This window comes from Homo sapiens, chromosome 4 (genome assembly GCF_000001405.40).
Source record: "Homo sapiens chromosome 4, GRCh38.p14 Primary Assembly".
Lineage (NCBI taxonomy): Eukaryota > Metazoa > Chordata > Mammalia > Primates > Hominidae > Homo > Homo sapiens.
In genome coordinates this window covers 12,702,225-12,774,313 of record NC_000004.12, presented here as the reverse complement: position 1 = coordinate 12,774,313, position 72,089 = coordinate 12,702,225, and the positions used below count along the sequence as shown (strand labels likewise).

The window sequence follows — 72,089 nt, the reverse complement described above, 5'->3', positions numbered from 1 at the left end:
AAATTGCTTCCTTGGGCAGCTGGGACTTTGAATATTTATCCACTACCACAAAATGTTGTTAGTTTAAAATATACTAAATTCCTTAAATGCAAAGTTTGTATCATTTTTCTTTCTTTGTGCCTTTAGCAGCCCATAACCCAATGTTAGTTTCTTTTTTTATACTTAGTTTATTTAATTAAAATATGTATTGTATTTTTATATATTAGTAGCAATCTCCTATGCACTTTAAAAATATTAGCCTATTTAATCCTAACAACAATTCTCAGATATAGATATTATTATTATCCTGAAATTACCAATGGAGTGCCTGAAATATACAGAACTTATAAAACTTATCAAAGTCATGGCTCAAGTGGCAGAGCCGGTATTCAAATCCACACCGTCTGGTTCCAGAGTGCATGCTCTATCTACTCTTCTATGCTGAAAGAAAGAAAGAGTGAAGGAATGAATGAGTGGTAAGAAACATTGGAAACTTGCTAGAAGTCCTCTTAGCTAAAAGGGACTGGCCAGTTTATCATTTTAAACATCTCCATAGTATAGATGAGGAGGCTGAAGCTCAAAGGCATTCAGCAACTTTCCAAAATGTTCTCAGTAAGAGGTGTTAGAATAGGGGCTCACACCAGGATTATTTCACTGAAGATCAAAGCATATAACCGCATTTTTATGTTACTTTTACTGTCAGAAGACCAGATTATGATGATTAAAAAACATTATACATTCTGAATCAGTTGAAATATAATGCAAAGGAGTAAGGCAGATATTGGCTAAAATATCACTTCTGTAACAAATAAAGCTCATGTAAGAAAAATGTAGTCCCTCTGTTTGGACATATGACTCTGTATTGCTGCACTCCAGCTTCAGGCAGATTCATGGACCACCAGCATAAGGGCTGACAGGAAGTCATGAGCTCTGTGCTATGCAAAGCAGAAGAAAAAAGGAAGGGAGCTAGCCACACACGTCCAGGTTCTTTTTTGTTGTTCTTTGTACTGCATCCTGTAGTTTTTATCTTTATTTATTTTTAAACTATTTTATTGAGGTTTAATTGACACTCAGAAAGTAAAGCTGTGCATATTTAATGCATACAACTTGATGAGTTTGGAGGTAAGTACACATCCATGACTGTCAACCCAATCTATACAATCTATGCAATAAACCTACCCATACCCTCCGAAAGTTTTCTCCTACCATCTTCATAACAGTTATTGATTTTGTGATAAGCTTACCGTAAGATCTACTTTCTTACCACATTTTTAAGTGTGAATACAGTGTTGTTAACTATAGGCACTGTGTTGTACAGATACATGTAGGATTACTCATCTTGTATTAATTAACAGAAACTGTGTACCCTTTAAATGAAACCTCCTCATTTCCCCCTATCCCCAGCTCCTGACAATTACCATTCTGCTCTCTACTTCTATGAATTTGACTATTTTTGTTTCATCTTATAAGTTAGAATCATTTCGTACCTTTCTTTCTGTGTCTGGCTTATTTCACTTAGCGTAATGTCTTCCAGGTTCATCCATGTTGTTGCAAATGACAGGATTTCCTTCCTTTTTAAGGCTCAATAATATTTCATAGTATGTATATACCCCATTTTCTTTATCATTTCATCTATTGGTGGATGTTTAGGTTGCTTCTATGTCTTGGCTTTTGTGAATAATGCTGTAATTAACATAAGAGTGCAGATAGATACGTCTTCGAGATCCTGATTTCTGTTCCTTTAGCTCTATACCCAGAAGTGGGATTGCTAGATCACATGATAATTAAATCACCAATTAGATAGTCACCTCCTCTTCCTAGAGCTATAAAGAAGACAGAGGGGTCAGAGGGATTGTGCTAAGGTAGTTCTTTCCACGGAAAGGGATCGTCGGAAGAGGGATAGATCCCATTTCATCACTGCAACACAGGGAAACAACAAGGCAGGACAGCACTCGGTGAAAATTTGCTTCATGGTACGTTCAGCATCATTGTCTTGCACACTGGATACCTGAGTCTTCTACATTCATATTGTGACTTTTATTGTACAGTCTAAATGGTTAATTTAATGGAAACGTAAAATGAAAATGTCAGTTCTGGTCATTAGAGTTGCGTGACCTTTCTCCCTTGTCACTTGGCAAATTACTGTCTATATTTACTACTCTTGCACAAATATTATTTTCTCCAAGAGAACTTCTCTGAGCACTATGCACTAGTCACCAACTCACCCCCCAACTTCCTTTGATCCAATACATTTCATCTCACCCTGCTCCGTAACACCTATGAAGCAGGTGTGTGTTCTGTACCGCACATGTGCACATACAATTGCATCCTAAATTATTCACCTGATTCTTTGGCTCTGTGACCCCTGATGGCATCAGTAAGAGCTTCTATATGGTAGGCATCCAACAGAGCCCCCAGCAATTACTAGGCCCCTACACTGGACTCTTGATTGAATGACTGAATTGTGACTATTAAGTTGAATCCCATGAGATCGTTAGTTCAGTTCCTGTAGAAAGGCATAATTGTCTGATTGATTCAAATGAAAGGTGAGGAAATGGTGGTAAGTCGGAATGAAATAAGTAAAACAATTAGCAATAACTTTCCAAAAGGAAGTTTTATTTTCTATTTTAAAGGAAAAGATGATACATATACAACAGAGTATTAGATTCAACACTTTCCCACTTGAAAATTCAGTGGCACAGGGGCTAGACACAGTGTGTCACAGCTGTAATCCCAGCACTTTGGGAGGCCAAGGCAGTTGGATCACTTGAGGCCAGGAGTTCGAGACCAGCCTGGCCAACATGCTGAAACCCTGTCTCTACTAAAAATACACAAATTAGCCTGATGTGGTGGCAGGCACCTGTAGTTCCAGCTACTCAGGAGGCTGAGGCACAAGAATCGCTTGAACGCAGGAGGCAGAGGTTGCAGTGAGCCGAGATTGAGCCACTGCACTCTGGCCTGGGCGACAGAGCAAGACTCTGTCTCAAAAAAAAAAAAAAAAAAAAGAAACAAGAAAAAAAGAAATGGCTGGGTGCGATGGCTCATGCCTGTAATCCCCGCACTTTGGGAGGCTGAGGCGAGCGGATCACGAGGTCAGGAGATTGAGACCATCCTGGCTAACATGGTGAAACCCTGTCTCTACTAAAAATACAAAAAAAAAAAAAAAAAAAGAAAAGAAAAGAAAGAAAAAAAGAAAAAGTAGCTGGGTGTGGTAGCACACACCTGTAGTCCCAGATACTCAGGAGGCTGAGGCAGGAGAATTGCTTGAAAACGGGAGGCAGAGCTTGCAGTGAGCTGAGATTGCACCACTGCACTCCAACCTGGGTGAAAGAGTGAGACTCCATCTCAAGAAAAAAAAAAAATCTCAGTGCCACAGTATAACAAGTATAGTATAGTAGATACACACCAAATGATTGATCTATTGGTTAGAATATCTAATGTGTCTAGTTACATTTAAAATGTCAAAAACTAAGTGACTTATTCTATGACTCTTCCCTCATCATTTTTCTTCACCCATATTCACATTAGAGAAAAAAATATTCCTCTTCTACCAGATGGTAGCATAAATTTTCAGGTCAAGTGATATTAAAAATAGATAATAGCCAGGACCCCATGAGTCTCTACAGAAAGACTAAACAGTCACAATGGGGAATATCATTGTTTTGGTTTTCTTTATGAGCTTTTATGTACTCAGCTGCTTCTCAGGCAGACTTTTACTGCAGTGGGACCTGGATCATTCTGAATTCCGGTTCCACATCACTTCCCGTCCTTTACACTCTCTCAGCTCTGTGCCACACAAGTCAAGGGAAACAGCCTTGCAGCTGCACTCTGGTTCTGAATGTGCTCTCCCCCAAGGAGCTGGCTGGGTTTGAGTCTTGGAATCAGAATTCTCTAAGTTTTGTCTCTAGGTGCTGCTGTTTACAAACATTTTTCTATGTTAAGGAGCTTAGACTTATGTAAAAAATATAAAATGTGAAAATCAAGTTATTTCAAACCAACTTAAAGAGTTCATTTGGTTTTTCTTTAAAATGTGTAGTGATTATTACTGATTTTGATGAATAATTACTCTTGGCTAATATGTTCAAAACACATTTCAAATGCTACTCCTTTTAGGAAGTTTTTCAAATCCTCCAAACATTGTCTGCTCTTTCTAACATCCCATCCTTTCATCTGCATTTACTCGTATGTCCAAGAAACACTTGCTCAATAGAGCAGTCTATGTCTGATTCTTCTTAGTGTCTCTTTCAGTGGCTGTGGAAAAGGAAGAAAGCACCAGCTTACGTTGGCTAATTTTTATTGAAATAATCTATGATTTGTTCATAGTTTTGATGCTGTATATTTAAAATCTTGAGTTACTAATGGTGAAGTTGGAACCACCATTTTATTATTTTAATGCAGATAATCTTTACTTTTAATTACCGATATTTATTTCTAGTGTGCTTACTAGAATCACTACTAAAATTTAAAAAATGGAGACATGAATTAAAAATGGGATAAAACCAAATAATAAGTAAAATATTATCAAAGTTTCATAAAAGGTATAATGTAGATGGACCCTAGAGATACTTTGTAGAATATTCTTACTTTATGGATGAAAAATATAAAGGCTGGAGTGTAAGTGAGTTATACCAGATCACACAGTAAATCAGTGCTTGACTCTAGGCTAAACTGAGGTTTTAAGAAAAACATTACCTAATGCAGTCAGACAGGCATGAGTTTTCTTTGAATTTTATTTCTATTGTGTGTCCTTGGACATATGATTCGAAATCCTAAAGATTACGTTTTTCATTTGTGAAATAAGGCAGCAATGCCAACTCCAAAGCATTCGTATGAGGATGAAATGATATGACATACAGCAAAGCACCTGGTGCTCAGTAATAGATGTTAAATAATTGTTAAGCGCTGTGAGAACATTAATAGCTCATATAATTAAGTGGCCACCATACATATAGGTTCTGATACTCAATAAACATGTCCCTCTTTAATTCTTCCTTTGTGTCTGATACCTACCTTATAATCAAACTTTGCCAAGCAGCCATGGCTTTTTCCTAAGAAGTATATGCAGCAGACATGTCAACCACTAACTTTAGTAGAGAGACAACACTTCATACATAGCCTTCAAGAGGTCCCACCCCTTACACCCATATAATTTATACCACCATTGATTGTACAATAGGTGACACTGATCCAACATGGCGATGGAATCCTCTCTGAAAAATTAAGAACAGTAGCACTGAGAGAAGGAATTGATGAGAATAGTGGACATGGAACCAAGAATTCACATAGAGTTGGATCCATTGTTGGCAGTATAAGAAGCTAAAGCTTCAAGGAAGGAAGAGAAGAGAGGAGAGGAGAGGAGAGGAGAGGAGAGGAGAGGAGAGGAGAGGAGAGGAGAGGAGAGGAGAGGAGCTGTTAGTGAAACAGAGAAAGCCAATTGCAGACAAAAGCAGAATGGAGAGGCTAGAATGAGAGACACAAGACAGATAACAATAACAGCAGCTCTTAGAAAATAGATTGGCTTTGACATGAGAGACTCAGCAGTGTCTTTTTAATAAAGCATGCTTCACTTAAGATAATCAGAGCAGATTCTCCTTCTGGTAACCAAAATATTATGGCTATAACTGTGTATTAGTGGTACAGATAACTTTTCAATGGCAAACAAGAGAAAGAAAAGATTCATTCCAAGTCAGAAATGTACTGGCACCACTCACTCTAACTCAGAAATGTTTACTTTAGTCCCTTTCAAATGTGACATCTCTTAGTTTCTTTATAAGCTTACAGGTTTTTGGTACAGGAAATAGCTCTTACGCCCTCCCCCATCCCAAACCTGGCCCCTTCTTGTTCCTTCTCTGAATTCTTGAATGGTGACCATGTGAGCTATCACCAAATGTGTGGTCTGAGCCAGCCTTTGAAGATTGCCATAATGATCTTTGCTGACTTCTGCCCTGTGCTTTTATTTGGAACCCCTGGTTGGCTGTTTGCTTTCCTAAATGTTAGCAGACTCGAACTGATGAGTTTTAAGTGCCTGCAGTGATCAACACCAGGTCCTTTAGTTTTGTATTTACTGTATATATTAAAAAGTAAAAGAGAATATGTCAGTATAGAGAGCATCCCATGTCCTCCCTCTTTCCCTTCCTTCTTCTCTTTCTTCCTCCCTCCGTCCTTTCCTTCCTTCCTTCATTCCTTTTTCTCTTCTCCTTCCCTTTCAGTCTCCCTCTCTTAATTTTGCCATTTCCCAGTTTTGAACATAGCTATGTGATAATAATAAAAATGTGAACTTTTTCCTATAATTTCAATATAATATTTATTATAATTTTTTTAAAAATTGGAAATATAAAGAAAAATAACAGAATTTTATCATGCAGAAAAATTATACTTAACACTTTAACATATTTGTTTTTCTTTCCAGGATTTTGTCAGATAGATAAATAGATAGACGCAAAAGGAACAGTGGAATAGTGTATATTTTTTGTTTTTTTGTGTTTATCACTTTTCATATGATATGCATATTTCTCAAAGTTAAATATTCCTCTTAGAAATTATTATCTTTAATAGCCGAATATTTTATCATATAGATGCACCATAATTTAATACATGTCTTACTTTAGCAAATAATTCTTACTTTTTTAGATATATGAAATGTAATGAGCAGTTTTCATAGTTTTTTAAATAAAAATTCAATGTATATTTGATGTTCCCTAGGATAAACTAATACAGTACAAACAAATTTACAGGTTTATGTTTTATAAGCCTTTTAGGCACTATTGATATGCATTTACAGACTTTCACAAAGCTTACTACAGGTTAAATTTGAAAATATCATTAAAAAGTACATATCTCAAAGGTAAGATATTAAGTGTAATTAGTAATCATTAATTTGTTTCAAAAAATTATTAATAAGAACAAATAAACATGAGGAAAATGTCAACTTCCATATAACAAATTACATCCTCAAAGTATTTATAGTACACTAATAGAGAGTCTTGCTAGAGATAATTTTATTCTTAAAAATAGTTTCAAGATATAAGAATATTTTTATGTCAAATAAAAAATAAGTTTCAAAACATTTTTGTGAATAGATGCTATACAGTAATAATAGACATGCATTTAGATGGTAGTAATGAATGAGCTCAGACTTTGGAATAAGACAGATAAGGAGAGATTAATACTTGTTTTAAGGTAAGAAAAAGAAAATTGCCTTCAAATTAACAATGACAGCATAAGCATATGAATCATCTTTATTTTTCTGTTCCAGAAATAGATTAATATTTAAAAACATATATTAAACGTACATGGTCATGCATAAAAACCAGAGCAAAATTGTTTTGAGCTATCAGAAAATCCACAGTGGTGAGTAATAAATAAAGAATAATAAAATTGTTTGAACTAAAACCTCTATAAATGAAAATGTAACAATGAAACTAAAAGCTCAATGGATAGATTAAAGAACAGATTACATAAAGTTGAAGAGAGAAATTTTAAAGTGGAATACAAAGCTGGAGAAATAACTTAGAGTGTGGCTCAGAGAAGCAGAAGAACACCACGAAGAGAAGTTAAGAGGCATTGAGAATAAAATGAGAAGCTCTAACATCTTCTTGTCAGGGTTGCAGAGGCCATACCAAAGATAACAGGAAAGAGACAATGGTCAGAATGGTAGAGGATAATAACCTCACAGAATCGTTGAAAAAAAAAATATTTAGATTATAAAAGCACAATGAACACAACGCAGGACGAATTGAAGGAACTCTTCACTTATAAAACATTTAAAGACCACGAAAAAGAGACCCTAAGAGCAGCCAGGAGGGAGAAAAAGAGACTAAATACCTACAAAAATGTCTATAAGACACATAATGGACTCATTTGTAGCAAAAAATAAAGACAGAAGAAAGTGAAATAATTTTTAAATATGCCGAGGAAGTAATATTTACCAATCTAGAATTGTATACACATGTAAAATATCTTTTAAGAATCAGAGTAAAATGAGACATAAAAATGAGAACTTACCAGTTACTAAAGACAATTCTGAAGGATGTAGTACTTTAGGCAGAAAGACAATGGTTCTAGATAAAAAATCTCAAATGCAAAAAAGAATGGCAAGAAAATATACCAGTTAGTTTGTGGATAATTTCAAACACTGGCATAAAATAACGATAATGTCTAATTTGTGAGAAAACACAGAAAAAGAACTAAAATACTAAGCAAAAATAATATATAATTTGGGAAATAGCGAATGGATTTAAAGTAATCTAAGGTTTATTACTGTAGTCATTTTATTATTTTGAAAGAGAGTGAAGACGCTGATTAATTTTAAATTTGTTAGGTCAAGGATAGCTAGTCATACAGTTCCTCTAATCACTAGAATAACATGCACAGAGTATATTATTTACAAACAAGTAGAGGGGAAATATGGAAGGAGAAAAAGAAAAAAAATCGATCAACACAAAAAGATGGCTAGAAAGGAAGAGAAGTGAGAAAAGATGAGGCAGAAAGAAAACACACAATAAAATAGTTAAACTCAGTTCAGATAAAATAGTTACTGTAAAAAATGTGCAGGGACTCAACAATTTAGTTAAGGGGAAAGTTGTCACTGTGGATTTGAAACAAATTCCAGCTTTATGTTGTTTAGGAAAGACATATGTAAAATACACAGAAATAAAAAGGTTAAATTCAAAAGATGAAAAAATATTTACCATGCACATGCGAAACAAAAAAGTTGATTTAACCACATTAATATCAGACATAATATAATGAAGACATGAAATATGAAATAAATAAGTTTTTAAAGTTTAATAACTCTAAATAGTATATGATTGTTTAGGATATTATATATTCTACAAATAGGCTATTTATGTTATATACTATATAATATATATTCTAATAATTTTCTTATTTTAATATATTCCATATATATGGAATATATATATAGCTTATTTATAGAATATAATGATAACTATATATATTCTATTTATATATGGAACATATATAAATGAGGAAATTATTAGAATGAATTTAGGTTAGGTGTTAACTCCAGTGGCAGTGGCAGGAATAAAATTCAGCTGGGAAGGGACCTGAAAGGGGACTTCCAAGAGACTGGTAATATACATTTGAGTCAGTACAGTGTATATAAATGATAATTTATCTTTTAACTCAAAATTTAAGTTTACATTTAATTTTTTATATATTTTCAAACATAAAATAGTATTCTAAAGGATGAAATGTTTTCTTTAGAATGATTCAAGGAAACCATCGAACAAAAATTGGTACATTTGACAAAGAAGCAATTGACAGCCTTGGAAATGGCAAATGTACCTCGTGAAATGTGTTTTAAAAATAAGCTGACTAAATACTGAGAAAAAACAGCACTGATAGTAGAGTTAATGGGTTTTACACTAAACCTGAAGATCCAAATGCAACACAGATTCATAAAAATATAAAAAATATTAAAGAGAACTCAAGACATAGTTTGAGAAGCTCTATCATAGATCTACTAGATGGTGTGGAAAGGGAGAAAAGTTTAAAATCTGTACATTGAAAAGTTTTCTCAAGTGTGAATAAAATATTTTTAAAAAAATATATATTTGGATGCATTGTATAAAATTATAGAACCATAAAAATTTAAAAAGAATCCTAAATACAATGTAAGAAAATAGACTTATAAATGTCTATAGAATAGTAAATTCAGATTAAAACTAGATTTCCCATGAGAAGTGATGGATGCTGAAGAGACAGATTAACAAGGATAAAGTAATCAGGGTAAACAACTACACCAAGTTGTGATTCTGAATTCCTTTAATAGCGAAGGCAAATTAAAATAATATTTAGACACACAAATAACAAAATAATTACCCACAGATCTTGGTTGAAAAAAACTACTAAAGGACGGTTTTCAGCAAAAATAAAAATGGAATATTTTAGGTTTAAGGTATCAATCCATCAAAAAGATGCACTTCTAAATTTGTATCCTCTTGATAAGATAGCTTCATAATACATGAGTCAGAAATTAACAGAAAAAAAGAATAACATTATAATCACGTTTGATAATTGTGTTATATACATCTTCAACATTCTGATTAAATTTTGACTGCTTTACATGTCATTTACCAAAAGATGTGGTTGAAAATCTAAAATCTCCCACTATGATGGGAATTTGGGTTTCATTTATATATATCTTTTAAATCTGACCATGTGCATACCTTATTATAACCCCACAATTTTAATCACCAACAAAAATGCTTACATACATAAACCAAAAATTATGTTCAAGCATGTTCATAACAGGTGGGCGCAGTGGCTCACGTCTGTAATCCCAGCACTCTGGGAAGCTAAGGCAGGAGGATTGCTTGAGCACAGGAGTTTGAGACCAGCCTGGGAAACATGGTGAGACCCCATCTCTATAAAACAAACAAACAAATAACAATTATCCAGGCGCGGTGGAGTGCACCTGAGGTAGGAGAATCACTAGAGCCCAGGAAGTGGAGGCTGCCGTGAGCCCGTTCACACCACTGCATTCCAGCCTGGGCGACAGAGCAAGAACCTATCTAAAAAAAAGTTCGGCCGGGCGCAGTGGCTCACACCTGTAATCCCAGCACTTTGGGAGGCCGAGGCGGGCGGATCGTGAGGTCAGGAGATCGAGACCATCCTGGCTAACACAGTGAAACCCCGTCTCTACTAAAAAATACAAAAAAAAATTAGCCGGGCGTGGTGGCGGGCACCTGTAGTCCCAGATACTGGGGAGGCTGAGGCAGGAGAATGGCGCGAACCCGGGAAGCGGAGCCTGCAGTGAGCCTAGATCGCGCCACTGCACTCCAGCCTGGGCGACAGAGCGAGACTCCGCCTAAAAAAAAAAAGTTCGTAACAGCATTATTTGTAAGGTATCCAGATGGAGACAACCTATGTGTCTAACCACCGAAGAAGGGATAAATTAATTCTAGTATATTGATATAATGCAATACTACACAACAGTGGAAATAAGCACACCTCACACACATCATAATGTTGAATAAAAAAGCTAAATAGTGTATGATTTCGCCTACATTTAGTGCAAACACAAGCTGTACTAATCTGTGGGACTCAAAGTCAGAAAAGGGGTTGTATTTTGGGAGAAGGTGTTAGTTCTAGGTGAGAAAAATGAAGGAGATATTTGGGTGTCTTAATCTGGCTGGTGGTTACTGTGTTACAAACTCAAGTTGTACCAGGGCAGTAAGTAAAATATTTATTTAAAAAATAGAGGTATATGGTTTAAACAGTCAGCTAATTCTGTAAGTTTGTTTATTTTATCTTACAAAATGGCAGCCCACAGTCCTCCACTTCCAGTTTCATCATCCCAGCCACTTTATCTTTTTCAACTCATTATTTTTGTATTATGTGTAGGTCTCTAAATATCATATGTTTATTGCTACTTTCATTTTTTAGTATTCTGTATTATCATTTGACATGCACCAAATAGATAAGAAAATAACTTCCTTTCCAGATGACACCATTTCACCACATATACACATCCTTAACAAATCCCTATAATTTCAATGTAGTTATAAAGTAATTTGGTTAAATCAATATTCAGCATTTGTAAAATTACAACTATTTAAGTGCTACTCATAATTGAGCCAAATGGTAAACCTCAGTAAAATTTTCCCCTGCATAATTTTTTTCATCAAAATTAATATTTGTCATTTATTTACAATTCAAAAATGTTTTGGAGATATTCAGATGAATTAGGTATTCTGTCAATTTTGCATTCCTAATAAAATGACCACCACAGTTAACCTGAGCTCTGTCTTCACCGTTTGGTGTTTCTCTTGCCTCACATTTCTCTTGTGACCAGATCTCTTATTTCTATAAGTCATATGTTTCTTTATCTATAAGTTGTATGTTACTCTTTTATTATTATTATTATTATTATTATTATTATATTATTTTGCTGAGCAAATTCTGAAGTAGCTACCTGAAATGAGATGGGTGTTTTAGAGATTATTCTGAAGAACATGCATCTATAAAATGATCTTTCTTCCACCTTGACAATTAATTTGTGGCTGAGTATAGAATTCTAGTGATTGAAAATCACTTTCTTTCAGGAACTTGAAGGCTATTTTTTTGCCATCTAGATTCCAATGCTGTTATTTAAAGCTATTTTGATTCTTGATTCAGTATATAGGACCTAAATTATTTATTGGTCTAGAATCCTACAGAAATTCCTCTTTGTCCTGACTGTTTGAACATTTTCTGATGTGCTTTGCCCTACGTAAGAGAATGGCAAAATTTTTCTGTAAAGGGTTTGATATAGCTTGGCTCTGTGTCGCCGCCCAAAATCTCAACTCTCATAATCCCCACCTGTCAAAGGCAGGCCCAGGTGGAGATGATTGAATCATGAGGGTGGTTTCCTCATGCTGTTCTCGTGATAGTGAGTGAGTTCTCACAAGATCTGATGGTTTCATAAGAGTCTGGCATTTCCTCTGCTTGCACTCGCTTTGTCCTGCCACCCTGTGAAGGTGGCTGCTTCTCATTTGTCTTCCACCATGACTGTTAAGTTTCCTGAGGCCTCCCCAGCCATGCAGAACTGTGAGTCAATTAAACCTCTCTCCTTTATAAATTATGCAGTCTTAGGTATTTCTTCACAGCAGTGTGAGAACTGACTAATACAGGGTCTGGTAATAGATATTTCAGGCTTTGTGGGCCATGCAGCCTGTGCTACAACTACTCAACACTGTCATATTGTAAAAGCAGCCCGTGGACAATACATAATCACATGGGCATGAATGTGTCCCAATGAAACATTTTTTTTTTTTTAAATAGGTGGCAAGCTGGATTTGGCCCATGGGTCACATTGCCAACATTTTACCTAGGTCATTGTTTATTGTTTTAAGCATTCTGTGGGTCTTTTTAATTGAGAAACTCGTATCCTTTAGTTCTGAGAAAATGTTGTTTTACTATTACATTTTTAATTTCCTGCTTTTAATTCTTCTTTTTTCTCCCTCTGAAACTCTTATTATTTACATATTTGTTCTTCTGAAATGAACTTTCCAATTTTATTTTGCATATTTAATATCTGTGTTTCATTTTTGTTTTGACAAAATTATTCATATTAATTTTTCCAAATTTCTATTGTTTTTAAAAATTTCAAAAAAATAAAAATTTTCAAATAGCTCTTATTTTATAATAATTGTTGTTTTAATGCACACTGTTTTTCTTTCGTGACTGTAATATCTTCTCTTAACTCTAGAAACATAAACGATATCAATGCATAATCTTATTTCCTGCAAGTTTCTTGTCTTCTGTTTGTTTTATAAAAATCTTTTATATAAGTTTTAATCAGATGATTTGCAATTCTTATTTGTCAAATATTATTTAAAAATTTGGGATTTGGAAGCTTTAAATTATACAGTGGATCCTGTGATATATTAACCTCATCCAGAAGATATCTAATAGGGCCTGTTAGTTGTAAAACTTTGAATGTTGATACCTTTGTGCCTTTTCTCTCGGGCTGGTGAGACTGCCCAGAAATTTCACTAAAATCCTACTTGGAGAGTGAAGGTTCTGGCAATGGTGGTGGGAACATTGGTTTCTAAGTAAGAAAAGCACACCAGGATGCTCAACAGCCAGACCACAAATACTAACTAAATCTCCTTGTTTTCCCTTTTCTACCTCCAACCTTATTAATACTTCCTGGCCCCAAGACCATAGGCCCTTTTCTCCGGAGAAGTAATATACAATATTTTGCCAGACCAAAGCAACAGTAGTCATTTAACTTTATGAAATGAGTGGGGGATGTTTAGAACTATAAAAAACTTTCCACCAATTTGCTTTATTATAGCCATGTTATCTTTCTTTCCACTGACTCATTACCAGTAATCAAGGGTCACAGATTAATGAGCCTTATATAATTTTTGTTGTATAATGCATTTTGATCTCATTTTTCCTTCTACTGATTTATGATTGAGTTTCCCTGGAGCTGTTGATTATTTTATTATCAATTCACCTGACTTGTAACTTCTCAGATTGTGCTAATGTTCTATCTTCTTTCATTTTCTACATACTTGTGGGTTTACTGCTCATTTAAATTCGGACATACCAACAATCACACAAACATCAGTTTTAAATTCCCATTAAACAGTAGAATCTCAGAGTGGTTAAATACAACCAGGCTATATAATAATTATAAAATATATGCTTAAAGCCAAATAAAAGAGAACTTAAAAATAACTGAATACAAACATATACAAATAATAATGGAAATAAAGTTTATTGTTCAGTTTATTAAGACTTTACAAACACTGTTAACAGATCCATTTTATTTGTATAGGTAACTCTCAATAAAAATATAATAGTCATAAACATATTTGTTCCTAACAACATAGACGGTTGTGTGTGAAGTAAACACTTAACAGAATTCATGGGAAAAAGAACAGATCTTATATCATAGCAAGAGATTTTAACATACTTCCTTCAGAATCTAAAGATAAAATAGAGCAAAAGTAATACAAAAAGTAACTTTATATACACTCAAGTGCTGCATAACAGCATTTGGGTCAATGACAGCCTGTGTAAATGATGATGTCTTATAAGATTATAATAGAGCTGAAAAATTCTTGTCTCTTAGTAAGGTGATTGGCATTGTGACATTGTAGCACAATGCATTACCAACTTGTTTGTGATGATGTTGGTGTAAACAAATGTATTAGTTCATTTTTATGCTGCTAATAAAAACATACCTGAGGCTAGGTATTTATACAGGAAAGAGGCTTATTGGACTCACAGTTCCACATGGCTGGGCAGGCCTCACAATCATGGTGGAAGGCAAGGAGGAGCAAGTCACATCTGACATGGATAGCAGCAGGCAAAGAGACAGCTTGTGCAGGGAAACTCCATCTTATAAAACAATGAGATCTCATGAGACTTATTCGCTATCTGGAGAACAGCACAAGAAAGACCCATCCTCATGATTCAATTACCTCCCCCCAGGTCCCTCCCACAACACATGGGAATTGTGGGAGCTACATTTCAAGATGAGATTGTGGAGGGGACACAGTTAAACCATATCAACAAATGTATTGTGTTGTCATTGTATGAATTATATAGCACATACAAGTATGTAGAGTACATAATACTTGATAATTATAATAAATAGCTATATTATTGGTTTATGTATTTACTATACTATATGTTTACCATTATTTTATAGTGTACTCCTTTTACTTATTAAAAAAAGGTTAGAATAAAACAGCCTCAGACAGATGCTTCAGGGAGTATTTCAGAAGGCATTGTTTTCATAGATGATAGTTGCATTTGCATTCTTCCTGAGCACCTTCCAGTGTGATAAGATGCAGAGGTGGCAGACAGTTATTGATGATCTCAGTCTTGTGTAGGCCTAGGCTAATATGTGTGTTAGTGTCTTCATTTTTTAATAAAAAAGCTTAAAAAGCAAAAAAAGAAAGAGAAAAGCTTATTGAATAAGGATATATAGAAATAAAATATTTTGCTACAGCTATACAGCATGCTTGTATTTTAAATTGTTATTACGATAGAGTCAAAAAAGTTAAAAAAAATTGAAAAACATTATAAGGTAAATGTTATAGTAAGCTAAGGTTAACTTGTTTTTGAAGAAAGAAAATATATTTTAATACATTTAGTGTAGCTTAAGTGTACAGTGTTTATAACATCTACAGCAGTATAAAGTAATGTCCTAGGCCTTCACATTCACTTACTGATTCACTCAGAGAAACTTCCAGTCTGCAAAGTTTTATTCATGATAAGTGACTGATATGGTTTGGCTCTGTGTCCCCACCCAAATCTCATGTCGAACTGTAATCCCCACATATTGGGGAAGGGACCTGGTGGGAGGTGATTGGATCATGACAGCAGTTTCCCCCATGCTGTTCTTGTGATAGTGAGTGAATTCTCACAAGATCTGATGGTTTAAAAGTGTCTGGCAGTTCCCCCTTTGCTGTCTCTTCTGCCACCAAGTGAAGAAGGTGCTTACTTCCTCCCCTTTGCCTTCCGCCATGATTGTAGGCCTCCCTACATTGTAAGCATGATGGGAGGCCTCCCAGTCATGCTTCCTGTTAAGCCTATGGAACTGTGAGACAATTAAACCTCTTTCTTCATAAATTACCCAATCTCAGGAAGTTCTTTACAGCAGAGTGAAAATGGATTAATACAGTGCCCTATACAGGTGTATTTTTTATGATTTATATGGTATTTTTATTATACCTTTTCTATGTTTAGATATATAAACACCTTTTTTTTCTTTTTGCGACGGAGTTTCGCTCTTGTTGCCCAGACTGGAGTGCAATGGCATGATCTCAGCTCACCGCAATCTCTGCCTCCCTAGTTCAAGCAATTCTCCTGCCTCAGCCTCCCGAGTAGCTGGGATTAAAGGCATGCACCACCACGCCTGACAAATTTTTGTATTTTTAGTAGAGGTGGGGTTTCTCCATGTTGGTCAGTGTGGTCTCAAACTCCCGACCTCAGGTGATCCACCCACCTCGGCCTCCCAAAATGCTGGGATTACAGGTGTGAACCACTGCACCTGGCCTATCATTGTTTTACAATTGCCTGTAGTATCAGTGCAGTAACAAGCTGTCCAGGTTTGTAGCCTAAGAGCAACAGGCTATATCATATAGCTTAGGCATGTAGTAGGCTACATCCTTTACATTTTATGATGTTTGCACACTGAAAAAATTGCCTATATGATGTTTTGCCCAGCGTGTAAATGTATTCCTGTTGTTAAGTAACACATGCCTACATATATATATTTATATGTGTATATATATCTGTGTATGTGTGTGTGCATATATGTATACCCACAGGGTTATATAGATGCTTATATAAATAAATACACACACACACACACACACACACACACACACTCTTATCTTTTCCCCATGTATATTTTAAGAGTAACTGTTTAGGCTATGTGGTTATCTTGCAGTGGGACTGGAGTGTAAGAAGACCAAATTATGAAATTAGTGATATATCCTACTTCTATTTTTCCCTTCTGTGCTCAACTTCATTTGTCTTATTTTCCTTCTGCAGAATCTTTGTCAGGCACTTAATTTGGCTAGTTTGGATTTAGTATAATTATTTTTGAATTCCTCAAGGTAATTTAGAAGCCATTCTTCAAAATTTAAAAAAAAATGGAAATACCAATTCTCACTTTTTAGATGTATTAAAAATGTAAAACATTTATTATATTCTCTGTCCATTAATAAAAACAAACATATGAACAAAAAAACTGAAATAAGTCTCTATGTGCATAACCACATGGGCATACATAACCACATGGGCATACATAACCACATGGGCATGAATGTGTTCCAATGAAACACTTTTTTTATTTTCAAAAATAGATGGCAAGGAAGATTTGGCCCATGGGTCATATTGCCAATATTTTACCTAGGACATTGTTTATCTGTTGTTTTAAGCATTCTGTAGGTCTTTTCAATTGAGAAGTTCATATCCTTTAGCACTGAGAAAATTTTATTATACTATTACATTTTTAATTTCCTGCTTTTAATTCCTCTCTTTTCTCTCTCTGAAACTTATTATTTACATATTGGTTCTTCTGAACTTAACTTTCCAGTATTTTATTTTGTATATTTAATATCTTTGTGTTTTTTATTCAGGCTTTTATATGTGCCTCTCAATAAATATTTGTTTACTGAGTGAAATCCAGATTTGCTTATTGCTTTCTCTTTTCTCTTTGTATTCTTTGTAACTGAAACATATATGGATATGGAGAGATTTATAAACATATTACAAATGGTTCATTAAAAGACTTAGTTATATTATAAATTATTCATTGTTACAGGATTACTCATCACATCTAATCACCCTTTTTTTTTTTTTTTTTTGAGGTAAGGTCTCACTCTGTTGCCCAGGCTGGAGTGCAGTGGGATGATTGTAGCTACTGCAGCCTTGACCTAGGCTCAAGTGATCCTCCCACTTTAGCTTCCCAAGTAGCTGGGACTACAGGCAGGTATCACCACGCCCAGCTAATTTATTTGTATATATTTGTATATATATACACAACTATATATACAACAGGTGGGGTTTCGCTATATTGGATTCAAGCTATCCACTGGGTTAAATCTATCTTCTGGCCTCAGCATCTGAAAGTGCTGGCATTACAGGCATGAGCCACTGTACCCAGCCTAACCCATTTATTCCTAATAAGACTAACAAGGTACATATTACCCTCTTTATCTTAAAAGAAATAACAATTCACAGAGTTTAACTAACAAATCTAAGAAGTAGATTATAGATACAGGATTTGAACCAGAGCATTTGTGTTCTAAATGCATACTCAGCCAATGTTGTATTACACTTTGCAGAGGACAATATATGAATATGTCATGTCTATATTGTGTCTAGCAATAAACCTGGGCTTAAGACAACAGATATTGTGACAACTTTAACTTCTTGGATTGCTAAATCTACAGAAATTTTCTTTGTTCATTTTGTGCTGCTTGAACAAAATATCTGAGACTGGGTAATTTCCACAACAGAAATGTGCTGGCTCATAGTTTTGAAGAGTGGGGCATCCAAGAGCAAAGGGCTGATATCTGGTGAGGGCATTCCTGCTGTATCATCTTGTAGTGGAAGGTGAGAATATTAGAAAAAAGCAAGAGCTCAAACTCCCATCCTTAAGCCTTTTTATAATCATCATGAATCCATTCCTAAAGGTGGAGCCCTCTAGACTTAAACACCTCATGTTACACCCCAACTTCCAGCAGTGTTGCATTGAGGCGTAAGTATCCAATACATGCTTTTTGGGGGGACATATTCAAACCAAACCTGAAGAGATCTTTGCTAATATAATATATGCAGATTCATTTTCTCTTCTGCTTTCCACTTCGACTCACTCAGTATTTAAATATTACGTTTGGATAAATCTGTATGCATGCCAGTAATTTGTAAAGAGATGAAAACAAAAGTCACCTTATGATATTGTTTTAATTATATAATATTAGCACTAGAAGTGATTAAAGTTTATCATAATCTTATTTAATAACCATATACTTATTTAATTCCCTTGTCACTGAATTTGAAATACTGGTATTTCTTACAGAATAATCCAAATTATTGAAATGAAATGCAACTTCCTACACAATTCCAATGATCTAAATATAATCAGTGAGTTGTTAATTGAAAAGATTTAAAATTTCCTTTTAAATGTCAATATTTCAAAACAAAAAAATTGGTTTTGAAAGCTATTCTAATATTGTGCAATTCTAAATTTTAAAAACATTCCATAATCTTTACTTGCAAAAGAAGAACAGCATATTAGATTGTAGAAGACAAAGCCTGGCAGGGCGTGGTGGCTTACGCCTGTAATCCCAAGACTTTGGGAGGCGGGCAGATCATGAGGTCAGGAGTTTGAGACCAGCCTGGCCAACACAGTGAAACCCTGTCTCTACTAAAAATACAAAACGTTAGCCAGGCATAGTGGTGAGTGCCTGTAATCCCAGCTACTCGGGAGGCTGAGGCAGGAGAATCACTTGAACCCAGGGGGCGGAGGTTGCAGTGAGCCGAGATCATGCCATTGCACTCCAGCCTGGGTGACTGAGCAAGACTCCATTCTCCATCTCAAAAACAAAACAAACAAACAAAAAAAACAAAGGAAAAGAAAAAAAAGCCTAGCACCACTTGCTATCAGCCAACCTAAAGACTTTATTTTTATTTTTTACATTTCAGTAAATTCTTATGCTCATATGCTCATATTTAATTTGTAAAGTGCCTACTGTAGTGTATATTCAATTGCAGGTCCTACCTTTTTAAAACCAAATATGTATCGTAAGGACTTTCTATTTGTCTGTTAGTTGTTAAAACCTGTTTTTAATTTTGTAGCATTCTACTGAGTGAATAAAAACATCACTTAACATCACTTAAATTAGACTTTGCTTTAAATATAGTTAACTTCTTACATTTTTCATTAATTACCTCTTCATTAAATTTGTCAGTAATCATATGGGACAATCACCACAAGGTATAGTTATATATGCTAATAAGTATATAGAATACCTCTTGGATTTATAGAGCACTGTTTTATTTATTATTATTATACTTTAAGTTTTAGGGTACATGTGCACAATGTGCAAGTTAGTTACATATGTATACATGTGCCATGCTGGTGTGCTGCACCCACTAACTTGCCGTCTAGCATTAGGTATATCTCCCAATGCTATCCCTCCCCCCTCTGCCCACCCCACAACAGTCCCCAGAGTGTGATGTTCCCCTTCCTGTGTCCATGTGTTCTCATTGTTCAATTCCCACCTATGACTGAGAATATGCGGTGTTTGGTTTTTTGTTTTTGCGATAGTTTACTGAGAATGATGATTTCCAATTTCATCCATGTCCCTACAAAGGACATGAACTCATCATTTTTTATGGGTGCATAGTATTCCATGGTGTATATGTGCCACATTTTCTTAATCCAGTCTATCATTGTTGGACATTTGGCTTGGTTCCAAGTCTTTGCTATTGTGAATAATGCTGCAATAAATATATGTGTGCATGTGTCTTTATAGCAGCATGATTTATAGGCCTTTGGGTATATACCCAGTAATGGGATGGCTGGGTCAAATGGTATTTCTAGTTCTAGATCCCTGAGGAATCACCACACCGACTTCCACAATGGTTGAACTAGTTTACAGTCCCACCAACAGTGGAAAAGTGTTCCTATTTCTCCACATCCTCTCCAGCACCTGTTGTTTCCTGACTTTTTAATGATTGCCATTCTAACTGGTGTGAGATGGTATCTCATTGTGGTTTTGATTTGCATTTCTCTGATGGCCAGTGATGATGAGCATTTTTTCATGTGTTTTTTGGCTGCATAAATGTCTTCTTTTGAGAAGTGTCTGTTCATGTCCTTTGCCCACTTTTTGATGGGGTTGTTTGTTTTTTTCTTGTAAATTTGTTTGAGTTCATTGTAGATTCTGGATATTAGCCCTTTGTCAGATGAGTAGGTTGCGAAAATTTTCTCCCATTTTGTAGGTTGCCTGTTCACTCTGATGGTAGTTTCTTTTGCTGTGCAGAAGCTCTTTAGTTTAATTAGATCCCATTTGTCAACTTTGGCTTTTATTGCCATTGCTTTTGGTGTTTTAGACAAGAAGTCCTTGCCCATGCCTATGTCCTGAATGGTAATGCCTAGGTTTTCTTCTAGGGTTTTTATGGTTTTAGGTCTAACATTTAAGTCTTTAATCCATCTTGAATTGATTTTTGTATAAGGTGTAAGGAAGGGATCCAGTTTCAGCTTTCTACATATGGCTAGCCAGTTTTCCCAGCACCATTTATTAAATAGGGAATCCTTTCCCCATTGCTTGTTTTTCTCAGGTTTGTCAAAGATCAGATAGTTGTAGATATGCGGCATTATTTCTGAGGGCTCTGTTCTGTTCCATTGATCTATATCTCTGTTTTGGTACCAGTACCATGCTGTTCTGGTTACTGTAGCCTTGTAGTATAGTTTGAAGTCAGGTAGTGTGATGCCTCCAGCTTTGTTCTTTTGGCTTAGGATTGACTTGGCAATGCGGGCTCTTTTTTGGTGCCATATGAACTTTAAAGTAGTTTTTTCCAATTGTGTGAAGAAAGACATTGGTAGCTTGATGGGGATGGCATTGAATCTGTAAATTACCTTGGGCAGTATGGCCATTTTTACGATATTGATTCTTCCTACCCATGAGCATGGAATGTTCTTCCATTTGTTTGTATCCTCTTTTATTTCCTTGAGCAGTGGTTTGTAGTTCTCCTGGAAGAGGTCCTTCACATCCCTTGTAAGTTGGATTCCTAGGTATTTTATTCTCTTTGAAGCAATTGTGAATGGGAGTTCACTCATGATTTGGCTCTCTGTTTGTCTGTTGTTGGTGTATAAGAATGCTTGTGATTTTGGTACATTGATTTTGTATCCTGAGACTTTGCTGAAGTTGCTTATCAGCTTAAGGAGATTTTGGGCTGAGACAATGGGGTTTTCTAGATATACAATCATGTCGTCTGCAAACAGGGACAATTTGACTTCCTCTTTTCCTAATTGAATACCCTTTATTTCCTTCTCCTGCCTAATTGCCCTGGCCAGAACTTCCAACAATATGTTGAATAGGAGTGGTGAGAGAGGGCATCCCTCTCTTGTGCCAGTTTTCAAAGGGAATGCTTCCAGTTTTTGCCCATTCAGTATGATATTGGCTGTGGGTTTGTCATAGATAGCTCTTATTGTTTTGAAATACGTCCCATCAATACCTAATTTACTGAGAGTTTTTAGCATGAAGCATTGTTGAATTTTGTCAAAGGCCTTTTCTGCATCTATTGAGATAATCATGTGGTTTTTGTCTTTGGTTCTGTTTATATGCTGGATTACATTTATTGATTTGCGTATATTGAACCAGCCTTGCATCCCAGGGATGAAGCCCACTTGATCATGGTGGATAAGCTTTTTGATGTGCTGCTGGATTTGGTGTGCCAGTATTTTATTGAGGATTTTTGCATCAATGTTCATCAAGGATATTGGTCTAAAGTTCTGTTTTTTTTGTTTTGTCTCTGCCCGGCTGTGGTATCAGGATGATGCTGGCCTCATAAAATGAGTTAGGGAGGATTCCCTCTTTTTCTATAGGTTGGAATAGTTTCAGAAGGAATGGTACCTGTTCCTCCTCGTACCTCTGGTAGAATTCGGCTGTGAATCCATCTGGTCCTCGACTCTTTTTGGTTGGTAAGTCATTGATTATTGCCACAATTTCAGATCCTGTTATTGGCCTATTCAGAGATTCAACTTCTTCCTGGTTTAGTCTTGGGAGGGTGTATGTGTCCAGGAATTTATCCATTTCTTCTAGATTTTCTAGTTTATTTGCGTAGAGGTGTTTGTAGTATTCTCTGATGGTAGTTTGTATTTCTGTGGGATCAGTGGTGATATCCCCTTTATCATTTTTTATTGCGTCTATTTGATTCTTCTTTTTTTCTTTATTAGTCTTGCTAGTGGTCTATAAATTTTGTTGATCCTTTCAAAAAACCAGCTCCTGGATTCATTAATTTTTTGAAGGGTTTTTTGTGTCTCTATTTCCTTCAGTTCTGCTCTGATTTTAGTTATTTCTTGCCTTCTGTTAGCTTTTGAATGTGTTTGCTCTTGCTTTTCTAGTTCTTTTAATTGTAATGTTAGGGTGTCAATTTTGGATCTTTTCTGCTTTCTCTTGTGGGCATTTAGTGCTATAAATTTCCCTCTACACACTGCCTTGAATGCGTCCCAGAGATTCTGGTATGTTGTGTCTTTGTTCTCGTTGGTTTCAAAGAACATCTTTATTTCTGCCTTCATTTTGTTATGTACCCCGTAGTCATTCAGGAGCAGGTTGTTCAGTTTCCATGTAGTTGAGCAGTTTTGAGTGAGATTCTTAATCCTGAGCTCTAGTTTGATTGCACTGTGGTCTGAGAGATAGTTTGTTATAATTTCTGTTCTTTTTCATTTGCTGAGGAGAGCTTTACTTCCAAGTATGTGGTCAATTTTGGAATAGGTGTGGTGTGGTGCTGAAAAAAATGTATATCCTGTTGATTTGGGGTGGAGAGTTCTGTAGATGTCTATTAGGTCCGCTTGGTACAGAGCTGAGTTCAATTCCTGGGTATCCTTGTTGACTTTCTGTCTCGTTGATCTGTCTAATGTTGACAGTGGGGTGTTAAAGTATCCCATTATTAATGTGTGGGAGTCTAAGTCTCTTTGTAGGTCACTCAGGACTTGCTTTATGAATCTGGGTGCTCCTGTATTGGGTGCATATATATTTAGGATAGTTAGCTCTTCTTGTTGAATTGATCCCTTTACCATTATGTAATAGCCTTCTTTGTCTCTTTTGATCTTTGTTGGTTTAAAGTCTGTTTTATCAGAGACTAGGATTGCAACCCCTGCCTTTTTTTGTTTTCCTTTTGCTTGGTAGATCTTCCTCCATCCTTATATTTTGAGTCTATGTGTGTCTCTGCACGTGAGATGGGTTTCCTGAATACAGCACACTGATGGGTCTTGACTCTTTATCCAATTTGCCAGTCTGTGTCTTTTAATTGGAGCATTTAGTCCATTTACATTTAAAGTTAATATTGTTATGTGTGAATTTGATCCTGTCATTATGATGTTAGCTGGTTATTTTGCTCGTTAGTTGATGCAGTTTCTTCCTAGTCTCGATGGTCTTTACATTTTGGCATGATTTTGCAGCGGCTGGTACCGGTTGTTCCTTTCCATGTTTAGTGCTTCCTTCAGGAGCTCTTTTAGGGCAGGCCTGGTGGTGACAAAATCTCTCAGCATTTGCTTGTCTGTAAAGTAGTTTATTTCTCCTTCACTTGTGAAGCTTAGTTTGGCTGGATATGAAATTCTGGATTGAAAATTCTTTTCTTTAAGAATGTTGAATATTGGCCCCCACTCTCTTCTGGCTTGTAGAGTTTCTGCCTAGAGATCCGCTGTTAGTCTGATGGGCTTCCCTTTGAGGGTAACCCGACCTTTCTCTCTGGCTGCCCTTAACATTTTTTCCTTCATTTCAACTTTGGTGAATCTGACAATTATGTGTCTTGGAGTTGCTCTTCTCGAGGAGTATCTTTGTGGAGTTCTCTGTATTTCCTGAATCTGAATGTTGGCCTGCCTTGCTAGATTGGGGAAGTTCTCCTGGATAATATCCTGCAGAGTGTTTTCCAACTTGGTTCCATTCTCCCTGTCACTTTCAGGTACACCAATCAGACGTAGATTTAGTCTTTTCACATAGTCCCATATTTCTTGGAGGCTTTGTTCATTTCTTTTTATTCTTTTTTCTCTAAACTTCCCTTCTCGCTTCATTTCATTCATTTCATCTTCCATCGCTGATACCCTTTCTTCCGGTTGATTACATCGGCTCCTGAGGCTTCTGCATTCTTCACATAGTTCTCGAGCCTTGGTTTTCAGGTCCATCAGCTCCTTTAAGCACTTCTCTGTATTGGTTATTCTAGTTATACATTCTTCTAAATTTTTTTCAAAGTTTTCAACTTCTTTGCCTTTGGTTTGAATGTCCTCCCATAGCTTGGAGTAGTTTGATCGTCTGAAGCCTTCTTCTCTCAGCTCGTCAAATTCATTCTCTGTCCAGCTTTGTTCCGTTGCTGGTGAGGAACTACATTCCTTTGTAGGAGGAGAGGCACTCTGCTTTTTAGAGTTTCCAGTTTTTCTGCTCTGTTTTTTCCCCATCTTTGTGGTTTTATCTACTTTTGGTCTTTGATGATGGTGATGTACAGATGGGTTTTTGGTGTGGATGTCCTTTCTGTTTGTTAGTTTTCCTTCTAACAGACAGGACCCTCAGCTGCAGGTGTGTTGGAGTATCCGGCCGTGTGAGGTGTCAGTGTGCCCCTGCTGGGGGGTGCCTCCCAGTTAGGCTGCTCGGGTGTCAGGGGTCAGGGACCCACTTGAGGAGGCAGTCTGCCCGTTCTCAGATCTCCAGCTGCGTGCTGGGAGAACCACTGCTCTCTTCAAAGCTGTCAGACAGGGACATTTAAGTCTGCAGGTTACTGCTTTTTGTTTGTCTGTGCCCTGCCCCCAGAGGTGGAGCCTACAGAGGCAGGCAGGCCTCCTTGAGCTGTGGTGGGCTCCACCCAGTTCGAGCTTCCTGGCTGCTTTGTTTACCTAAGCAAGCCTGGGCAATGGCGGGCACCCCACCCCCCCAGCCTCGCTGCCACCTTGCAGTTTGATCTCAGACTGCTGTGCTAGCAATCAGGGAGACTCCGTGGGCATAGGACCCTCCGAGCCAGGTGTGGGATATAATCTCCTGGTGCGCCGTTTTTTAAGCCCGTCGGAAAAGCGCAGTATTAGGGTGGGAGTGACCCGATTTTCCAGGTGCCGTCTGTCACCCCTTTCTTTGACTAGGAAAGGGAACTCCCTGACCCCTTGCACTTCCCGAGTGAGGCAATGCCTCGCCCTGCTTCGGCTCATGCATGGTGCGCTGCACCCACTGACCTGCGCCCACTGTCTGGCACTCCCTAGTGAGATGAACCCGGTACCTCAGATGGAAATGCAGAAATCACCCCTCTTCTGTGTCGCTCACGCTGGGAGCTGTAGACCGGGCCCGTTCCTATTTGGCCATCTTGGCTCCTCTATCCAGCACTGTTGTTTTTAATAAGCTTTTATATGCATTTTATTTTATCCTCAGAGAATTTTGAGGTAAACAATATAGGTATTATTCTTCTCATTTTCAGTTAATAGAAAATCAACTTTAGTGGATGGGCATGCCTGTAATCCCAGCACTTTGGGAGGTTGAGGTGGGCAGATCACGAGGTCAGGAGTTCGAGACCAGTCTGGCCAACATGGTGAAACCCCGTCTCTACTAAAAAAATACAAAAATTAGCCAGGCATGGTGACATGTGCCTGTAGTCCCAGCTACTTGGGAGGCTGAGGCAGGAGAATGACTTGGACCCAGGAGGCAGAGGTTGCAGTGAACTGAGATCGTGCCACCGCACTCTAGTCTGGGCAACAGAGCAAGATTCCGTCTCGGAGAAAAAAAAAATCAACTTTAGTGAATTTGATGTGATTTGTTTAAGATCACACACTCAGTTATTGAGCGAGGACTAAAACCCATCTTTTATTCAGACTCTTACAGGTGCCTCTCAGTAAATATTTGTTTATTGAGTGAAATCCAGATTTGCTTATTGCTTTCTGTTTTCTCTTTGTATTCTTTGTAACTGAAACATATATGGATATGGAGAGATTTATAAACATATTACAAATGGCTCATTAAGAGACTTAGTTATATTACAGATTATTCATTGTTACACACACACACACACACACACACACACACACACACACTACATGGGATCAACTAACGACTATGATTTTGTAGAATTATCTGTACTGCATATGTTTAAATACATTTTCCCAAACATTTCCTGAGGAATGTATGTGCGCTACTGACTGGGAGAGGTGCTAGGGACACCACAGAAACAGAGACAAAGCCCCGCCCTTATGAAACAGCAAGAGAGAATGAGGTGAGGAGCAGGCAACTGAACAGTTAGAATTCAGTGTTTTACAAAGTGATAGAACCATGGAGAGGATACAGAGTGGGCCCCCAAAAGGTCAGAGGGAGCTGTAAAGCTCTTTGTGGAGGACGTAGAGTTCCGACTGCTGTTCTGGAAAGATGAATAGCTCAGCAAGGGAAAATAAAAGGAAGGAATTTCAGGCAGATGAAGCTAAAGCAGAAAAGGCATAGTTATGTGATGCTTTGCAATCTTTCTGGGGAGCAAAGTGGACAGTGGGTGGGAGGCAGAGGGCTTGCTGGGAGGGATAGGCGCTGCACCCCAGGTACTTGCCACCTCTTCACTGGGCTCCTTTAGCCAGTCAGTCCTGCCTCTCCAGTGAGATGGCTCTCCTTGTTGCTTTGGTCTCCTTCCAGGCTGTGCAGAATAGAAAACAAGGCACATAGTCATGTTGGCAGGTTCTGACTATTATGCAGTGATAGGAAATTAGTTTTGCTCTATGGGACTGAGGTTCTTAGAGCCCAGATGTAAAGGTATTAAAGACAAGACAGAAACTGGAAGGGAAGAAAAATCCCTTGTACTGGATGTTTGCTGTGTGCCAGAAACCAAGACAAACTCTTTTGCATACAGTTTTGTATTTCCTCTTTGCAATAAACAATGCTGGTACACTCAGCTATCACCATTTTACACTTGGGGATACTGAGGCTAACGAAAGTCAATCAAGGTCACACAGCTAGTTAAATGGGGTGCCTAGGATGTTTTGGGGGTGCCTAGGATGTTTTGGGGGTTCCAAGCTGAGAAGGCTTTGGCTTAATTGGTTCTGATGTCAAAAATCAGTTGCTGCTTGTAGCGGGGCAAGATTTAGTACTTCCCTGACATGTGAAATGGAGTCTGTGCACTGGGGGATGACCAAACATTTATGTCGTCGCCCGCTATTAACTCTCTGGGCAAGGAAACACGCGTCTCCATTTATACTGAAAGTCTTGGCGGTCGTGCTGAGGCAGTGCTGGGGCATGTGTTTCTCTGTGTCCATGGCAGGAGGCCACACGCCATGCCTAGGTGCACGTTAACATGACATAAATGTTAATGTCCTGTTCTAAAACCAAAGCCTGCAGGAGAGAGGAAATACCACCCCCGCCGTACCCAGGCCCCGGTGTTTGGATACTGCAGTCTATATTTTGACTCCAGAGTGTGATGACTATGTAACTTTTCACAAGGATTTCATTTTTTCCCTGTCAAGCCACATTATTTTAAGGGTGACAATAACTTGGCTGTAAATGAGCTGAAACCATCAAGGTGATAAATGAGTTTCTGGGGGAGGGAGGCATCGCCTGGCCTATACTTTGCAGGACCACACACCTCCGTCATCCTTCTTCCACCTTCTCAGAACAATGTGTCATAGATCTCCCCTCCCTGCGTCCCCCAAGGCCCCTTCCTTGCCGGCCTCCTGCTTCTTAAGGCAATAGAGAACCGTAAGCACTTGACTTTGGAAAATATACCGTATTTCACAGAGTTTGGGAAGTGGGGAGAAAGAGTTGCTGTTTTCCTTTGGCTGTTAGCAAGGATCTGACTTATAAAACTGCCTTGGAGACAACTCCTCACCTAGTTTATTTTCTCTGTCAGCCAGGTCTGTCTCTGAAGTGGGGCTACCACTGGTCAGCTCAGTGGTCAGCCTGCTTCTTTGAGTTGAAATCCAAGAGTTATGTCCAGAAGCGCCTGGTGAGTTGGGGAACTGGATTTCTTGTTAAGAAAGATGACTTTCATACTATTTTACTGGGTGGAGCAGGGGGTAGGAGGCAGGTATGCTGTGAATTTATATACAGAATCTCATTCGCTGTTCACTCATTTAACATAGCCAGATGAAGCAATTTGCTAAGGGATTTTCCCTGAGACTTAGCACCAGGATTTGAACCAAGGGCTGTTGTGCTCCGAAGCTTCTTTTACTGCTTTCTCCTTTTTGTCCAGTTCCCCATTCAAGTCAAGATAACCCCCATGCCATCAAGTACTGGGAGAAAGTGAGCTCACTGCCCATTCAGTGGTAAGGAAACACTCAGTAACAAGGCTTTGTGGTGGTCAAGAAGTGTAAAGCAGGTTAGCACTGCCTCACTTGAAGCTATGAACTTTCTATTTGCTATTATTATATTTGTTCCTACTTGCTATTCATATATTCCTATTTGGTATTTCTATTATGTCTCTGGTTGGGAAGGGAAGAAGGACTTAGAGAGTGGATTGACTTCACATATTGCAGCTTGTGCCACCAAGCAAAGCACAAAGGCTTCGCGCTGGTTAAAAACCTTTGTGTCTAGTAGGCCAACGACACAGGCAGTTAGAGCAAAGAGGAGTAGAAGTCAGCTGACAGGTGTGGCAAAGGGATGGCCTCTCTGTTAGAACAGCCACTGTCAAGGTAGAGTTCCAATGCTACGAATGGCTGAAAAAGCAGTGTAGTTTATTGCTTTCCTCTTTTACTTGTGTTATTTAAAAAAAAATCTTTCATGAAATTTGAATTCTAAAGTTACAGGTTGAGGTTTAAGTCCATTAATTAGAATGTATATAGTACAATTATTTGTTTACATTGCTTAACACATTCACTAGACTTGGAGCAGCTTGAGGGCATAGAGTTTGTCTTATTCAGTTGTCTTTCACTAGGACAGAGGCACATGCCCAGTGAATTCTGGGAAGTTAACTACAGGTGAGAGAGATGAGCCTTTTAACTCTTTTGAGCCTCAGTTTGTTTCATTATAAAATAGAGATTAAAAGGCTGGCCTGATTGGGCCACTGTGAGTATCCAAAAATGATTTCTTTGTTAAAGTCATTGTGTGAATTATAATACAATTCCTGAGAATATATATAAAATATATGAAATTTATTAATAATAATTATAGTACATACACCAATAACTTCAAAATCAATCTCTGGCCCCACTCTGACTTCTAAACTCTAGATTTTAATAATTAACTTCCTCCTTGATATTTTCACATGATTGTTTTAATGGCATCTAAAATTTACAAAAGTAATATTGCATTCTATACCCTCCTCTCAAACTTGCTCCTTTGGAGATTTTAGTCTAAGAAAATGTCATCTATATTTACATAGTTGCTCAGATCACAACCCTCTGAGTCTTCCTTAACCCACCTCTTTCTTCACATCCACATCATTATAAGCAAGCCCAGTCGGCTCCACCTTTAAAGTGCATCCCAAACCCTACCTCTTCTTAAAACCTTCGTGGCGACCTCCATGGTTCAGGCCATCACCACTTTTCTCTTAGACTCTGGCATGGCATGCTCCTCCTGCTTTCACCCACCAGACGGTCCTTTTCGCATGCACATCAGGTCACAGGACTCCTGCTTGGACACTCCCAAAGACTGGTCTCTTCCCACAATGAGATATCATCTCACGCCAGTTAGAATGGCGATCATTAAAAAGTCAGGAAACAACAGATGCTGGAGAGGATGTGGAGAAGTGGGAACACTTTTATACTGTTGGTGGAAGTGTAAATTCGTTCAACCATTGTAGAAGACAGAGTGGCGATTCCTCAAGGATCTAGAACCAGAAATACCATTTGATCCAGCAATCCCATTACTGAGTATATACCCAAAGGATCATAAATCATTCTATTATAAAGACACATGCACACGTATGTTTATTGCAGCACTATTCACAATAGCAAAGACTTGCAACCAACCCAAATGCCCATCAATGATAGATTGGATAAAGAAAATGTGGCACATATACACTATGGAATACTATGCAGCCATAAAAAAGGATGAGTTCATGTCCTTTTCAGGGACAATGGATGAAGCTGGAAACCATCACTCTCAGCAAACTAACACAAGATCAGAAAACCAGACACTGCATATTCTCACTTATAAGTGGGAGTTGAAAAGCGAGAATATATGGACACAGGGACGGAAACATCACACACTGAGGTCTGTCAGGGGGTGGGGGGTTAGGGGAGGGATAGCATTAGGAGAAATACCTAATGTAGATGGGAGGTTGATGGGTGCAGCAAACCACCATGGCACATGTATACACCTATGTAACAAACCTCCACGTTCTGCACATGTACCCCAGAACTTAAAGTATAATCATAATAAGAAAAAAGACTGGCCTCTTATCACAGCACAATTTACATGTAGGGCATGTCTTTCTCTTGGCTACGTCTTTCTTCATTCCCATTATCAGATTCTCGCTCATTCTTTCTCTGCTACCATTATTCTATTCCTTGCCTACCTCACATGTTCTCTTAAATAAGGGACTTTATATCTGCTATTTTTATCTGTTTGGAATCACCTTCTTTAAAATATTTATATGGCTTGCTCTATCATTTTGTTCACGTTTCTCTTTAAATATCACCCCATGGTGGAATTCATTGATGATTGTAAGAACCCATGCTACACAGCTCATCATTTTCTTATCTTGATTTGCTCTATTTGTCTTCCTAAAATTAGCGCTTTCTGTCATCATATTATATATTTGTTTATTTTATTTTGCATGTCTGCTCTTAAGAGAATGGATGTTCCATGACATCAGGTCCTTATTCTGTTTCATTTACTACTATAACCCAGCAGTTTTCACCTATTTCACATCTGTTTGTTGAATGTCTGCTAGATGTCTGACTCTGACAATGTTTTAAGGAATGTGGCAGTAAGCAGAACAGACAAACATTTCTGCTCACATGGAGTTTATATTCTAAAGGGAGGAGATAAACTATAACCAGGTAATATAGCAGGATATGCCAAATAGCATAGTAAGTGCAATATGAAACATAAAGCAAGCAAAGATAGAGTTGTGGTCAGCATGAAAATTTAAATTGCATGGTTCGAGAGGAGCTCATTAAAAAAGTGGCATTTGATCAAGGACCTGAAGAATATAGGAAAGATATTTGGGAAAGATGTAGGAAAGAAGAGCATGCCAGGAAGAGGGAGTAAGGAAAAAAAACACCCAATAACATTTTTTTTTCAGAAAAAACATAGAGTTCAGAGTGGCTAGAGAAGAATATACAACATGAGGAATCAGAATATTATGTTGCTGGGTGGGGAGGTTCACATTATGTAGGACATTGTAGAATAGCATATGAATATCAGCTTCTGTTGTGTGTTAAATGGAAAGTCATGGAAGGTTTTGAACAGAAGACTGATATTGTATCTGTTACATTTTAAGATCATCTGTTAAAAAATCAACAGTAGAGGGGTAAGCCCAGAAATGGGGACAATAATTAAGGAAGCAGTTGTAGTAATCCAAGTGAAAAAAGATGGTTGCTTGGATAGCATGGGGGCACAAGGGATCTCAGAGTTGGTGAGAGGTGGTCAGATCATGTGCATTTTGAAGTACAGCCAAGATTTACTGATGGATTGTGTACGGGGCTTTTATAGCTAAAGATGACTCAGATGACACCACGTATATGGGCCTGAGGAAGTAGAATAATGAAGGTTACCATTTGCAGAACAGAGGTAGATCATGAAAGAAGCAGCTTTGGGGTTTGGTTTTGGTTACCTATGAAGATAACTATGAAGATGTCCAAGGGAGATGTCGAGAAAGGAGTTGGAGAAACAGGTGTGCAATTTAGGAGAGAGGGATTAAGCTGAAAATACAAACTTGGAGGTTTAGGGCATACACAGAGTCATGAGACTAAATGAGTTCATCAAAGAAGTGCATATTGATAAATAAAATGAATCCAGGCTGGGCACGGTGGCTCACACCTGTAATCCCAGCACTTTGGGAGGCTGAGGTGGGCGAATCACCTGAGATCAGGAGTTCGAGACCACCCTGGCCAACACTGGTGAAACCCTGTCTCTACTAAAAATACAAAAATTAGCTGGGCGTGGTGGCAGGCGCCTGTAATCCCAGCTACTCGGGAGGCTGAGGCAGGAGAATCGCTTGAACCCGGGAACCGGAGGTTGCAGTGAGCCAAGATCGCACCATTGTACTCCAGCCTGGGGGACAAGAGCAAGAATTCATCTCCAAAATAAAAAATAAATAAATAAAAATAAATCCGAAGATTGACCCTTGGGATAGTTAATAGCTGAAATACACTTGTAATCTATTTTTTTTTATAATCATGACATCCCAGTAATACCCCTGCATCTCTTATGCAATACATATTGAGGACATTATTTTTAATAAGATCATTACTATGATCATGTAAGTTATGTGTCTGTGTATACATTCACTACACACAGACAGACACACATATAACTTTTTACTAATTGATTTTACTAATTAACTTGATAGTTTGATCTTTAAAGTGACTCACCTTTTTCATTTAAGTAAATTTAGTTTAAAGCAAGCTTGCCCAATCTGTGGCCTATGGGCCATATGTGGCTCAGGACAGCTTTGAATGCAGCCCAACAAAAAGTAAATTTCCTTAAAACATTATGAAATTTTTTGTGATTTTTTTTTTTAGCTCATCAGTTATTATTAGTGTTACTGCATTTTATGTGTGGCCCAAGATAGTTCTTCTTCCAATGTGGCCTGGGGAAGCCAAAAGATTGGACACCTCTGTTTTGTTTTATTTCATTTTATTTTTTATTATACTTTAAGTTCTAGGGTACATGTGCACAACATGGAGGTTTGGTATATAGGTATACATGTGCCATGTTGGTTTGCTGCACCCATCAACTCATCATTTACGTTAGGTATTTCTCGTAATGCTATCCCTCCCCCAGTCCCCCAGCCTCCCAGCCCCCAACAGGCCCCAGTGTGTGATGTGTCCATGTGTTCCCGTTGTTCAACATCCACCTATGAGTAAGAACATGTGGCATTTGATTTTCTGTCCTTGTGATAGTTTGCTTAGAATGATGGTTTCCAGCTTCATCCATATCCCTGCAAAGGATATGAACTCATCCTTTTTTATGGCTGCATAGTATTCCATGGTATATATGACCCACATTTTCTTAATCCAGTCTATCATTGATGGACATTTGAGGACACCCCTGTTTTAAAGGAAGATATATCACTACAATAAACTGTATCACTCATCATAAGTAAAAATACTTGTAAAATAAAAATTACTATTTATTAAAAATGTTTGTGCACTCACTCTGATATTACCAATGGTACATATATCACACTTTAATAAAAACTGATGTAATGAATGATTAAAAGGGAAGATGATATGAGCACTAACATGGCCTCACTCAGCTCCTCTGGATGCTGGACAGAGTGGTTGACTTTCAACATCTGTCTTTTCCCCTTCCCCTACTGATAAGCCACACATGTGGTTTGGAGAATTTTACCAGCTTAAGAGGGGAGCCTGAGTCTAAAAGGTGATTCAAGCCCCTTTACCAGAGATTTTCAGACACAGAGAAATGACAGAATTCTTATCAATGAGACATGAAGAAAGAGTTGCTAGAGTTTCCTTGGATTTTTTTTTCCTCACTCTTATACCACTCATTCCCACTAAACATGAGGAAAGATGCATATCTCCTCAGTTGCTGTTGGCAGTCCTCTTATAACCATGAACACTAGGCATGATATCTCCAAACTGGAAGGCATAAGTGCTCATCAGTAGTAAAAGATACAAATTGTAAGGAACATATAGTAGGCTTAGACATCATAGCAGAATGGACTACTGCCACACCTAGCAATGTGGATGAACACCATGGGCATTAAATTGAGCACAGAAAGAAGATCCCAAAGGGGAAGTACCCTGTGATTTCATTTACACGTGGTTCTAGAATTGGCAACACCAATTTGTATAGACATCGGCATAGTGCCTCCTTTTGGAATGCAGACATGCTTGGGGCCTCTATGGTGATGGAGTGATCCTGATTTGCTTTGTGGATACGTGTGTGAAAAGGCATTGAGCTGTGCAATCATCATTCATGATTTATGCACTTTACCTTACACGTAAACAAAATTAGCAAAAAGTTAATAGTGAACTCTATCACAGGAATTTTTCTTTCAGTTTTTTTAATTTTTATTTTTTGAGACAATGTCTCACTGTGTCGCCCAGACTAGAGTGCAGTGGAGAGATCTAAGCTCACTGCAACCTTTGCTTCCTGGGCTCAAGTGATCCTCCTGCTTCAGCCTCCTGAGTAGCTAGGATTATAGGCATGTGCCACCATGGCCAGCTAATTTTTGTATTTTTTGTAGAGACAGGGTTTTGCCATGTTGCACAGGCTTGTCTGAACCTTCTGAGCTCAAGCGATCCACCCACCTTGGCCTCCCAAAGTGCTGGGATTTCAGGTGTGACCCACTATGCCTGGCCTCTCAGGAAATTTTTTTAAGAATATGGTAAACAGAAGAGGCTCAGATAACATAAATTTTTAAAAACTCACATATATTCCTTTGTTTGCTTTTAACAAACATAAATTTTAAAACTCCTGTTATTAGTTGAGATGTGAATACAACCCATTATTCCTTAGTAGAAGTTGATATTTTCAACATTTTCTATTATTTTATGATCATATTATCCTCAAAGTTATTTTTTAGGTATGTAATGTCTGTGCATAGTTCAAAGTCCAAATGATGTAAATCGCAAATAGATGCAAATTTTAATTAAGGTTTTAGAGGTTATTTGTATTATTAGTAATTTTTCTGGGTTATGTGGTTGGCCTAGCAGTGTTCATTATATTTCAAATAAATTATTAAAAACAAATAATACAAATTACAAAATGGAAAAGATGGCAGTGTGTGAAGCAATAATAATAATATGGCTTGAACTTAGAGTTATGAGTAATTCAATTCTATCTTTAAGTACAACATAAAATAATAAAATAATAAAACAACAGCAGCAAATTCTATTAAAAAGCGATTTTACCTCTTACTTTTTCTTCTCCCCTTATGTATTATTTTAGAGAAATTCTGATATATTTTATTCTTTGTCTTTGATTTGCCTTTTCCGCTTAACACTGTGTCGTGATCTCCTTCCATATTTATTCATATGGAAGTGCCTCACCCTTTTGAATGGCTGCTTAGCCAATTATTGTACAAATATGCCATAATCTATTTAACCAGTATTCTATTAATGCACATTTACATTAGGCTCAATAGTGTGATATTATAGACAATAATGGCCTTAATATCCATGTATATATAAATGTCTTTGTCCACAAATGTCAGGGTATGTAGAGGACACATTTCTGCAAGCCAAATAGCTGAATCAAATGGTACGTGCATCTAAATTTTGGTAGCTACTGCAAAATCCCATATAGTTTGAACCAATTTAAATTTCCACTAACAATGTACAAGTATATTTTTTCCCTTACCAACAGTGTGTGTTCTCAAACTTTTTGATCTTTGCCAAGCTACATCAAAAATGGTATTGCATTGTATTCGTTCCTTTTCATACTGAAATAAAGAACTACCTGAGACTGGGTAATTTATAAAGGAAAGAGGTTTAATTGACTCACAGTTCTGCATGGCTGGGGAGGCCTCAGGAAACTTACAATTGTGGCAGAAGGTGAAGGGGAAGCAAGGCATGTCTTACATGGTGGCAGGAGAGAAAGAGAGTGAAGGGGGAACTGCCACACACTTTTAAACCATCAGATCTCATGAAAATTCATTCATTATCACAAGAACAGTATGGGAGAAACTGCCCCCATAATCCAATCACCTCGCCACTAAGTCCCTCCCTCAACACATGGGCATTACAATTTGAGATGAGATTTGGGTGGGGACACGGAGCCAAACCATCTCATGCATTGTTGTTTTAATTTGCTTTTTGCATATAACAAGTAGTACTGAGCATATTTTCAGGTATATAAGAGCCATTTTTAAATTTCTATTTACCATCTGCCCATATATATGTGTGTGTGTGAGTATACACACACACACACACTCACACACAGCTGAAATCATCAAACCATATAGAGCTTATTGTGATGAAAGGAGTAGGATGGGGACATAATTTGATATTTATTCCAGTTTATTCCACTATCATCTATGGAACAGGATCTCTTTATTCTACTGATGTACAATGTTACATTTTCATACTCTTTTTTTCTTTATTTTTTCTAAAAAAAAAAGGACATATTTTCATATTCTAAGCTCTCATATATGTTTGAATTTCTCTCTGGATGCTCTTCCATTGATTTGTGTCTGCATATACATGTGTCATTATTACTCTTAATAAGCTCTGTGATATTTAATATTATATAGGACCTGTCCACTGTATCACTCTCCCTTCCACCCAGAATATTTCTGGTTGTTGTTGTTTGAGAAAGAATCTCCTTCTGTCACCCAAGCTGGAGTGCAGTGGAATAATCACAGCTCAGTGCAGACTCAACTTCCCTGGGCTCAAGTGATCCTTTCACCTCAGCCTCCCAAGTAGCTAGAACTACAGGGGCATGCCACCACACCTGGCCAAATATTCCTGGTTCTTTTAGAATGAGGTATGTTAGTTAAACTTCTGGACTCTGAAGACAGAATGTTTGGGTTCAAATACAGCCTTTGCCATGTACTAACTGTATAAACCTGTACAAGTTATTTAACCTCTCTGTTTGTTGAAGTCATCATATATAAATATGGGAATAAAATAATGTTATTGATGAAAGTGTATCATTTAATACATCTGTAATGCTTAGAAAAGCACTTCAGGGAAATGCAACAGTACATTTATTATCATTCTTGTTTATTTGTTTTTCCACATGAAACTTAGATTTATTATTGCCTAGTTCTAAAAAATATACTTTTTTATTGTTATTGCATTAAATTTATAGATTTAGAAAGAATTGAAACTCTATGATATTGAGTCTTTTTATCCAAACACAAGTATGCTTTTTTGTTTATTTTAGTCTTGTTATGGGTCTCTCTTAGTAGTTTATTAAGTATTTTCTCATCTCGATCCTGCTAAATTTCTATAAAAATTTATCTATAGGTAATTATTCTTTTGCTGTTGTGGTTATTTTGTTGTCTTGCATCAGATTTTTTCTAGAGAAACTATTGTATATATTAATTTTATATGCAGCCACCTGTAATATTTACTGTAAAAAGTGAATTTGACATGGTATTTATTTTAATAAATCACTTAAAATATTGTTTTTTTATTTTTTTAAAGAAATGTAAGCATTTAACTCAAAAGTTAGTTAGAAATAACAATTAGATACCACCAGACACCTGTTAGAATGACCAAAATTCAAAACACTAACAACACCAAATGTTGGCAAGGGCAACCAGCACTCTCATTCACTGCTGGCAGGACTTTAAAATGCTACAGTCACTTTGGAAGAGAGTTTGGAAGTTTCTTACATATAACAGGCTTTTGCCATAACATCTGACAATTGCACTCACAAATATTTACCAGAATGAGTTGAAAACATATGTCCACACAAACTCCTGCACACTGACATGTATAGCAGCTTTACTAATAATTGCTAAAATTTGTAAGCAACCAAAATGTCCTTCAGTAGGTGAATGGATAGACTGTGGTACATTCAGACAGTAGAACATTATTCATCCCTTTAAAAAATGAGCTATCAAGCCATGTAAAGATAAGGAGAAACCTTAAATGCATCTTACTAAGTGAAATAATTCAATCCAAAAAGGTTACATACCATATCATACCATGTGCTTCCAACTATATGACATTCTGGAAAAGGTAAACCTATGGAGACAGTAAAAAGGTCAATGGTTGTCAAAGGTTAGGAAGGAATAGATGAGTAGGTGAAACAGAGTATTTTTAAGGCGGTGAAATGGCTCTGTGTGATAGTATAATGGTAGATACATGCCATTTGTCAAACCCATAGAATGTACAACGCCAGAAATGAACACTAATGTAAACTCTGGACTTTCAGTGATAACAACTTGTTAATGTAGGTTCATCGATTGTAAAAAATGTACCACCCTGGTGTGGGATGTTGATAGCAGGGTAGCCATGCCTGTGTGGGGGCAGGTGCATGTGGAAACTCTCAGTACTTTCTGCTCAATTTTGCTGTGAAACTGAAACAGCTCTTAAAAAATAAAATCAATTTAAATTGTAGGATGGGCGTGGTGGCTCCTGGCTATAATCCCAGCGCTTTGAGAAGCTGAGGCAGGAGGATCACTTGAGCCAAGCCTGGGCAACATAGAGAGACCCTATCTCTACAAAAATTTAAAAATAGCTGGCTGTTGTGCGTGTCTGTAGTCTCACCTACTCTAGAGGCTGAGGAGGGAGGCTCACTTGTGCTAAGGAGATGGAAGCTGCAGTGAGCTATGACTGCACCACTGCACTCCAGCCTGGGCAACAGAGGGAGATCCTATCTCAAAACCCAAGAAAATTAAATAGTATCTACAAGAAATATTTAACTTAACATTATTACACAGAGATAATATCCATATACAAACACATGGGTAAATATTGTTAATTCATCAAGCATTTGCTTATCCTCTTCTATGTTTCATCTGCAGTTGCAGATACTAGGGCTCCTCAGTCTAATAAATGGTTAAAATTTCAGTGAGAATAGCAGACAAGTAAATTAACAGTTATAACACAACTTGATAACTATGATGAGGAAAAGTAAGCATTCTCTCCTCTTTTAATCTTTCTGTTCCTGGCTTCCTGTAAATTCACATAGTCAAGCCTAGAAGACAAAAAAAGCTGACCTTTCAGTTGTTTTGATTTTTCTTCTGTGCCGCACCTGTGACCTCAAAGCTTTAGATGACTAACTTTGGCCACTGGGGAAGTTAAACTGACTTGCCCTGACCTTTCATGACCTACCTTGAGACTAAATCCAAGCCTAGAGAAACAGTCACTGGTGTGGGCAGAGCTCTAGTTCAGCTGTGTTTATCAAGAGAGGGTCTCAGGGGTGTCTTTCTGCAGTGCAACCTCTGTGGACTCCATTTTTAATGACACTTGGAGTCATTAATACGTTTGTTCCTTTTACTCTAATCCACCGTTTAAAATACTATATGACTTAATGACTAGTGGTAGGTAGTGATTCTGCTCTAACAATTTCCTTAGAGCAAGTGAAAGTAGGAAACAGAATAGAATCAATTAACAATATTTATCAGCCTCATTTGATGGGGACAGCAGTCTCAATCAAAGTGGACAGGATGCCAGTTCTGATCACAGGTATCTAGAAGGGAAAGGAGGGACAGATTATGCAAACTATTTTCTGATCCACCACTCTCTCATAACTATGGACTTCAATAATTACTATTGATCTGTCCCTGGTGTTTAGTATTACCTTGGATAAGTCACTTAATCTCTGTCTCTCATTTACTCAAATGAAAATATTACCCTAGTTCAATAGTCTTCAAACCTGGTTATATGCTAGAAACCTCTTTTGACAAATGATGATCTCCAGGCTCCCTCCCAGAGCAACTAAATTCAGACCTCTCAGATCTGGGCTTGGGTATGGGCATTGGTGTTTTTGCTTGTTTTTTACCTGCCCTGGGGATTCAAATATACAGATTTCACAGAGAAGCAGTTGGAAAGAGGATCTTAAAGACCCTTCTAACTCCCAGGATCTCTGAATCTATGGACTGTTCAAGGCCTAAAGCCACTCACAAGAATGAACATGTTTCCCTCAAGCGCATTTAAACAAATTAGTTTATTTTCAACTTTTTAATTCATTTAACCAGATACAGATTGAGATAGTGTTGCAGGTTAGACCCTGTGGGAGTCATTGAGGAAAATGCTGATTCCTAGACTTGGCCACAGAGTTTCTGAGGCAGAATTTGAAATGTGAGGCACAGAAGTGGGACTGACTACGTAATTCGTGGGCCCCAGGGAAAAATGAACATGGGGATCCCTTGTTAAAAAAAAATTAGGAATTCCAAGATGGTGGCAGCAGTGCATGAACCCAAATGCAAGACTCTTCTAAACATGCAGTCCCATGTGACCGCACAGGTTGTACACTCGTGAAGTTGCCCCTGCACCAAAATTTGTTACAGAAATTCCACAAGTCATCTTGATAGGTCACTCAGTTTGGTAACCACCATTATAGGAAATTAAAAGATGAATAATTAATTGCATTTATCATAATATAGTGGGAGAACAGGTCAACACAAGTCAATGGGCTAGTCAGTCACCTTCGAATCTGAAGAACATAGACTCACTTAGGATTTTTTAAATATAACAGAATTTTACAGAGGAAACTGGAAAGAGGAGACACTTAAAAAAAAAAAAAAAAAAAGAACTTCTAGTGCAGAAATCTAGTGCTCACTGGGACCAGCCATTGGTGTCCATTGGAGATCTAAGGAGCTCTGCAAACCAACCACACCAGTTACACCTCTTCTGCTTGCAGGAGATATAAAAGTTAATCCGCTTTCTTGTGAGAAAATGACATTGGCTCACGTGACAGAAAAGCCTGTATGTAGGGCTGACTTCAGACGTGCTTGACAGGACCTGGTTCTCCATTCTTTACTTGACTCTAGTCTCCTTATTTTATTGGCTTCTTCCTGAGACAGGTTCTCTATATGGTGTTAAAATGCTGTTGCAGCCATTCTAGACTTTATGGCTGATGGTAAGGCGGGCAGCTCATTTCCCCAAGAGTCAAACTGTCTTCTCCTGGTTGGCAGGGATCCAAATTATTCCCCCTTCTTAAAGATGAGACATGCTGATTAGCATAGGTCCCCATCTGAGTTCTTTGAGGGAAAGCTATGTTTGTCTTCCTTTTACAGATGAAGAAATTGGAGTAGAGAGGGCTATAGCTTGCCAAGGTCATAAAGCCAGTGAAAGCAAAGCCTGGAATTTGAATGTAGGCACCTGACTTGAGGACCCACTTTATTAGCCACTTAATTGTTTTAAAATTTCTGACTAAAGAGACTTTTCATTTTTAGCTTTCTTACTCTTAAATTCAGCTTTCCCATAACTTCAGAACACCGGTGACCCTCACGACTTACACGATTCCATCTGATATATTGGCACACGCTGCCAACTCTGTAATTTTCTGTGTTTTTTGTCTACGCAGATTCTTTTTTTTTTTTTTTTGAGATGGAATTTCACTCTGTCATCCAGGCTGGAGTGCAGTGGTGAGATCTCCTCTCACTGCAACCTCTGCCTCCCGGGTTCAAGCGATTCTCCTGCCTTAACCTCCTGAGTAGCTGGGATTACAGGCACATGCCACCACACCCAGCTAATTTTTTGTATTTTTAGTAGAGACCAGGTTTCACCACATTGGCCAAGCTGGTCTCAAACTCCTGACCTCAAATGATCTGCTTGCCTCAGCCTCCCCTTCCAAATGCTGGGATTACAGGAGTGAGCCACCATGCCTGGCCCTATTCATATTCTTGATTGAGAGAATATGATCAGTCTAGTTTGACCTTGTTTGAACACAACTTTATATGTCAGGCTTCTTCACTGGCCACGAGACAATTATGATGGGTCAGGGGCTGTCTCTTGGTCTAATAACCTTTATGAAGTGAAGGCTGGTCCTGATGATGTAATGTTCAGGCAGTCTCTCCTTCCCTCTTTCCTTGCCTACTATTCCTCCACATCCAGCTGGCTTGGAGCATGGCTAGGTCTCTTAGAATTAGACTTTAAGATTTACCTGTGAAATAGTACACACTACATGTGTGTAGTGGGAAGTATACTATGAGGCAAGTAAAATGTGGGTAAGGCTGGCCCAAGCACAGTTCTGTGAAAATTAAAAGGAGAGGCCTCATTTTGCATGGTCTTTTGAGATGTGGCCATAGGATGGTCTTGGAGATGAGTAAGAATGATCAATCAGGTAAAGGGAACTGCAGGAACAGGACATGGGGGTTAAAAGACTTGCCTGTTCCAGGCATTGCATGTTTGTTTTAGACATCGTGATCAGTCACTTCTTTTCTCAAGAGACATATTAAACAACTACTGTATTCTCAAAGATGTGTGTCTGTGTGTGTGTTTCTGTATCTGTGTCTGTATGTGTGTATATCAAAGAAGTCACCATTTGCAGACTTCCAGACTTCTTACTCTATGGGCCATAGTGGGCTTTATGTTAGTTGTGAAGTCCTGCAATCTAAACTCAAGTGCCCTCTGTGACAATTCATCTTTGACTTTTCCAAGAAGATTTGGCCAACTTGCCTCTGTGATGGCGCAGGTCCTCTGAAAAGCGGATACCATAATGGAATTCAGTTGCAGGAGATTTATTGGAGAAAGTGTTGATGAGGAATAAAGGGTAGAGGGAACAGGAGAAAGTTAAGGAGAGCCTTTAGGTCATGATGCAGTTCTGATACCTACAAACGGGGAGAGGGAGAATGGGTTGGGAAGAAAGAGCTTCTGACCACAGTGCAGCTCCTAGAAGGTGTCACTAGGGCAAAAGGAGAGTCTAGAGTAGAGGCTGCCTATTAGAAGAGTCCTGCATTGGGCAGGAGTGTCCTGGACTGGCACATCTCCAGGAGAGTGTGACTTTGAGTGAACATCCTGGTGGATCTGGAAGTAACATCTGAAGGCTGTCGGCCAGCCACTCATCATAGCAGATACTGTCTTAAAAAGAGATTGGAGCAGCCCCCACCCTGGCTTATACCTTCAAAAAATAAGACTTTTTATATTGTATGTCATATTATTCAAGTTAAAAAAATATATATTTTTCACTCCTGAATGATAATTGTTGATATATTTGGCCCCAGTAAGTTTAGCTCCTTGAGAAGAAAGACTGTATTATTTTTCCTTTCTGAAATCTCAACATCTAGTAAAGCACACAGTATTCAGTAAATACTTATTGAACAAATGAATGAATAATCCAAGCAATTAACCATTCAATAAAGGGTTTTCAGTGAAGAAGTTAAATGATTGAAGTCAATCTTTTGAGAGGTTATTCTGGCATTGCTGTAAGCTTAGTGGTGCAATAGAAAAATGTGGACTCTCCAGTCAGAAGGTCCTAGGGCTAAATCACATTTTAAACTGCTTGTTAGGTTTATATTTTTGGTCAAATAACCTGGCTTTTCTGAGCCTCAGTTGCCTCATGTATAAACCTAGAATAATACCTACTTAATGGCTTTTTCTGAGCATTAAAAGAGATGATGCCTAATCTGGTTTGGCTGTGTCCCCACCCAAATCTCATCTTTAATTGTGGTTCCCATAATTCCCACATGTTATGGGAGGGACCCAGTGGGAGATAATTTGAATCATGGGGGTGGTTTCCCCATACTTTTCTTATGGTAGTGAATAAGTGTCATGAGAGCTGATGGTTTTATAAGGGGAAACTCCTTTCACTTGGTTCTCATTTCCTCTTTATCTGCTGCCATGTAAGATGTGCTTTTTGCCATGATTGTGAGGCCTCCCCAGCCATGTGGAACTGTGAGTCCATTAAACCTCTTTTTCTTTATAAATTACCCAGTCTTGAGTATGTCTTTATCAGCAGCATGAAAATGGACAATGCCCAAAATGGCTGATACAGAGCCTGGCATACAGGAGAATTCCTGTAAATGCTGCCTCATTTACCTGCTTCCTAGAATTGAATCTCCAATTTGCTACTAAAGAGAGTAACTTTATTTCCCTATTCTTCACAATGAGGCTGAAGGAGCAAGGACTGATCCCAACAGTGACCTCAAAAGTTCAATATTTGACATAATAATCTAATTGATATATTTACTAGGTATATTGTCTTTTAGTTCTCTTAACAGTCTCTTTATCACTAATGCAACAAAATGAGGATTAATGAAACAAAATCTGCATTAGTACAATTGTCATTTTCAGAGCGGGAGACTGAGGTTCACAATGTTAAATAATTCACCCTAGGTCACATTTCAGTAAAGGAAATTACAGGATTCAAACCCAAGTCTTTGTTGAGTTTGAGCTCCTAACCATTATACTGGCTATGTAGTGATGGACAAGCAGTTAGGAGACCTTGGTAGCCCTTGAACCAAATCTTGGGTTCTGTAAGGGTGTTCCCAAGATCCCAAGAAATTAGCATGAACCAGGCAATAATACCACCTGAAGAGAGAGCATTAGGACTTGAGACACGTCTCCCTTTTGTTAGGGTGTTCTGCCCTCTGCTGGTTGCTTTTAATATTTTTTTTTTTTTAATTTTTTTTTTTTTATTATACTTTAAGTTTAATATTTTTATACATTTGGGTCATTTAAAATGCCAAGTATTCAGGTCTTCTTGGTAGTAGTCAAATTAGTGAAAGAAAGAATACTTCATATTATATGTAATTAGCTTATAAATATATGACTATTTGACTACTTTCAAGTATGGGTGTGTGTCTCTCACCCACAAAGCTATAAAGCCTAATACAGTGCCTGTCACACAATAGGTTATAAGCAAATGCTGTATAAATGAATGGCTGGGAACTCACACACAGAAAGAACACAAAAAAGTAAAGTGTAGGACTGAATATAAATATATAAAATATATATTCTGACAGGTTTGGTGCTCAGTGTTTCTTGAGTGAATGAATGAATCCAACAATTGACTAATCTATCAACCAACATTGACATTTCTGTGATTACAATAGAATCATGGTTGACAACCTGTGTCCTCTTTTGAGCCTAAAATTGGTTTAGTCAACAAACAACTTCTTTTCCTTATTTCTTACTGAAATCTTGTAACCTTCTATTTCTTATTGATAAAAGGCAGCATGGTGACAGGAAGCACTTCTTCCCCAGGTAGTGATAATTTGGAGAAAATACTTTTAAGTATGAAAACCTTGAAATGTGGCTGAAAAATTCTGATCGTTTGAGATTTAGGAATTTTCTCACTCATCTCCTTCTTTTCCGTCCTTCCTCTTCACTTTCTTTCTGTTTAACAAAAAATAAATTTGAAAACCCTTTTTTTTTTTTAATTTATATTTTCTCTCGTTTTCTCTCTATTAGTGGAGCTTTCAAGGATATGGTCACTCTTTGAAAGCAGCAACAATGGGAGACATGTTAGATTTCCTTCCCCCACCTCATCCCACCCAAAAGTAGAGCAATTATTATAGGAATGATTCCAGTCGTTTCCCCCTCCAGTGTCAACTATGAATAATTTACTATTTCAGAACTGGATATGCAAATTCATCATGCAGATCAGCAAAACTGGGAGGCTATCCATGGGCACACAGACTTAATGAGTGTTTTATTACCTTCCAAACAGCGCTCCCCAGCATGCCTGTTTAGCATTTGCTGAACACTTGCTTGGAACTAATGAGATCATCCCAAACCTCAGGTGATCATTACCAGGGGCTTGGCTCTGCAGTTCCTCTGGGAAAAAATGAAAAATGCTGGAGAAAGAGGAATGAGGGCACTGTCAGGAGTGATGACATCTGCTTTTCTGAATTTTCAAAATTGTTTCATATCGTTTGGATTCTAAGTAAAAGACATCTTAGAAGATAGGAAAATATCTCAATGACATATTGAGGGCATTTTCCCCCTAACTTCGTATTTTAAAGTGGAATATAGGCATATCTATCTATCTATCTATCTATCTATCTATCTATCCACCTAACTACCTATCATGACTTAAGAAAACCTGTGTTCTGATTTAATACTCTGAATCACGATTGACTACTTTGAGTCAACCACAATAACAGCAAAATTGTAGTCCCTCAATTCAGTTCAATGTAGCTGATTCTTCCAATCAGTCACAGTAAAGGGGCATTGGGTGTTTTCCACAATAATAAAAAAAATTAAATGTAGTATATTCATGTAAAATACATAAAATTGTATTACATTTTAATATATAATTACTAATAGTAATAATAATTTTATTATTTTAAAAGTTATAAAGGCATTATATTTCAGAAGTTCAGAGAAGAAAAGAAAAAAGAAAAAAAGCATTCCTAATCCCACCATAACACAACCACAATGAATGTTGAGTTTTATTTTCTTCCTGTCTTCATTATACACAACCATATTTTATAGGCCTATATACAGCGATCTTGTAATTTTGTATCCTGAGTTTTTTCACTTACTATTTGCGCATACTATTACTATTTTAAGCATTTTTATACTATAATTCAATATTTATGATGATTATTTTAATACCTCTGTAATGTTTCATCAAGTGAGCATAGCTTACTTGCGAATCCACTGTAGTGTTTCTCGTTAATAAATTTCAGATGTAGAGATTTATATGCTCTGAAAACTAATGCCTAGAATCCTACACCAAGTTTTAACAAATACTGTTCTTTTTTACATATTTTAAAACCACAGTGTGAAAGGGGTTGTTAGTTGACCCAGGTTCTATAACTGTCTCACCCATTTGTACTACTTTCAACATCTTTCCGAATGCTAATCGTCCATGTCTATAAAGTCGGGCTTAGTATACCTGCTTTAGCTTACCTAAAAACCCTGTGGTGAGTACTCCATGAAGGAAAGCACTTTTAGATCTTGAAAGCATGTATGCAACTTACTACGTCATTTGGTTGATTTTCTAAATGTTATGTTATGTAAGCCCTTTGCTGTGCTCTTAATCTTGGAATGGCAGGATGGTCTCAGCAGCTCCACTATAGAAAGCTCCACTATCAACCCTAAAAATTGAAAGCAAGCAGATCATGTTTGTGGTTAGCTGGGGTCCTGAAAAATGTACAGAATAAGGCATGGTGGGCTTTGCTTGCAACTTTTGGGGCTGCCTAAGAGGTGCCTTTTCTTGGACCCTCAGAAACGCTCTGCCTTGGGGTTCATCTTTCCCTGACTCTCACATTGTCATTTAGACCTGATCCTCTTCCAACTGGGGTCTTGCCATTTTCATCCTAGGCTTGATAGTTATTTAATTCCAACTGGCTTTCTTCTGTGTTGAGGTTAAGAAGACTTCAGACACATGTGGGTTTTGGAGAAAGTGAAGGCAGCCCAAGCTACCTGGCTTTAGATGCAATCACTTATATAATTAAATAATCAGATCAATGATAATTTTATACTGCTGATAAATTTGGGGGTGTGATTTCATACACAGATCTTTCTTTCTCTCTGGTGCGCTCTCTGTCTCTCTCTTCCTTCAGCAAGTGTGACAGTGTGGGAAACAAAAACCATTTTGCCATCTTCATATAACCACAAACCAGTAGGCACAATTAAGTGTGACATACCAGTGAGTACAATTATAACGAGAGCCACAAAACAACAAAACCTATTTAAGAAACCATTGATGAAGGCAATATGCAATACTATGAAAGTAACAGCAAGGCGGTTCCTGGTGTGCTCAAGTACAACTCTAGAAAAATAAAGGCGTCCCTTTTTCTTTTTTTTTTTTTTTTGAGATGGAGTCTCGCTCTGTCACCCAGGCTGGAGTGGAATGGTGTGATCTCAGCTCACTGCAACCTCCGCCTTCCGGGTTCAAGCGATTCTCCCGCCTCAGCTTCCGGAGTAGCTGGGATTACAGGCAACCGCCATCATGACTGGCTAATTTCTTTTTTTTTGTATTTTTGCAGAAACCGGGTTTCACCATGTTGGCCAGGCTGGTCTCAAACTTCTGACCTCAGGTGATCTGCCTGCCTCGGCCTCCCAAAGTGTTGGGATTACAGGCATGAGCCACCACGCCCAGCCAGGTGTGCATTTTTATTTCACTAGCGGACATAATGCAATGTGCAATGTTAAGGGAAGAATTAGTATTCCTTATGAAAATGGATATTTACCACTCACCAACCAGTGTTTTCCTAGTAAGAGATTATTCCATTCTTTTTCATTTGCCGATTTTCATAATTATTTTGCCCAAGTTTTCAGAGAATGCAAACTCATAGGCAACCTGTCACTTATGTTGATTTTGTCCCTGGTGTATAATTAGGCTCCCTGCATCTGATGCCACTCCCCTTGTTTCTCTGCCTCCCTTGCCATTAGATGGGGCCACAGGACCAATTCCAGTCAATGGCCTGAAAACCAAAGTGACTGTTAGGCCTGGCACGCCTCCCCCATTCTTTCCTCTCCCTTTTGCAGCAACCTTGGGGGTCATGCCTTCCAGATGGAGATTCAAGATGAAACAAGGTACAAGATAAAAAAACAGCTGTTGAATCCACATCAAACTGTGATACAAGTGAAAAACAAACTTTTATTGCATGAAGCCACTGAGATTTCTGGGCTTCTCTGTGGCAGCAGTTAGCATTAATTAACCTAACTAATACAGCTCTACAACAAAGTAAGTTGAAATGCTCAAATGGTTTGGGCAAGGGACACATCTGCATATCTTGCCAGCCTTTCACACATCAAATTAGAGAACTGAGGCCGCTGCACAGAGAATTTAAATTCAATGCTCAATTATTTCCAAGTGACCATTTTTTATAATGTGAAATTTGCACAGTGGCCATGATGATCTCTTTGCTGCTGCTTAGGATGTCTTAGTTCTGCTTGTGGTCATCTTTTCTAGGCTGTTACCAAAGAGCTGATATTATGTGATTAGTTTCCATTTCCAGCATGACCTAATAAAATGCTTTGGCAGCATGTAGTTGCCAAATATGTGTTTTACGAATGAATGAATGAATGAATGAATGAATTTTAAGCATCTATCTGATATTTTAAATATCTATTTGATTTCCAGAAATATAAATGACAACTTAGTAGCTTGTTGTCTCGTAAGACAGACAGACAAGTTTTCCTAGGGGTATGCCGTACACTGAGAAAAGAGGAGGATGTGGAATCAGAAGTTCTGAGTCTAAAATCTCACCTCCACAGTGCCAGGCTCCAAGGCATTCTGCAAGACTTCTATCCTCCTTCAGCCTGTTCCCCATTCCCCACAAGACTAGAAAATAAGGTGATGTTTCATTGCATTGTGAAAATTAATGAAAATACCTGATATCTCATCAGAAAAAATAAAGGACTTTCTCCATAAATGTTAATTACCACTTCTGCTCTGGGAAATCACAAACTAAGAGATAAGGAGGAAAAAAAAAATCCTCCAGTTCAGACGACTGATGATATATGACCACAAGGTGACAGCATTGAGTCAATACCATCTATTTTTCTGGCATAAAGGAGGAAGAGTGTCAATTCTGAATGTCTAAAAATGTATATTATCCAGTGTGAACACACAACAGATAGTTGCTAAAAACTATAAGATATGAGCGTTATAATCTCAGGGGCGTTGCGCTGTGTCTCCACATTTTTATTGCTTTCTAAGGCTTAGAAAATCATTCGCGTTGACATGTTGTTGTTAATGTTGATATGCAATGGAAATGGGGAAGTTTTTGTTCTCTTTGCCTGGGGAAGTTTTTTTCTCTTTGCCTAGAGAAGTTTATCAGAGGATTATCAGGCTTTTACAGAGAGGAAAGAAAAGTTTCCAATTCTTTTTCTGGGGGGCATTTCAATTTTTCTAGTGCAGAAGAAAGACTCTTCCCATAAAGATTGATTACTGAACAGTAGGACAGTTACCCCGCTGCCTCTGGGAAGCAGAGCAATCTCAAAAGTTCAGATACAGCTCTCAAAGCCTGGCCGTCCTTCCTTCCAAACTTCTGGGGCTTCCCAAGAGTAGACCTTCCGTTTGTCCCTCAGAAACTCTCTACCCTAAAATTCAACTCTCCTCATAAGAATTTCACTCTCTTCTAGACCCTGTTGCCCTTCCTGCTGGGATCTTGCCGCCCCTCACTTTGTCCTTTGGTCTTGGTTGAAAGTCATTTTGTTCCTGCTGTTTTTCTGTTGTGTGAACTTGTGAGGGCGCCAGATTCCTGTGTGCTGACGAGAGAATGGAGAGACACTGCATGTCTTAAAAAAAAAAAAAAAAAAATTGAAATAGTTCAAATATTGAGGAAAGTATGGAATACATCAACACCTGTGTACTCGTCATCTAAATTTAACAAATGCTATCATTTCAGCTCTTAGAAAAACAACAACAAATCATTACAGAGAGCTGAAGTCTCCACGTACAATCTTATTTTCTCTTTCCATCACCAAAGATAATGATTACCCTGGTATTTTGCAGTTCATGTTTTAATTACTGGGCTACTTATTTATGTGTAATTATGGAGGTAATTCTGAACTGTGTGCATACTTACCCTGCTTTGAAAATGCAGAGAATGAGATGGGCAGGAGCAGAATCATTCTGCACTCACTTACCCCTCTCTCCTGCTTTCTAGAGACCCACACGACTTTCTGTCTGGCCCCATCTTTCTTTCATGTTCTCACTTCTCAGAATGCTGGTATTAAAATAGCATGCTATTTAAACTCAAAGGGCATGGGGTTGGAATCCCAGCTCTGCTATAAATGAGCTGGAAGACTGTGGGCAAATCACATCATTTATCTGAGCTGTATCAGGTTATCAATGTAAAATGTATGAAATAATACTATTTCCATGGGGATCATTAATTTACTCTAATTACATATGGTAGCTTTTCATCAAAATTGAAAATTGCACATTTCTTGTGCTTGGCACTAGAAGTGCAAACACAAATCAAATGCATAGCCAGGAAAATAAATCTTATTTTTGAGAGGAAAACAGGTGCATTAACAACAATTATTATCCAACATGATTAGTATGACAAGACAGGTGTTTACAAACTGTTATGGGAGTCCAGGAAAGGAAAATATCAGTTCTTTACTTAGACATCAAAGGGAGTTTTGTTCTTGTTGTTTGTTCATTAGTTTTTCCACTTTTCATTTCTTTTTTTCCCCAAGGTGATAATTTGAGTTGTGCTGTATACATATGATGGGGAAGAAAAAGGAAATCCACATTTGTTTGGCATTTTTGAAGTTACAAGTACCAACCATATCCGATTTTACTTTCTTTTGCATCTGTCAATGTACATTTTCTAATTTCTTTATCTAGCACTTATATAGTATCTGGCATGTTTTTAAAACAATATTTTGACCTTGTTTTCCAGATTAAAAATCTGAGACTCGGAGAAGAATCACAAGGCATCCAAGGTCACATGACAATTAACAACTACCAGCAGGTCCCCACATCCTCTCCTGACCCCCATGGAGCGGGGCTGGAGGTATGGGAACAACCTCCATTCATTCTCCTCTCAATCAACATTATTTGGGGAGATCTCTTCCAAGTCAAAATTGGTCTTTTATTTTTTTAATTTTTTTGAGACAAGGTCTCACTCTGTCACCCAGGCTGAAGTGCAGTGGCACCATCTCAGCTCACTGCAATCTCTGCCTCCCCAGTTCAAGTGATTCTTGTGCCTCAGCCTCCCAAATATCCAGGACTACAGTTGTGTGCCACCATGCCCAGCTAATTCTTGCATTTTTAGTAAAGACAGGGTTCCACCATGTTGGCCAGGCTGGTCTTGAACTCCTGGCCTCAAGTGAACTGTCCTTCTTGACCTCCCAAAATGCTGGGTTTATAGGTGTCAGCCACCATGCTCAGCTGGCCCTGTTTTATTGGCCACTTTTGCCAGCATTTGACAAGGTGACTTTTTTCCTCCTCTTCAGAGCTCTCAGCTACTCTAGGAGCCTACCCTCTCCTGTGCCTCTCTGAGACCCATGCCTTGTAGGATCCTCTCAGCTTCTTCAAAGAGCAGTAATTTTCAGAATTGACCTTTAATTTATTGCTACTTTAGTTTACTTATTTTTATCACAGGTCCTTATGGCTGTTCTCACAGTTTCAGCCCCAACCTACATGCGAAACACTCCTTGCCCAACTCGCTGGTTCTCACCATTGGGTTTTACTTGAGAGTTTCTTCATCAAAGGAGCCCAGCCTTCCCTGCACCTGACAGAATCTCAATCTTATATCCTCCCACCATTTTCCTCCATAACACTAGTTATGATGTTAAATTATACAATTTCATGGGTTGTTTAGGATTTTTTTCCTCTTCAAAACTTCTAGGAAGATAGAATATATCTGTGTAACTTAAAATTGTATATCCATTGTCTAGTATGACAAAGTACATAGTAAATGCTAAATAAACATTAAACACACACACACACACACACACACAAGGCTGGGCATGGTGGCTGACCCCTGTAATCCCAGCACTTTGGGAGGCCAAGGCGGGTGGATCTCCTGAGGTCAGGAATTCAAGACCAGTCTGGCCAACATGGCGAAACCCTGTCTCTAATGAAAATACAAAAATTATTATCTGGGCATGGTGGCGGGTGCCTATAATCTCAGCTACTCAGGAGGCTGAGGCAGGAGAATCGTTTGAACCCGAGAGGTGGAGGTTGCAGTGAGCTGAGATTGTGCAATTGCACTCCAGCCTGGATGACAAGAGCGAAACTCTGTCTCAAACAAACAAAAGCAAACAAACAAAACACACAAAAACAAATTCTCAGATATTCATCTTTCGTTTGTAACATATCACCTTTGTGAACTCTAAGCCTATAAATCTGGCTTGTTACATTAATATCCAATAGGCAGGGCAGACACAGGAGGAATGCTTGCATCTAAACACAATTTCCCCTGTATTCTCTAAGCGACTAAAAGGCTTTGGGTCCCCACTGTCCAAATGGACAATCACCAGACTCGGTTCTCATTCATCAGATGCCTTCTTTCTTTCCTTCTCCTCCATTCAAATAATCACCACTCATGCTGACTGCCCTACTAAGTATTTTGCAAATTGATCGCTCCTTCACATCATGTGATTGTGGACCTACTTTAAATCCCATCTTCTCCTGTAAGTATCACTTTCAACAGCCTTATTGAAAGCTACCCGTGGTAGTTTGGTTTTCTAAACTTCCTACATTTTCAAACCACCTCAGAATTTCTTCTGCTGTGTTCGTCATATATCTATAGCAACTCCACTATTATTCATGTAGTTAAAAATAGACTAATCTTTTCAAACTTAGCTAAAATTTTGCTCAACAATATGAATGAAAACATCAGTTTCATATGAAATTATAATTTTTCCAGTATACAATGAGTACATAGTTATTAAAAATATTAATTTAAATGCCACCTCAAATTTCATCATATCACACATCCCATGTCACACAACCCTCCCAACACTGACTTGGTCCTTACCGTGTACTGTTCGTGCTGGAAGGGCTTCCTTTACCTTATTTAATTGAATATACTATGTCTTTTCTAATTGAGTCATTGTAGCAAGTACTGTGGTAAGTATTATTATGTCTATTTTGCAGAGGAGAAAACTGGAAGTTAGAGAGGTTAAGTGATGAGATAAGTCAGCTCTGGGCAACAGAGCCCACCTTTACCCAGGGCTCTGACACCCCTAACCAGGCTCTGTTATCAGTCTTGTTCCCCTCAATCTTTATCACTTGAATTCCTCGCTTCACACCCTTCAATGTCACCCCGTTGCTGATAGGAAAAGCCCACACATCTTAGCAGGGTACATCAGACCCCACTGGAGTGGTGCCTTTCTACCTATTCCATCTTGTCTTTCAGCACACACTGACTAGTGCTCTGTGCTCCACGATCTCTGACCAGTTGGCTGGAGTACATTCCTCTGGCTTCTCAGTGTCTGCTGATGCTATCTCCTAAGGTCGAAAGGCTTCTCCCTCTGCTGCTCTACCTTGTCCTATTTGTCTTACATCTTCTCCTACTTTACAATTGTTTGCAACCTCCCCTACTTTCAAGGCCCTTCTTGATATCTCCTATCCCCCATCTGCAGAGTGGCTTGCTTGATTCTCCTCTGCAATCCTAACATCGTGTGTGTATTTCTATTGCAGACCTCACATCATATTACAACTGCTGTGCTCCCGTCTCCTTCTTATAAGGTGATATCTTTTGCAGAGAAGACCTGTGTGTCCCTTGTCTCTGTATCTAGCAAACCTAGTGAGCACCAGGTTCAAAGAATCATCATTAAATACATGAACTGATTCTATTTAATGAGCAACTTTGTGAGAATAGGAACTCATCACCATCTTTGTATTAGTTTCCCGCAAGAGACGTAAGTATGTATTGAAATAAACTATTTAAAAATTTTCTGTATTTGGAACATTGTCTTGCTATTCTGACCTAACTTAAAACTAGATTATTTTTTCAAAGGAATCTAGTTGGGTTCCAAGGGCGATATTAAATCACTTTATTTTTTATATTTAGGTGCCTTTTTATGTAGAAAGTGGAATTCTGTAGGCCTCTTCTATTTGTTCCTTAAAGAATTTAACTCTTCAGCTTTCCGAGAGGCACACTGCCTGTTTCTGTTGATGAAGACATTGCGGAGGCAAAGCACCTTCCCAAATTCTGACTGTTCAGCTCTTGGATTTGCACCCTGTCTTCAGTAACTCTTTTTAATTAGCCCCTTGATAGTTTTCCTTCACTCCAAAAATACCATTTTGCTGTAGGGAGACAAGGACAATCTCTTTTCTCTGAGAGATAATCCTAGATTTCCACTGCTGAGTCAGATAAAAGTAGTAACATATTTCAGAGGGTGCTTTTTATCTAAACATGTGTGCTGAACCATCTTTGCAGATCTCTGCATGGTGAATACAGTTCATTAGAAGCCTATGCAAGTGACATATTTCTACATCATAGTCGATTTTGAATTAGGGTATTTTTATAATCGTTTTGATCATCATTTAATTTCCTCCCTTCCTTTCAGTGGATTTGCTTTTTATCTACTGGATGAAACTTTACCAGACCTGAAGATTTAGCAAATATCCGTTCTTCTCTGGTCTTCTCTTATCCCATTCACTCTACCTTGGTTGGAACCATTTTCTTCCGAATGGGGGAATGAAGGCCTCACTTTATTTCTATTTCTATGAAAACTTCCTGGAACTGAGCTTGGTATATGAATTCCTCCTCTGCTGGGAAGCAAGATACTTAAGGACACAGAGTATGGTTGTCTCATAATTGTCTTGTCAGTGCCTGGGTATTTATTCATCCATTATTGCATTGCTACCAAGAAACACCTTAGACTGGGTGATTTATAAAGAAAAGAGGTTTAACTGGCTCATGATTCCACAGGCTGTAGAAGCGTGCTGCTGGGTTCCGCTCAGCTTCTGGGGAGGCTTCAGGAAACTTAAAATCATGCTGGAAGGTGAAGAAGGGGCAGGCACTTCACATAGCCAGAGCAGGAGCAAGAGAGAGAGAGAGAGACGGGGGAGGTGCCACACGCTTTTATACCACCAGATCTTATGAGAACTCACTTACTATTGTGAGAACAGTACCAAGAGGATGGTGCTAAACCATTCTTGAGAAACCTGCCCCCATGATTCAATAACCTCCCACCAGGCCCCACTTCCAAAATTAGGGATTGCAATTGAACATGAGATTTTGGTGGGGACACACATCCAAACCACATCAAGGTGCTATTTAAGTATTTGTTGCGATGAATGAAAACGAAGTGGTTGGTTTCTTTGTCTCCCGGTTTTCCTGGCCTGACAAAGGAGAGCTTCTGGGATCTGCCGTGAGTGCTGCTGTCTTCCTCTCTTCTCACTCCTTGTCTGGCATCTGAGCCACTTGGAGCCCACACAGAGCTGCATCCCCAAGCCCACCCTGCCCACATCCAACTCTGCTATGTGTTCTGAACATGACTTGTGTTACTCATACCCTAACACTTGACTACTAGGCAATAGGATCTTTGACGGCTGAGAAGAAGGTAGATTCTCTTATTCAAAGTCATGTTTTTGATACTTTGTATAGCATATGACACAGACTAGGTTCCAAGCCAATATTGATTAAATGAATGAGGGTACATTAAGGGATCTATCCTCCCATCTGCTCCCAAACCCAGATTTATCTCTGCGGTTTAGTTCTAATACAGTTTCTTGTGGAAGGCTTCCAAGATCGTTTCCGTACCTCTTGGATATGGTCCCACTCTTTTGTAATCCCATAATGTCTTCACAGACAGATAAAGATATTTCTTTATCACACCATGTTGCAATTCTCTCTTTATTGATCTCTGTTGCTCTCCTAAATAATTATGGGCTCTGTGAAGGTGATGGTTTTAACTGAGGCTTCCTAGTTTTCCTGACTCTTGGGGCTTTACTGGCAATAGACACTGAAGATATATTTGTTGTATAAATAAGCAAGAAAGAAATATGTAATGTTTTGCAGCATTATTATATCCTTTGAAAGTGGGAAGTTATTCCCAATGACAAGCATTCGTTGAAATGCCACTAGCTCTCTGAAGAGGTGCAACTGGGAAGAAAAGGAATAGCATAAGCAAAGAAGCAAATTATAAGATGTACCAGTCCTTGAGGTCTAGAAAATGCCTTTGCAAAGCGTCTATTGATTCCCAGAAACCTGTTAACACTCAGATGACAATAAAAAACGTGCAGACAAAGATAGCAAGGAAAATGAAGCTTCTTAAATATATCCAAAGCCATATGTTTTGGGTAGGGATATTGGGCAAGTAATTCCTTGGGAGAGATGGCCACTACTGATAAATGGCGTTTGCATGAGAAAGTGAATAACAAGTTGTGTTTCAGTGCAAGAATGCTTCACAATGTCTGACTCTTAATTATTGTTCTTGAAAAAATGGACATTTTAAAAACTCATACGTGTTGTATATGACACATACACATACACACACAAATAAAAAGATCACATATATACATTGATCAAGGTTACCTGGCTAATAAATGTTAGACTTATGATTCAGAAATGTCATTCTGTGTCTCAGGTTGCCAAATCAATTTGTTCATTCAGAAACACTAGTGGCTCAAAGACACCTACCACAGGCCAAGTACTTTACAAGGCACTTAAGGATTAGACCTCGCCCTTGCCCTTAAGTAGTTACAATCCAGTAGGAACAGTAAGTCATATCAAAAGAGCTATTATGAAATATATAATGCAGCAGGATCTCAAAGTGGGGGCACTTCCAAGTGTGGGATCAAAGTTTCTTCCCATTCCCACAAATCAATAAATACATGAGTGTAGAACTGAATTGAAACAATATTCCTTTTGTGTGGTATTAGACTATCTTATTTTGAGTTTTATTCCATAGCCGTGAGTTAGGTGGATGAGTCAAATGAAACTCAAATACTCAAAATTACAAGTTTACCTCTATTTAAAATATGTTAAGTAAAATATGTTAGGTTATAGGAAGCTTAACGTTTAAAGTCTTAGAAAGAAAGCTCTTAGCTTATAAATTTTAAAAATTGACTTTTCTTTATTTCTTGTTTTAACTTTTATTTTAAGTTCAGGGGTTTAAGTGCAGGTTTGTTACATATGTAAACTTGTGTCATGAGGGTTGTACAGATTATTTCATCACTCAGGTATTAAGCCTAGTACCCATTAGTTGGTTGTCCTGATTCTCTCCCTCCTCCCATCCTCCACTCTCTGAAAGGTCCCAGTGTGTGTTGTTCCCCTCTGTGTGTCCATGTGTTCTCATCATTTAGCTCCCACTTATAAGAACATGTGGTATTTGCTTTTCTGATCCTGCATTAGTTTGCTAAAGATAATGGCCTCCAGCTCCATCCATGTTCCTGCAAAGTATATGATCTTGTTCTTTTTTATGGCTGCAATAGTATTCCATGGTGTGTATGTGCCACATTTTCTTTGTCCAGTCTATCATTAATGGACATTTAGGTTGATTCCATGTCTTTGCTATTGTAAATAAGTGCTGTAATGAACATATGCATGCGTCTTTATAATAGAATTATTTTTATTCCTTTGTATTTGTATACCCAGTAATGGATTACCAGTTTGGATAGGGATATTTAGCAAGTAATCCCATGACAATCCTAGTAATGGGATTGCTGGGTTGAATGTTATTTCTGTCTTTAGGTCTTTGAGGAATTGCCACACTGTCTTCCACAATGGTTGAACTAATTTACACTTCCACCAACAGCGTATAAGGGTTCCTTTTTCTCCATAACCTTGCAAGCATCTGTTACTTTTTGAGTGGGTAAAGGACATAAACACACACTTTTCAAAAGCAGACATACATACAGCCAACAGTTATATGAATAAAAAGCTCAACATCACTGATCATTAGAGAGAGGCAAATCAAAACCACAATGAGATACCATATCACACCAGTCAGAATGGCTACTACTAAAAAATGGCCTTTATATAGGAGTTGGCTAAAGCCAAATGTTGGTGAAGTGTTGTTGGCAAATGTCAAGTGTGCTATAAGATATTAGACTTATGAACTTCCATAAGTTGAATAGGCATAAGTGGCAGAATTCTAACCAGCCAATGTAAAAAAAGATGAACTTTTACATTTCATTAGTCTTTGTATTAGTGAGGGTTCTCTAGAGGGACAGAACTAATGGGAGATATATACATATATATATAATATAATATATGTAATTTATCATGTAAATATATAATATCATATAAATATATATAATATAATATATATAATTTATTATGTAAATATATAGTATATAATTTATTATGTAAATATATAATATAACATATAATTTATTATATAAATATATATGATATCATATATAATTTATTATATAAATATATGATATCATATATAATTTATTATATATGATATCATATATAATTTATTATATGATATCATATATAATTTATTATATATGATATAATATATATAATGTATTATATATGATATAATATATATAATGTATTATATCAATATATATGATATAATATATATAATGTATTATATCAATATATATTGATATAATATATATAATTTATTATATCAATATATATGATATAATATATATAATTTATTATATCAATATATATGATATAATATATATAATTTATTATATCAATATATATGATATAATATATATAATTTATTATATCAATATATATGATATAATATATATAATTTATTATATCAATATATATGATATAATATATATAATTTATTATATCAATATATATGATATAATATATATAATTTATTATATCATATATATGATATAATATATATATAATTTATTATATCATATATATGATATAATATATATATAATTTATTATATCAATATATATGATATAATATATATAATTTATTATATCTATATATGATATAATATACATAATTTATTATATCTATATATGATATAATATACATAATTTATTATATCAATATACATGATATAATATATATAATTTATTATATCAATATACATGATATAATATATATAATTTATTATATCTATATGATATAATATATATAATTTATTATATCTATATATATGATATAATATATATAATTTATTATATCTATATATGATATAATATATATAATTTATTATATCTATATACATGATATAATATATATAATTTATTATATCAATATACATGATATAATATATATAATTTATTATATCTATATATGATATAATATATATAATTTCTTATATCAATATATGATGTATATAATTTCTTATATCAATATATGATATATATATAATTTATATCAATATATGATATAATATATATAATTTCTTATGTCAATATATGATATAATATATATAATTTATATCAATATATGATATAATATATAATTTATACAAATATATGATATAATATATAATTTATATAAATATATGATATAATGTATAATTTATATAAATATATGATATAATATATAATTTATATAAATATATGATATAATATAAATTTATATAAATATATATAATATAATATATAATTTCTATAAATATATATGATATATATTTATTATATTATATATAATATGAATATATTTATTATATATCATATATATTATATAATATATATATCATATATATTATATAATATATATATCATATATATTATATAATATATATATCATATATATTATATAATATATATAATATCATATATATTATGTAAATATATGATATCATATATATTATGTAAATATATATATCATATATATTTATGATGTAAATATATATATCATATATATTTATGATGTAAATATATATATCATATATATTTATGATGTAAATATATATATCATATATATTTATGATGTAAATATATATATCATATATATTTATGATGTAAATATATATATCATATATATTTATGATGTAAATATATATATCATATATATTGATGTAAATATATATATCATATATATTTTATATATATTTATGTAAATATATATATCATATATATTTTATATATATTTATGTAAATATATATATCATATATATTTATGTAAATATATATCATATCATATATATATTTATGTAAATGTATATATCATATATATATTTATGATATAAATAATTTATTATATAAATATATATGATATATATTATATGTAATATATAATAAATATTTATAATATATAATACATTTTTATTATATAAATATATAATATATAATAAATATTTTTTATATATTGTATAAATATATTTTATATATATATCCTAATCATTCTAAGCAAATCAGTGACCAGAACATATGTGTTTTGAGTGTATGGTTCTATTGTTTTCATTGTTTGGATTTCAGCCATTTATCAAACACATTTTCAGTGCAACTCTCAGTCAAGATGGTTTCTCATTTACCATTTTCTAACTTAGTAAAATCTATCCCACAGCTCATTTTTGTTCTACAAGTCTCAGTTTAAATGTCTTATCAGTCACGACAGCTATTGCACTATAGTTAAAAAGAATTTAAGTGGCTTAAAGAAGCAAAGGCTTACTTTTTGCTTCTAGTCTGTCCCCATTGGAGGGCATCTCAGGGCTCTGTTCTGAGTGCCCTTGCTCCAATGCCTAGGTTTATAAAATACCTGTGATCCAGAAGGTGCCTTGTCCCTATGCAGAGGGAAGAAGAGTACTGAAGGTCTCCAATCCCATCATTCAGTTCTGTGACTTTAAGTCGCACACATCATGTCCACTCACACCCTAGCTGGAAATAATGGCATGGCCCCACGTAACAATGAAGGGGCCAGGAAGGACTCCACTATTTGCCTGGAAGATGAAAAGCCAGAAATGTTCGCTGAATATCCTTGAGGACCTTCACAGTGACTTACCCAGAACAGACTCAGAGCGCCCTCCTCCTCATCCTCACCAGTGACTACGTGCCTCCACTTGAGGCCATAGCTCGTAGGATCATGCTTTCTGCCAGGTCCTGGTAAAGGCTCCTCCCCTTCCTGCTGCGCCAGTCCTTGGCTGCTTTCTCATCTGGAGCTGGTTTCCCTAACCATGCCAGCCACCTTGTAGATTGTTTTGTTTGTTTGTTTGTTGTTTTTGTCTTTTGTTTTTTTGTTTTTGTTTTTTGAGACAGAGTCTTGCTCTGTCACCCAGGCTGGAGTGCAGTGGCGTGATCTCCACTCATTGCAACCTCTGCCTCCTGGGTTCAAGAGATTCTCCTGCCTCAGCCTCCCAACTAGCTGAGACTACAGGCTTGTGCCACCACACCCGATAAATCTTTGTATTGTTAGTAGAGATGGGGTTTCACCATGTTGGCCGGGACGGTCTAGAACTCCTGTCCTCAAGTGATCTGCCTGCCTTGGCCTTCATGTGCCCAGCCTTCCAAAGTGCTGGGATTACAGGCATGAGCCACTCCACCTGGCTGATAGTCTCTTCATTGGGCTTTCTTTAGTTATCACCTTCAGTGCTATCCCTTTCTTCTTCAACCCCTAGTGTCCCCAAATCAGCAAGCTCAGATCTCAGCTTAGATCCCTTTCCTCAAAAGGGAATTGATTAGTCTCTCCATACCAAAACCGCCACTCTCTTTCTGACATGCTACACCACGTTTTCTGCCTATTCTGCTCTCCCATGAAGGTTCTGTCTAAAGTTACATGTAATCTCCATACACAAAGTAAATGGATGAAGTTATGTTTTTGTCTCATTCCAATTCTCTGTCCACCTGCACAGATAAGAGCAGAGCAGATCAACCTATCTGCTGCCTAGAAGCAGATGCCCAAGAAAGGACATGGATAGTAGGCTTTCTTTAGTCTAGGGACCATTTGGATTACGGTAGGGTTGGACCTATGGTTGCGAAGGATAGCAGGCGGCATCACACTACCAAAACCACCACTAACCCCTTTCCTTGCCTTGGCCATCTTCATATATTGATAGAAATTTGGGGATGATAATTGAGATGCTGGATTTTTGTTGCCTTGAAGAGGTTCTTACTGCAAATGTTTGCAGCTATTCTTAGAATGTGTAAGTCCTGTATATATCTTTGTCCTCAGATTTGGTTTCTAATCCCTGATTTGGAGTCAATAGAACAATCTTACTAAATATATGCTTTTATCTTTTCTTCTGATTGTCTATTGCTGTAGAAAAAATTACCAAAACTTAGTGTCTTGGAGCAAGAGACATTTTATTATACCTTATGATTTTGTGATTCAGAAATTTGAGCAAGACATGCTGGAGTTGGCTTGCATCAGCTCAGAAGAGCCAATTGTTAAATATTCAAGAAATTTGTGAGCTTTATAGCTAAACCTTCAATAGCATAAAGCCAGCCATGGTGGGGGTATTTATATCACAGAAGTCAGAAAACACTAAACTCATTTTTTTTTCCTCCAAGGGCATGTTTACCAGCATACCACTTCTTTTGTTCAACATTTATTGACAGTAGCAACTCAGGAATATTCAGCTGGCAGGAGGACAGGTCTGGAGGTTCCAGAAAGGCTTCGCTCACATGTCTGGCATGCCTGGCACCTTGGAGGCAACAGCTAGAAAACTCAGCTCGGACTGTCTATCAGAACACCTACACATGGCCTCTCCAGCATGGTGGTTTCAGGGTAGTCAAACTTTTTTTTTTTTTTTTTTGAGGCAGAGCTTTGTTCCTTTTTGCCCAGGCTGGAGTGCCATGGCACAATGTTGGCTCACTGCACCCTCCGCCTCCTGGGTTCAAGCAATTCTTCTGCCTCAGACTCCTCAGTAGCTGGAATTACAGGCATGTGCCACCACCTCCAGCTAACTTCGTATCTTTAGTAGAGATGGGGTTTCACCATGTTGGCCAGGCTGGTCTCGAACTCCTGACCTCAGGTGATCCACCCACCTCGGCCTCCCAAAGTGCTGGGATTACAGGCATGAGCCACTGTGCCTGGTTGTCAGACTTTTTATATGGTCACTCAAAGCTTTTGGAGCAAGTGATACAAGAACCCAGACAGAAGCTACAAGGCTTTTTATGACTTAGCTTCACTGGGTACATGAACTTGTCAAGCAAGTCCCTGTACACAGTCTAGATTCAAAGGAATTAGACTCTGTTTTTCAATGGAGGGAGTAGTAAAGAATTAGTGACTATCTTACGTCTTTTATACACACACACACACACACACACACACACACACAGAGAATACAATTGCTTTATCTATATCTCAGCCTCAGTGTTTCACGGGCATCTCTAATTCATCATGTTCAAAACTTAACTCATAGTCTTTCATCCCGTATTAGAATAATTCCTGTTAGTTTCTGTAACATGCAAACCCTGAAAAGTTAAGTACTCGTGCTGTCTTAGTTCAAGGTTATCATGGGAAGGCCAGCCTCCATGGAGGCATTCAGGGACCCAGGCTATTTCAGTGCTATACCTCTTCTATATTTCACAGGAGGCTTTAAGCTTCAAGTTCCTTTTTGTGGGATGGCAGAAAGAAGAAAAGGGGCAGGGGCACCACTTGGGATTTTTTTAGAGACAAGGCCCTTTAACCCCACATGTATAGCCAACTTTACCTTCTCCCCAGGGGCAGTGACTGAAAGTCCCACTTAAACAAAGCATCCATTCCAAAGCCCAGGTCTATGAGAATACATGGTCTTTTCCATCAGAGTAGATACTGTTCCTTGCAGTTCAGTGACTCCTGAATGAAAATGTGAGTTATTTTTCTCTACAAGTCCCCACTGCCAGCCGTTATAGAATGATGCAGGGAACTGCAATAAAACTTGCATTTGGTCAAAGGAGATGGAAGGAACATACATCAGCTCCTGGGCCATAGTAATTCTAGTTCTTACTGAATTAAAACTATGAAAGTTTTCTACCTTAAGAGGAATGAGAAGTTCCCCTTTGTGTTTTTACTCTGGTCTCATATAGAAAGTCTTCTGCTCATTGAAGTCTGAGGACACCAGTTCCACCTTCTAGAGGGTTCCTTTGTACTATAATCTCCCTTGACTACATCTGAAGAGGAATTAGGAATATTTTCTTCCTGAGAACTTCGCAGCTTTTTTAGCCTGATTCTGCTCATGAAAGATAGGTGGTTGCAGAATTATTTTGAGTGTTGGAGATACTTTTTTCCTTTTATTATTATTTTTATGCTAACTTCATTTTACTTTTGGCAAAACAATTTCCTCACAATTTTGCAGATGTCTGATTATTTTTTCAGTCAGTGTAGTGTGGCAGTTACCATACCCAAAGTTCTCTCCAAAGTCATGATTCTCTAGTCTGATTTATGCCTTTGCTTCTTTGCTGTGACGTCTCTTTCTTTCTCTAGAAAAGAATAGCTAATATCTTGATGCATTCTGAGACAATACATAAGAAGGCCGCATCCTTATTCTGATCTTTGCCACCGGAATGAGTATTTTTGTTAAATTAAGAAGTTATTTCAGATCTTTCACATAAACCCTTTAAAAATTTCATCTTTTACACTTGGGGCCTGTTAATAATTGGCTTTTTCAACGCCGTACTATTCTGAATGTTTGGACTGTTGCATTTTCTTTCTTTTCTGCTTACTAACCAGCTAATTCTTTTGACTTTTTTTTCTTATATTTAATCCTTGCCAAATACAACCAATAACAATTTGTACACAGTAGTAAAATCTGTTTATAACCACTTTTTAAACTCATGGAATATCATGCCCTCTAAATATCATGAAATTTTGCCAGATTATTTGCTACTGTAAAGCATGGCTCTCTAGACATTCAGCCAGCCATATCTTTCTTGTCACCTGTGATCAGCTGCAAAGGAAAGGACATTAATTATATTGATTTTATTATGATGAGTTTCTACTGTTGATTGTTTTGTTTTGTTTTGTTTTGTTTTCACAATAACCCCCTATTTCTAATTTAGTTGGGGCAGGCTAACTTCTATTGAAAACATTATCACACCTTACACCTTACAGGCTTAATACAGCAGAGAATTTTTCCTCACTCACCTTATGATCTAGTGCATGCTGGGTGATTCCCTTTTCAGTAGTGATTCAGAATCCCAAGCTTCTTCCATTTTGCGGCTCCAATGTCACCCTGGAGTTCTCCTACTTGGAAGCCAGGGGAAAAAAAGCATGGAAGTGCCTGTGAGAGATCTTATAGGCTGGTCCTGGACGTGGCACTCCCCGTGTATGCCCACATTTCATTAGCTGGAACTTGGGCACACAGATCTGCAATTCAGTCTTCCTGGGAGCCTCAGAGGGAAAGTAAACAAGTTTGGTGACTATACAGCATTGTCTCAATTACAGTTCCAAAACTGCTCCCTTTTTACAGTTCATATGTAATTGAATATTATTATTTACTTGGCCTTGGACACAAAGGTAAAAAAATAAGATTTCTGGTTGGGCTCGGTGGCTCACGCCTGTAATCCCAGCACTTTGGGAGGCCGAGGCGAGTGGATCACCTGAGGTCAGGAGTTCAAGACCAGCCTGGCCAACGTGGTGAAAATGCATCTCTACTGAAAATATGAAAATTAGCCAGGGGTGGTGGCACACACCTGTAATCCCAGCTACTCGGGAGGCTGAGGCAAGAAAATCAGTTGAACCTGGGAGGCGGGGTTTGCAGCGAGCTGAGATCATGCCACCACACTCCAGCCTGGGTGACAGAGTGAGAGACTCTGTCTCAAAAAAAAATAAAATAATTAGACTTCCATATCCAATCATTCATGAAATCCTAATCCTCTTGATACCTTTTTCCATGATGTCTTTGTATTCTACTGTGACAACTACTGTCTTAGTTTAGAAACTCATTTTCACTCAGTGGAAACTTTTGCAGTCACCACCTACCTAGTCTGCCTACCTTCCATCAAGACTTTGCCAGTCTAAGGTACACTCTGCTGCTAGACTTATTTTAATGAAGTGAAAATAGTACCATCTTACTCTTGGGCTTAAAACCTTTCTGCCTATCACTCCCTGTAATAGATACATCATTTCTGAGAAACACAAAGCCCCTTAATGATCTGCTTGTATTTGCCCATCTAGGGTTAACTTTTGCCTCTCTCCTCTCTCTACTCCTCATTCCAGCTGATGCTAACCACTATTTTTAATTGAACTTTGTTTTAAATTTTTGAGATATTATAGATTCACATACAGTTACAAGCAATAATACCTTAACTACTTTTAACTCATGAGATTTACTGTGCCTCTGCCTCCCCCACAGCCCTCCAGAGACATCTTTCTACCTGACTATTACTTGCAATTTAATGATTATTTCAACTATTACCTTCAATGGGAAGCCTTCTCCTCTCTCCCTTCAGTGTTGCCGGATGCTGCCTTTGCCCTACTTCCTCACTGTGCATGTCTCTTTACCTTCATGTACCACTTGCAATATTGGTTTGCTGTTCAACAATGACATGCTAGTCAACAGTGACTTGCTAGTCAGTCCATCTTACCATAGCAGGGAATATTTCTTTTTCAACCTCATAACCCTTAATATAAGACACCCTCTTGGCCCACAGAAGGTACTCAGCAAAGGGCTGTGGATTCCTGCTTGGCAGAATCCATAATGACTAAACATTCAGGCTCTGGTTTTTGTCTGGTTGGTTTTTGTACAGCAAAGGATTGGCCCAGCATGTCAGGGGTGTTCAAATTCTGCACATTCCAAAGAAAAGACTGGCTCATGACCAGTTCCTGGGAGATAACTTCTAAACCCTTGGAAAACCCTGCCTGATAAAAAGGTCTTTGTATACCTGGGGACTTTGGCCACTCTAGTTTATACTAACAATGCTATTTTGGGTGGGGACCTTGAGCTATGCTGCATCACTTTGACATCTGGAGGGGCAGGAGACTGAGTGACTAAGGTCAGCCAAATGGGTATCCATGCCTATATGACTGGTTTCTAATGGAAACCCTGAATACCAAGGCATAGGTGAGCTCCCCTGGTTGGCAATACTCACATGTTGGGAGACAGTTCGGCTGGAAGAATTAGGCCCTGTCTGTACTACCCCAGGGAGAGAGGACAGTTGGAAGATTGTGCCTGGTCTCTCTTGAACTTTATCACATTTGCCATTGCTGATTTTTATCACTATAGTTTTGCTGTAATAAGCTGTAACTGTGAGTATAATAGCCATTTTGAGTTCTGTGACTCCTTATAGTCAGTAGGTGACTTCAGGGTGGTCTTGGGGACTCAGCACAATGCAGAATCTGGTTTCAAAACTAATTTGACCGTGGACAGATCTCTCATATTTTATAGGCTTTAGCGTTGTCATCAGATATGTGCTGATAATAAGGATAATACCACCTTACTGAGATTATGTGATGCTGCAATATTGCATGTAAAACACTGGACAAATTAATGATCAATAACTACTACCTGTTCTCATGGTCATTATTACTATGCCATGAGCATTTCCATATTATAACAAATTTGTATAGTCTTTACGAATATCATTTTAAAATATCTGCTATTTCATTAAAAGATAACTCCCCTCTTATTTTTGAACATCTCAGTCTTATCTAATTATTTCCTTCATCATAAATGACATGGTACTTGAAATACACATTGTAATTTCTATATTTAGGATTATTTCCTTAAGACACATACCAGAGATGAAACTTTTGGCTCTAAAAGATTAAGCATTTTTAAATTTCTTGATGCATATTGACAGATTGCTTTGCAAATGTCAGTGCTATTTTTCATTTTTAAAAGCAAAGTAAAAATTTATTCATTTTCTTAGACTCATGAAGGCATAGAAAAAATGATTTTTTTAAATCAAATATCTCTGAGTAACATATCGTCTTAATGTGACCATAAATTTCTTAAGAACAAACTGAAAAAAATAATTTTTGCTTCCTCTGGTTCTGAAGATGGAAGGGCCACATTTTCATATACTGAGATTAAGTATGTTCTCTATTCACTCATCTACGCACAAGGTAAGAATCCACTGAATAAATACATCATAATGTGAAAAAAATAACTTCTATTAGCAAATCTGCCTCTATTACAGATAATTAAGAGGGAAGAAAAACACTTTTACCTTGGTTCCACAGAAGGAATTAATTCATTAGGCAGAGTTATGCTAATCAAATTCATTTGTAATATGATAGTCTTGTCATTAATGTTTGCAAGAATCTGAGGCAGAAAATGAATATTTTCCCAGAGTTGAATTTTAATTTTGGCTTCTCCAAATGTATCACTGCCAGTATTGCGTTTTCACTTTTCCTACACACCTCCTGGAATAAAATGGAGGTGACAGGCCAAATAAAATATACGGCAGCACACTTAACTTTTATCCTTTCATCTTTCTATCGGAGCTGTCTTAATGTTTCAGCTCTAGCTGATTACTGCCACGTAAGAATGCCATACAGATTTCTTCTAAACTCCAACTGGTAGAGGAAACTGGTATGTCCTGAGGTCATAAAATGACATTCTGGTCATCTATAGATGTTTTCAAAAAATGAAGACTTTGAAGCCTCAATTTGCTCTTCCCTTTACCAGTTAGCAGCAAAGAAACTGAAGAAAGCGTACTGAGGATGAGAGCATCTAGGGGTGCTGGACAGATGCTCCAGCTACCAAATAGATACAGAAGCTGGCAGGCGCATCCTACCCAAATCACCAAACTTACCACCCACTTTTCCTTTAAACTATGCCTGTCTCTTGGACGTGTATTAAATGCTGCCCCAGAGCCCATGTTCAGATTGTTCCTGGTGCCTGTGTTGTCTTCCTCCCATCTCTGTACAGCCATGCCCTAAATATCCCTCCAGATTCTGCTGCAATGCATCTCTGGGAATTTTCATTTGCTCAACATATTTGGGCTTATGTTATAGTAATTCCTGTACAACTTCTTTCTTATGCACTATCGAACTCTCAAGGAAATAAATTTTGTCTCATTTACCTTTATATTTCCAATAGAGACCTACACATCACAGTTAGTAAAGGAGAGCATGTTGAATGAATAGATGAGCATGAACGGATACTCAGACAAATAAAGGCTATCGTGTAAATGTGCATTACAGTAGGAAAAAATTTCTGGCTTTAGGGACAGTCGTTCCTTTTTTAATTTAAAAATAATTTGTTGAACATCTACTTCATCTCAAGCACAGCTCAAATCCTGGATTTTCTAATAAGCTGTGCAGTTTTGGACAAATTGCTTAACTTCTCTGAGTGTCAGTATCCTCATTCACAAAGTGGAGATTGTAGTCTCTAAGTCACAAGGGTTTCATTAGTACTCAGTGAGAAAAATTACATAAAGCTCCCTCAGTACAATATTTGCTGAAAGTTTGGCATATTCCTTCTTCCTTGCTCTTCTATTTGACATTTTGTTTTCAAATAAAAAAAAAACAGAATAAGAAAATTAGTTCTCAAAAATAGTCTCTAGCCTCATCTTGTCTTCTAGGACATATAAGGATTATTTCTAATACTAGAATATGTAATGATATGCAGGGTAGGTATAAGAAATACATCATGATTATTTCTAATACTAGAATCTGTAATGATATAAAGGGTTTATATAAGGAATATAAAGGATGATTTGTAATACTGAATATGTAATGATATACAGGGTAGGTTTAAGGAATATATCACAATTATTTCTAGTACTAGAATCTGTAATGATATATAGGGTTTCTATAAGGAATACAAAGGATTATTTCTAATACTAGAATATGTAACAATATACAGAGTATATATAAGGAATATAAAGGATTATTTCTAATACTAGAATATGTAATGATATAAAGAGTATATGTAAGAAATATATAATGATTATTTCTAATACTAGAATATGTAATGATATACAGAGTATAAGTAAGGAATATATAATGATTATGTCTAATTCTAGAATATGTAATGATATGCAGAGTATATATAAGGAATATAAAGGATTATTTCTAATACTAGAATATATAATGATATACAGAGTATATGTAAGGAATATACAATGATTATTTCTAATACTAGAATATGTAATGATATAGAGTATACATAAGGAATATAAAGGATTATTTCTAATACTAGAATATGTAATGATATAAAGAGTATATGTAAGAAATATAAAATGACTATTTCTAATACTAGAATATGTAATGATATACAGAGTATATATGAGGAATATATAATGATTATGTTTAATACTAGAATATGTAATGATATACAGTGCCCTTACATTTCTGTGGCATACCATTCTCAATCTTGTGAGTAGAAAGGGGCTTAATATTATTTTTCACAATGTGGAAACTGAGGCTCAGAGAAGTCAGGTGACTTCCTCATGGTGATGTAGGCAGGAAGCCTCAACGCCAGAAGGCATACCTCCTCCTCCTGATACCCAGCAGAACTCTTTCCAGTCTGAAACCTCTGTCCATAAGAAGTGCTGCTGCCTAAACATGCATTTCAGTAGAGACTTCTCTCATCAGAAGCCTTCTCCCTATTAGTTTCCCAGAGAGCTCAAGTTCCAGCAGGCCTCTTCTTTTTTGAGCTTCTGGCCCTCCCGCTCCTGGAATTCTGCAAGCAAGACTTGGTAAATATGTCATCGAGGCAGTGTGTCATAAATCCGTCAGCCTTCTCCACGTCTGTCATGATGCTGCGGGAACCCTGCGAACACAGCCCAGGTAGATGCTGTTCAGCCGTAATAGGAAAACAAATGAGCCTGCTTTCAATGAGCTGGAACCTTCTGGCTGAGTTAATGTTTCAGTGGATTTGTTTGCTTCCTGCAGCTGGCTAAGCAGTTTTGGTAACTGTGACGACACTTTTCACGGATTTGTTTTTACCCCTCATCAGATTTTTCATGCAGCCATTCAATTCTACAATGTCCATGCTGGAAGTGCTTTGTGATGAGGTTTAAACAGTGCGCCTGGACCACAGCTCTGAGACTAAGCACAGGACACCTGAAACTCCTGCATGAAAAAAGGGGACTCAACACACCCTTCACACTTTTCTGAATTGGGGCTGTGTCATAACCTGTGCAGACTCCATAAATATTTCTTTTTTTCTTTTTATATTCTTTTTTATTTCAACAGGTTTTGGGGGAATCGGTAGTGTTTGGTTACATGAATAACTTCTTTAGTGGTGATTTCTGAGATTTTTGTGCACCCATCACCCAAGCTGTCCCCAATGTGTAGTCTTTTATCCCTCATCCCCCTCTCATGCTTTCCCCCAAGTCTCCAAAGTCCATTGTATCACTCCTATGCCTTTGCATCCTCATAGCTTAGCTCCCTCTTATGAGGGAGAACAAACGATGTTTGGTTTTTCATTCCTGAGTTACTTCACTTACAATAACGGTCTCCAGTTCCACCCAGGTTGCTGCAAATGCCGTTATTTCTTTCCTTTTTATGGCTGAGTAGTCATGCGTATTTCTTTAAAGGATGCAATGTACTTAAAGAACTCTGGCCTGGGAACCTGCAGAACTGGGTTTTAGTTCTTCTCATAGGATATTACCAGGTAACCAGGGACAATTCACTTAAACTACAAATGTGAGTGGCCATAAGATTCATTTGGGACGATGATTGCTTTTAAAAAGTAATACAGATTCTTTGGCTTATCTTCAGATTATTAAATTAGAATCTCCAAGGGATAAGCCTAGGACCCTGTATGTTTAACAGGTGATTCA

At 37.3% G+C, this 72,089-nt stretch overlaps 1 long non-coding RNA gene across 2 annotated transcripts, besides 1 other annotated feature; it reads right to left on the bottom strand.

Annotated features, from left to right (window-relative positions):
- Positions 27,314–28,899: an enhancer, noted in NCBI's record as "VISTA enhancer hs1247". NCBI's record gives its function as "enhancer in: other[10/16]" and the evidence as "EXISTENCE:transgenic organism evidence [ECO:0001131][PMID:17130149]".
- LOC107986181 (uncharacterized) lies at positions 50,286–66,845 on the bottom strand. Of its 2 annotated transcripts, none has more exons than XR_001741376.2 (3): positions 66,770–66,845; positions 65,497–65,595; positions 50,286–50,368 (listed from the first exon to the last, which is right to left on the bottom strand). It is a non-coding gene; the product is annotated as an uncharacterized LOC107986181 (long non-coding RNA). The 2 variants fall into 2 exon arrangements; XR_001741377.2 differs by lacking the exon at positions 66,770–66,845 and adding an exon at positions 66,045–66,076.
- Between the last annotated feature and the right edge of the window lie 5,244 nt (positions 66,846–72,089).